Below are 72,089 nucleotides of genomic sequence, written 5' to 3' on the forward strand. Positions count from 1 at the left end.
AGAAAAGGCTGGAAGAGGCAAGGGATAAGGAAAGGCAGGCCAAGAGGGCCAGATATGTAGAAAATAATGACAGTCAACACCAAGGTGGTAATTGGGGTAACAGGTGGTCTAAAAAGAAGTTTTGGAGCAACAGTCAATCACCCTCCAACACACAGACCTTTAAATGATTAGCGGTCTTTCAACCCTCAATCTAGTAATGGATAGAGGATGTAGGGTACTCAATCCCAAGGCAGTGTGTAATGCCCCATCCTTCTCCTAGTTCAAATTCATCTCTAGAATATCAAAGATCTTGATTCAAAGATGAAGATATTTTATTCCATGTGAAATTTTTAAGATTTTGACTTTTATCATATGGGAAATTGAATAAGCTTTCCATCGATACCAAATTATCACAAATCCGACACTCGGGCAAAGGGTTAGAGTCATTTTAGTAAGTTAGTGTACCACTTAGTACGTTAGCGCATCGCGGAGCCAGCCAAAATGGCAATCGTCAAAATCCAGTAAGCCTTCCTGATTATGGTGCATCGCGCCAAGGCTTAATTTCAGAGTTGTCAATTTCCAGTGCACCAACGCAATTCCACTGCATCATGGTGCCTTTCCAGTTTGGAACCAAGGTGAAACACGATTTCCACCGCATCGCGCCATCAAGTAGTTTTCCAATTGTCCAATTTCCAGTAAGATGGCGTGATTATGGTGCATCATGCTAGCATGTAAAATTGGGATTTTTCAGTTTAATTCCAAGGGCAAAAACGGTCATTTTGCTAACCCTATATATACTCTTTAACACACGATTTTGCCTTATTTACCCCAAAAATACTAGTTTTCTCTCAAAATTGTTCAAGAATAAGAGCTAGAGGTCCTAAATCAAGACCCCAATCATCAAGATTCCTCCATTAACTTTTCAAGAATCAAGAAACTAAGGTATGCAGATGTTGATTCTTGGGTCCCTTTCAACAAAGAAGCTCAAGAACCTTTTTCTAAATTTCAAAGATCTTATTTTATGAGTTTTCATGATTCATGTGAATTGATATTAGATTTTATGCTATTATTGAGTTTTTAATTCATGCTTTTTTTATGACTTTTCAAGGTTTGACCCTAGTATGTGATATTCATGATAAACCCTCTTCAAGTTGCTTGTTAAGTGATGTGTTTATGTCAATTAAGTTTAGAAAATGTTGAATAAGAAAAGCATGCTTCCCATATGTTTGATAAAATTCTTATGTGAAAGAATTAGAGCCATTATAGCATGTTGACTAGAAATTCTTAATTGTGTGCAATCCCATGCATGCCAAGTGTTTGTTGAAAACCCTTAGTGAATGAATTGTGACATGATAGCATGAAATACCCCAATTATGTTCTCTTCGGTACCTGCTAAGACTTTAATACATGCTAAGTATTTGATGCAAGACCTTGTTGAATGGAGTATGAGCTAATAGCATATCTCCCTATACTATCACATGTTTATGATTTCTAAATGCTTGAAGAGATGATTTAGTAATTATGGTTGTGAATGAATGTCCATGATCTTGATTATTCAAGAATGGCTATGTTTTACTTTTATGTCATCGAGTCCTGGGGGTATTTATACTCGACAAATTAGATGCAGACTAGAGCCCGTGTCAGTTTCCTTATTAATCTCAGTTAAGCCACGATTCTCAGAACTCAGTGAGTTATAGAACTCTATACTCTCAGACAGATACAAAACTTCAGAAATCTTAGAAATCTCAGTAATCTCAGTATCGCTAGTATTCTAGCCTCAGTTCAGTACTCAACTCAGACCTAGTAGTATTCAAGTATTCAGTTTGGAACTTAGTATCATGCAGTCAAATAATGAGATTTAGTAGTACTCCGTTAGCTATGGAACCAAGTGAATTCAGTGTAACTCAGTCAGATCATTCGAGAAATATGATCAGTAACAGATTCATCTCAGTTTAAGTTTAGTTAAGAATTAGTTTAGTGTCTTTCAATTGGGAGTAGGAGCTAGCACCGAGCGAATGCAGGGATGGCGGTTCCCCATTAGAGAGGCAGAATGATTAGGATAAATCCCTGAACTCCAGAAATGCGTAGCAAGTGTAGGATGCAGATGTCACCCGTTAGGAAAAGGCTTAACTATTATACTGCCTTAGTCATGACAACCTGTGAGGGTCACCCGTTAGAGAGGCTTGACCAGAATTGAGGTCATTACCCGTGGCACGGTATTGATACCCTTCCAGTTGGGGTTACAGGTTGGACCCCACCAGTTTAGATTTTGGGCATGTCGCACTCCCACAGTTACAGTTTTAGTATCAGTCTTCAGTGTAGAACTCAAAAATAGGGACTGTCAGATATAGTTATCTATCTCAGTAAGGAACTCAAATAGTTCCGTTGATTTATGGACCACCCGCTAGATAGGCATGGTCTCATATAAAGTTATTCAGTATCTGCATTATCAAATCCATAGATCACCAGTTAGATAGGCTTGATCTCTGTCTCAAATTCAGTTGAGTATTCTCATTATCAGATTTAGAGATCTTCCGCTAGATAGGTTTGATCTCGAAGATAATTATTTCTTATCATTGATAGTAGATTCAGGGATCATCCGTTAGAGAGGTTCGATCTCAGATTCAGTCAGTCAAGAGTAGTAAGCTCAGAATTCAGTCATTAATATGAGTAGATTCAGTTAATCAGCTTCAGTATAATTAGTTTCTGAGATCACTCACTAAATAGAACTTATCTCAACTTTAGTACTCAGTTATCAATATCAGAAGATTTAGTTATTCAGTATCTCAACATTAGTAGTGAGTTCAGATGTTAGTAAAGTAGTATCTGAGTTTCAGTAGTTTGAGTTGCGATATTTTCAGTTACGGTTTGTGTATTCACACATATGTCCTTATTCAGTATTCTCATAATTATTCAGATAAGTAATTGTTTATGCATAAGCCCTTGTATTTACCCTTACCTCTTGTTCATACTCAGTACATTCCCATACTAATGCATTTGCACTATGGTGTTTTATTTGACACCATAGGTTTAGAGTCACAAGATCCAGAGTACCCCTAGCAGCTCAGTCCTAGTCAGCAGCAGTAGATGTAGCATGAGCCTTCTTCATTTGAGGATTATCCTTATTTTATTACTGAATCAAATTTTGTTTATATTCAGTAGACGGAGTTAGTTAGGGATATGTCCCATCAACTCCATAGTTTAGACAGTTTAGAGGCTTCTCAGACAGATGTATCAGTATTCGGTTTTCAGTTTTGAGTATTTTAGATGTTTTGAACCTTATGGCTAGTTTCTGCCAGTTTTTCTACATTTGTTACAGATATTTTATAGTGCTTAAGTACAGATATCAGTAGAGGGTTAGCTTGTGGTCCTTTGGAATCATGAGAACAGTGTGACATTTTGGTTCCAGAAAATTGGGTTGTTCACAATGTAGCTCTGCCACCTCGATCATTTCCACGATGTGGGACTTACGGTAAGCATTACCCAGGAAAGTGTCAATTGGGTAGCTTGGTGTGCTATACTTGTGGTTAGTCAAGCCATTTTCATGGAGATTGTCCTTCTGCCAGAAGGAACTTTGGTGGTGCCAGGTCTTAAGCAAATTCCACAGCACCACCACCATCACCTAAGTATACTAATTTAGCTACTGGAGGTGGTCACAACTGATTGTATGCTTTGTCAAATTTCCAAGATGCAGAGGCTTTACCAAATGTAGTAATGGGTACGTTATAAATTTCTCCCTTGATGTGTATGTGTCACTTAATCCCGGGTCTACTTTGTATTATGTGACCTCGTATGTTGTAGTCAGTTTTGGGTTTGAGCCTGAAGTTATTTCGAAACCTTTCTCTGTTTCCACCCCTGCTGGTGACTCTATTGTGGCTAAAAGGGTGTATAGAGACTGTATTGTGTCCATTTGTACCCGGGATACTATGGTAGACCTATTAGAGATTGATATGATTATACTATTTTGGGGATGGATTGGCTCCACTCGTATTATGCCATACTAGACTGTAGAACCTAAAAAGTCACCTTCTTTTTTCCAAATAAACCTAAGATAGAGTGGGAGGGGTATTGTTAAGCACCTAAGGGGAAATTCATCTCTTATCTCAAAGCTCGTAAACTTATATCTAAGGGTTGTCTGTATCATCTGATTTAGGTAAAAGATTCTAATACTGAAAGTCCTTTTCTCCGGTCATTCCCTGTAGTTAATGAATTCCCAAAAGTTTTTCCTGATGATCTCCCGGGGATCCTACTCAAAAGAGAGATAGATTTCAGCATTGATTTATTGCCAGACATGTATCCTATTTCTATCTCACCATACAGAATGAATCCTACAGAATTGAAAGAGTTAAAAGAATAGCTAAAAGATATTGACAAGGGCTTCATCCGTCCTAGTGTTTCTCCCTGGGGTGCACCTGTACTCTTTGTGCATAAGAAAGATGGTTCCCTCCGTATGTGTATAGACTACCCTCATCTGAATAAGGTCACTGTTTAAAACAAATACCCTCTTCCTAGAATTGATGATCTGTTTGACCAACTTTAGGGTGCCAAATGTTTCTCCAAATAGACCTCTATTTGGGGTATCATTAGTTGAACGTTCAGGAGGCTGATATTTTCAAAACAACATTTTGAACTAGATATGGTCATTATGAATTTTTAGTCATGACCTTCGGATTAACTAATTCCCCATCAGCTTTCATTGACCTAATGAATATGGCATTACATCAGTTTCTAGATATATTCATCATCATCTTTATTGATGACATCTTGGTCTATTCTAAGATAAGAAGGATTATGCTAACCACCTCTGAATCATCCTCCAAACCATCAAAGATCATGAGTTATATGCAAAGTTTTCTAAATATGAATTCTGGCTTAGTGCTATTGCTTCCTTAGGTCACATTGTTTCTAGTGAGGAGATCAAAGTTGACCCCCAAGGTTGAGGCTGTGAGAAAATAGCCCAGACCCATGACTCCAATCGATATCCAGAGCTTCTTAGGTTTGGCAGGGTATTACAGAAGATTTGTAGAAATTTTTTCCTCCATAGCTGCTCCCTTACCAAATTGACTCAGAAAAGGGCAAAATTCTTGTGGTCGGACTCAGGTGAAAATAGTTTTGAGAAACTAAAAGATAAGTTGACTACCGTGCCAGTATTGACTTTCCCAGATGGTACAGAAGGTTTTGTTATATATTGTAATGCGTCTCAGGTGGGACTTGGGTGTGTGCTTATGCAACATAGTAAAGTGGTGGCTAATGCATCTAGGCAGTAGAAGGTACACAAAAAAAATTATCCCACTCATGACTTAGAGTTAGCAGCTGTGGTGTTTGCACTTAAAATTTGGCGGTATTATCTTTATGGGGTGCATGTAGATATATTCACAGATCACAAAAGTTTGCAGTATGTTTTCACGCAGAAAGAATTGAATCTTAGGTAAAGACGGTGGTTGGAACTATTGAAGAATTTTGACATAAGCCTGCACTATCATCCAAGCAAGGCAAATATGGTGGCTGATGCCCTCAGCAGGTTGTCAATGGGCAATCTTTCTTATGTTGAGAAAGGAAAAAGGGAGACGGTGAAAGATATTCACCGATTTACAAATCTAGGGGTTCGACTTTTGGATTCCAAAGATCTAGGAGTAATTGTTCATGAGAAGCTAAATCTTCCCTATGTGCTAAAGTTAAGGAAAAGTAGGCCGAAGACCCTATCTTGTACAGATTAAGAATGATGTGGGTCAAAAAAAGGTGCTGGCATTTGAAATTAGCGGTGATGGGATTTTCAGGTATTAAGTTAGGCTTTGTGTGCCGGATATAGATGGGTTGCGAGAAAGAATTCTCGATGAAGCCCACACTTCGAGGTATGTTGTACACCCAGGATCTACTGAAATGTATTATGACCTTAAGGCTATTTACTGGTGGAACAATATAAAAAGAGATGTTGCTAACTTTGTGTTTAAGTGTTTGAATTGTCAACAAGTCAAAGTGGAACATTTGAGGCTAGGTGGTACTTCCCAAGAGATAGTCTTGACAATGTTGAAATAGGAAATGATTATGGATTGCATCACGAGGCTTCCGAGGTCCCAAAACCAATATGACTCTATTTGTGTGATTGTAGACCGGATGACCAAGTTAGCTTACTTTCTGCTTGTGAGGATTAACTATTCGGGATATGATTATGCCAAGCTGTACATTGAGGAAATAGTTTGCTTGCATGGGAGCACCGGTATCCATTATATCTGATCGAGGTACACAATTCTCTTTGCAGTTTTGGCGATCTTTTCTGAGGAAGCTACTTATGAGTCAGAAGATGATATGTGAACTAGATACCCAACTATCTTTGAGACTGAGGATGATGACATAGAAGGTATAAATCATATACTACTCTCTTTATCTTTTCCTTAGTGTGCTTGAAGTCGTGTTTTTTGTGTTTTGAGCCATCATTCGAGGATGAATGACCCCAAGGTAGGATAATGTAACACCTCATAGAATTCTTGACTTAATACCTTGCTTGGTAGCATGTTTAAAGAGCTAACTCTCTGAAAGTTTTCTAAGTGTTGAAATGACTTAGCCTTATCTTAAGATCTTAAACTTTAATGATTTCTAGATTGACCTTTTTGACCTTGAGACGTGGATTTTTAAGTTGATTCATGTTCAGGAGTGTAAAGGGGTTGTCTCGGGGGAGTTTCAAATTTTTTGGACTTGGGATGGGGTGTTTTTGGATTTTGAAAACATAAGGCCGACACGATGTCAAAGCAGCGCGATGGCTATCACGTCAGACCTCTTGATGCATCGTGTTGCTAGGTAAGAGCGGGGTGCGGCTGAATGTTTTTAAACTTGAGGGGAAATCTCGTCTTTTCCCTATAATCCCAAGTCGTGTAACCAGTTGACTCAAACATTTTTAGGGCATAAAATACCCAAATCCACTCAAATTTATCAAGAAACAAACCCTAATTCCCCTCCCAAAGATCAAGAATTCATCCTTAAGTTCAAGAGTTTTTTTTAAGAAACAAGTCAAGAGTTAGGTCCCATTCCCCATACTAAGTGATCTAAGGTACGTGGGGTTTTCCTAAACTACATGGGCATGGTTAAATCGTTTTAATCATGTTTAAAGGTTGAGAAATCATGAATTTACAAAATGGGTTTTGAATTTATATTTACAATTATTCATTCTGAACCCTCCTTGATAATAATGTTTTGCTCTTGAGGCCTCCCCCTTAAATTTGATTTTTGGCATATATATATGTATTCATGTGGTTTGAGTTTTGAAAATTGAATTGAGAGCATGTAGATTTATACTCCCTCACTTGTTATGAATTATCCAATTTTATACTGAGAATCCTAATCTAAATTCTTTTACTATTGTTTGTTCACTAGGTTTTTGGTGATGACTTGAAGAAAGGGCATTTTTCTTAATTACATAAATTAAAGTGATGAGTTAAAGAGATTTCATTGTTTGTTATGAAATACTTGACCACCATGTATCTGTGAATTGAATTGCAGATTTTTGCCTATGTTTTCATGGATTTCACTATACACATCCTCTTATACTGTTTGACTAGTTTGGTGGTCTGAAAACAATGTTTTGGAAAAGAAGACTGTAACATGATAATGTATGGCTTATATATACGACTTGCAAGTCTTTGTATGACGATACCAAATCAGACAATTCCATAACAAATTCAGAATAGAACAAAAGTCAAATTTCACTTAGATTTTCCGAACTTGTGTTTTAAGTATGCATGTTCAGAAAAGGTTAAAAATGGGCCTAAGAGATGTTAGGTGATTACCCAAAGAAGGCACGAGTTCAGAAAACTCATTTTCCAAAATCGTGTTTTGCCGATACGGGATATTATGTCCCCAAGAGGGATTATATGCTGGCCTAGTGCCCTGTCGCACATCAGACTCAGAAACTCCAACCTTTGCGGAAAACTTGGGTTAGGGGCTTGGCTGCTGAGTTAAGGGTGAATTCTATATAGCCCATGGAATATCAGACTTGTAGGGCGTACTACCTAGCTCAAAAGTAAAAACAAAGAAAGGAATTACATCTACAGAATTGTTTTAAGATCATTTGAGATTGCCCATGTGTCTTAAATTATTTCATGCATAACGTTTTATGAAATACTCTCACTTATGTTATATATAAAAGTACATTATTTTGGATTTCTCTACGTACCAGTACATTTGTATTAACCCCCTATATTTTAGGGTCCGAGGCTCAGTCCAGGGGATTTGCTAAGCCGTAGATTTCTCAGACAGAAATGTGGAGTTGGTGAGCCTCCTTTATTTCAGAAGGCCTGATTTTAGAACATTGTTGTTTCATTTTGTTTTGGTCCTACTGGGGGCCTTGTCCCTGTCTTTAGAAAGATATTGATTTTCACATTGTTAGAGATTTCGCTGACTGGTGTCGTATGTTTTTAAAGGTTATGAACTCAAATGACGTACTGTTCAGTTTAAATAAGTGATTGACCATGTTTCTATCTTTATTATCTTTTCCGCATATATTTATAGTACATGAATAGCGTGCATAATTTCCATAAAGACAAAGGCGCTCGGCCTTCATGGTTTGGGATGCTCGTTGCAACCAGGACATCATGTCGGGTCATCACAAGACTTCATAGGTTAGACTACATGTTGCTGACTTACTTCACGAGTCTTTGGATAGAATTTTGGTGATTCAAGATAGACTTCGCCTAGCCCAAAGTAGGAAAAAGAGTTATGCAAACCGCGGGATTTGTCCCTTGATGTTTGGGATTAATGATATACTCTTCCTTCGTGTGTCACCTGTGAATGGCGTGATGAGGTTTGGGGAGAGGGGAAAGATTAGCTCCGCGTATATTGAAGCTTTTGAGATTCTTTAGACAATTGAGGAGGTTGCTTATGAATTGACCTTACCTCCAGTCTTTTTAGCCATTCATCCATTTTTTCATCTATCTATGCTTCGATGCTATATTTTGGATAAATCTTATGTTCTTCGTTGGGACTCATTTTAGTTGGATAAGACATTGAACTTTATTGAGAAGCCAATTTTCATTTTAGCTAATGACATGAGCCGATTGGATTCTAGGGATGTTCATATGGTTAAGGTTTAGTAGAGACACTTTCCTACTGAGGAGGATACTTGGGAGATTAAGCCTGACATCACTATTGAGGTTGAAACATCGAAATTAGCCTAGTATCATAAATGGTTTATTTTTGTTGGGTCCCAAAAAAATCTCAAGGGGCCATTTAGAACATTTGAAACCTTACAAAATTAGTCGATGCCCAACTGATATTTAGTGCATGGATCCTTCTTTGCGAATGCACATCTCTAGCCGTGAACATGGATTAAAAAATCACCCTTAATTATGATTGTAAGGCGATGGTTACAATTGCAAAGGGCAAAGGAGTCCTTCATTGTGAATGAGACGAGGTTGTCACGAACACTAAGGCCTTATTCATCAACCTTCGCAACTATGAAGCTTTGGCTATGAACACAAAGGCCAACTTAATGGCTTGGTCAGTGTTGACCCTTTTGAACGCAAAGGGTTGACCGCGTTCATGAAGTACTATTTACTAAATAGTATAAATACTTTATTTCCATGATTTTACTCCATTTTTAGAATTCCAAGCTTGGGAAAAGACAATTTTTGAGGGTTTCTACATTGATTTTCATGTGGGTAACTTCGAAACTCTTAATCTACTATTTCCCATTGACTTTATCTTCAAAAATACTAGTGGAAAATTGGGCAACCCAAATATGGGAAAATCAGGTATGTTAGCTTTCTATTACCGTGCAGATGCTATATTTGAATGTTGTAGTTGGTTTTAAGACCGTTCATAAAGGCAAGGCTCCATGTTGATGCACTTTAGATAGGGTTTTCGTCGTTTTGAGGTAGGTTATGAATTAACTTCTTTCAAATTGAACCATGTAGTTAATGAATAAGTAAAGAATGCTATGGGTTGGGGAAACTAGTTATGAAGTTTATATTTTCAAATTATTTATACTATTATGTGCCCATGTGGGGGCTTCTATGTTGTTGTTGTTGACTTTTGATATTTGATATTGAGTGTTGCCTATGTGGGGGATTTATTTGATATCATTGGCCTTATGTGAATTTATATGCCTTCATTCTAGATATATTACCCATGTGGGGGCTTAATTTGATAATAAAGGCCTTATTTGAGAATTAGTTGCTTTTATCATTATAGAATACCCAAGTAATGGGTTGATATGATATTAATGATGTCATGTATGCACATTTATTCTGATGGTACCTAATTAGAGTTGATAATCATGAATTATGGACATATTGAGTTGATTTCGGGGCTCACCTATTTATACTTACGTGTTGATTGGATTATATATCCTCATTTTGAACTTATTGTGATCATCACATCCTCATTCCATACATATACATTCATGAGATGCTCGTACCAATCATCCCTACTATGCCCTTTTGGTGCATATCTAGATCCGAGTACGACACCAACATTTGAGTTTGTGCGACATTGGTTGGATCATCGAGGTACTGTTGTACTCTAGAGTTTGGGGCTGACTTTTTGACCTCTTCTTATTTCTTTTATGTCATTACTTACTTTCGGAGACAAATGTATTTGTAGTACTATTCTAGATTGTATTAGAGGCTCTTGACATATGCCACCATGTTACTACCCAAAAACTAGGTGATGATGGAACTTATCACGGCTAAACCTTAATAAGTAAGTCAATCATCCAAACTCATAAAGGAAAACACAAATACAGTAATAAATACACATGCAAGACTATTAGAGCAAAGTAAAGCCGATAGAAATCCATTACATCTAATCCCAAAATCTGGTGTCACAACATAAGAGCATCTATTAATACAATATTCAGAACTGACAATATATAGTCTATCTTCGAAGTAGGAATAAAGACAACTCATAGATAGAAAAGGATTGGAGTCAACTCTGATAAGCCTTCAGTGGCCAATACCTCAAAATGTCACCAACTCCACCTACCAATCATCCTCTTTGAGTCATATTCGTAAAAAGATTTGCATTACAAGAGAACAGTAGGAGTCAGTATGGCCCACTTATACTCGATAGATATCATAGGCTGACTAATTAAAGTAGAAAATAAAATAAGTAAAATGTACTATGAGCACGTCACCTATAAATAGAAAAGTACCAAATGGTGGCTCACACCATCTCCACTACAGTATATATATATATATATATAAGAAATTTGTAACAACACAGATACAAAGGAGGTAACCACATAAAAAACCACAGATAATTCAAAGAAAACTACGATAACAAGAAAGATATGTATGCAATGCAACATAAAGTGGATGGAGTGAATGGAGAAAGACACCGCATGACTTTTCATATACACCCACGGAGCTCGCAGCTATTAGGAAGGACCCAGGGAGGCTTTGCGACACATATAATGTATCTCTTTTTTCATTCTCAATCTCAACTCTCCTCTTCTGCTCATGTTTATAGAAAAGGTTCTTGTAAAGGTGTCTCATATAATTTCAAAACTAGTGTTTCCCAGTGGTACTATTATCTCATGAATGTATATGTATGGAATGAGGATTTAATGCTCAGAATCAACTCAAATGATAATATCCACTTAATCCAACAAGGAATATATATTCAAGTGAGCCCAGAAATCAACTCAATAAGTTAATAATTCATGATTATCAACTCCACTTAGGCACCATCAAAATAAATATGCATACATTACCTCAATAATATCATATCAACACCTGACTTGGGTAATCTATCCAGAGGAAGGCAACAAATGCGCAAATAAGGCCTGAATTAGAAAAATAAGCCCCCGCACGGGCATCATAGCTAGAATGAACTCATTCAGATGTATAAATCAGGCCAATGATGTCAAATAGAGCCCCTACATGGGCAACACACAATATCAGATGTCACAAGTCAACATCAATAACATATAATCCCTCACATGGGCATGCGATAAAATATATAATCTCAAAATATAAACCCCATATTTATTTTTCCTAACTCTTAGCATGCTTTACTTATGCATTAACTACCTAACTCAATCTGAAAGAAGGTAAGCCATCACCTACCTTGAGACACTAAAATATTAGTATAAATTGCTCAACACGGTGCCTTCCCCTTGCATACAGCCTTGGAACAATATTCAAACATAGTATCTATGCATTAAAAGAAAGCCAAATAGAATAAAATTCAAGATAGGGAGGTTATATATAGTTATTGTCGCTTTAGCTTCTACCACTAAAGTGGTACTAGGCCCATAAAGCGACTACCGCTTAAGTGATGCTTGGCCGCTAAAGCAGCTGCCGCTTAAGAGGTCTCGCATAGCTAAAGCGGTTGCTTCTTAAGCGGACCTTGGCTACTTAAGTGGTTGCACTATATATTAGCTTATGCTAATTTTGGTGCAAGCCGAACAATTTTAATTCGACCTTAAGATTTGGTCAGCATCTCACCAAGACATAACAAACATGCTACAAGGCTAATTTTGATGTTTTGGACTCAATGATGATTCATATTATCAATAAAAGGTCATTTTCACAAAACTAACCACCGAGACCCTATTTCACTATTTTTCAAATGAAGGATCAAAATGAGATATAAAGGTTCCAAAGTATATCTAACCAAGCTACCAACTCAAATTTGACATTTTGGATATACTGGGCAACCTGTTTTTCCATCCAATACTTAAAACAATAAGTGTTGACCTAAGTTAATTATTTGGCTTCTCAAGTTTCCAAAAACCATAAACTGGCACAACTCATTCTTCATTGCCTCAGAAATATTACCAACCATCCCAAAACCTCAATATATACATGTAGCAACTATGAGGAAGGACAAAATGGTCAAATTACATATAAATAGGAAATTCAACATCCAAGGTCATTACAACATCGATCACTGAAAATATAGTTCATCCTCATACTAAAGGCAAGAAAATACCTGAACTGGTAAAGAGCTAAGGATAACTACTATGCATATTAGACTCGACCTCCTAAGTAGCCTTCTTAAAAAATGATGTATCCACTAAACCTTAACTATAAAAAATTCTCTAGAATGCAATCATCTCACATCATTGGCTAAAATGGACACTTGTTTTGTCAACAAAGGTCAATTTCTCATCCAACTGAATCGAGTCCCAAAAAAGCACATGAGACTCATCGATAATATAGAGTCAAAGCATAGATACATAAAAAAACTGGATGAATGGGTGAAAAGTCTGAAAGAAAGGCCAACTCATAAGAAATATCCCTAACTATCTGATGATATCTCAAAATGTCCAATGTGCCTGGGGCTATGATTGTACCACTTCCCAAACTTCACCATATCCTTCATTAATGGTACACGAAGGAAGTCACTATCATTGATATAAAATTTTAAGGCACGACAATTATGGTCTACATAAATCTTTTGCCTACTCTGAGATGCTCAGAGTCTATCCTAGATGGCCAAAATTCTATCTTACAACTCATGAATAAAATTAGTACCACGGGGTATAACCTTTGAAGTCTCAAACTAACTAATAGGGGATCAAAAATGCTTACCATTCAATGCCTCGAAAGGGGCCATCTCAATACTCAAATAATAGCTATTATTATAAGCAAACTCAGCCAAAGCTAAATATTGCTCCTATTGACACCAAAATTTGTAACACATGTGCAGATTATATCCTTAAAATCCTAAATAATCTGCTCTAACTAACTATCAGTCTAGTGTGGAAGGCTGTGTTAAGGTCATCTCGAGTATCTAACTTCTAGTAAAAAGTCCACCATAAACTAGAAATGAACAGTGAGCTTCTATTTAAAATAATTGACACGGGTACCCCATGAAACCAAACTATCTCATGACATAGATATGGGACCAACCTTTCAACACAAAAGGAAATATGAATTGGAATGAAATGGGTTGATTTGATCAATCATTCCATGATGACCTTAGTACTGTCAGAACCCCAGGAAATACACTGCAACCTATTCATAAAGTTGATAGTGGTTCACTCCCATTTCCACTTAAGAATGGAAAACCTTTAAATCAAACCACCTGGTCTTTGATGCTCGAACTTCACTTACTGACAATAAAAGTAATGAGCTATAAAATTTGTCACATCCTTCTTCATACTACCCCACCAGTAAAGCTTCTTCAAATCACAATACATCTTGTTCATAGTTAGGTGGATACAATACCTATAGAAATGAGCCTCCTCCAATATCCATCTCACCTAATCTCTGACTCGGCATAGAAACTGGGACACCAATCCTCAATACACCATCAAAATTAAGAAAATCTTCCATATCTTTACCACTCATTACCATATCCTGAATCAGCCTCAAACTATCATCATCAAACTTGTGAGCTTGAATCTGTTATAGCAAGAAAGGCCTAGAATCAAGAAAAGCTAAAACACACCCAAGTGTTAAAATATTAAGCCTAAACATCTATTTAGCTTAAGACTGTATCTCCAAGGTTAAAGGCTACTCTTGGGTCAAAAGAATCACTACACATATGCATAAAATCATTCTTTTTTTCACAAATAAGATAGGAACACTCCAAGGGGATACATTAGGTATAATAAACCCTTTACTCAACAAATCTTGCAATTGCTCCTTCAAATCAATTGGGGCCATCTTATAGGGAGGGATAGAAATGGGCTTGGAGTTAGATCCATATGGATAGAAAAATGAATATCACTGTTTGGAAGAATACCAAGAAAATCCATAAGAAACACATCCATGAACTCATTAACAACTAAAATGGAATCCATAGAAAAAGATAACACAACATTAGTATCACCGAAATGAGCTAAATAAGACAAAAACCTGAAAGCCCCGAATCTAGTACTCGGAATGCTACACGGTGCTCATGACCTCGAAGGACCACAAGCTAACCCATGACTGATATTTGTACCTGTATACTGTATGAAATTATGTAAAATGTGAAAATAATAGAACAGAACATTCCATAAGGTTCAAAACGGATAAAACATACTATCTGAGAGTATGATATATCAATACCAAAACATAAACTAAAATAAACTATATGAATACACTGTAGTCTGAAAGCCTCTAAAATTGAACTATCTAAATAAGGAGTTGATGGAACATGTCCCCAACTAACTCCAACTACTGAAATAAACTAAGTAATGACATAATAAAGTAATGATTATGTCCTTGAAGGATGAGGACTCACTACTTACTCTGACTACTGAGACTGGAATGCTATTGATGCTCTAGAGCTCATACTTCTGAACCTATGGTATAAAACACCATAGTGCAAATACATTAGTACGATTGAATGTACTGGTATGCAAGTGAGGTAGGCTAAATGCAAGGGTTCATATGGATTAACAATACTAGCAGACCGAATAACATGAATGTGAGAATATATGCATGAACACGTGAACTGTATTTGAGATCAAGACATCAATAAATCTGAATATTGATAACATAGGTTTTGTATAACTGTTGTACTATTATCCGAATGACTGTGTCTGATGGTCTTATTTCTGGTGGAACTTGCTGAGTTCCGTTCTAAAGTCGGTGACTGTATCTGACAATCTTAAATTCTATAGAACTATCTGAGTTCTATTACTGAGACTGAGACTGAGACTATAACTGTGGGAAGAAGTCGTCTAACCGACATGCCCCAAATAAAGCAATATAACTAAGTTGGGGTCCAATCTATAACCCCAATTGGAAGGGTATTAGTATCATGCCACTAGTAAAGACAAGCTGTGAGTGATCCCTTATCTAATGGGTACTCTAAGAAGAATAGTGGGACCCTCATCTAACAGGTTAAGCCACCTTATCAACCCTCATCTAAAAGGTTACATATTTCAACCTATGCTGGCTATGTAGTTCTAGACCGCAAGGATTGCTTCTAAGAATTACACCTTTTACTCATCGGTGAGTTCCTATCCTTGGGCTAACTCGGTGTTGAATTTTACTCCCATCTGATTAGACACTAAATTAATTATACTGAACTAACTGGACTGAGTTTACTGAGTTTCGTTAACTGGCAAAGTATCACTGAGATCTGATAACTAGCTAAGATTACTGAGTTTTTCTGAGTCATGAGACTGACTGAATTCTACTGAACATGGCTTGACTGAGAGTATCTTGAAAACATGACACTGGATTTAGGCACACAGCTAAATTGTTGTGTACAAGTACCCCCAGGACTCGATAGCATAAAACTGACAAGACATGACACTTCTTGATACATGACCATAGTCAACAATTCATAGTACAATCATTGGGATATTTATGTAGTATTTGCATGCCATAAGCTTACACATGAATAGAAGTGCATGTAAATATATCATAATTTCATAAGCCTAATCTCATGAGCATTACATCAATCTATCACAAAGCATAACAATAACATGGGAGTCATTTGAACTTAAGGGTGAAATATAGGTTTATCATTTTGGTCAAAATTGAGTCATAAGGCATGTTTCCTATTCTCTTAGGCATTTTATCAAACACTTTGCATGCATAACTATAAACTTAGTCTTGGACATTAAACTAATTCATCATGGTTGCATAAATCAACACAATTTAGTAGATTTCAATCCACATGCTAGCATAAATTAATGAAAACACATTTAACGATTCAAACTTGGTTATCATACACAACATCAACATGATCGTAATCAATCCACAACATAAACATCATAATTTATAATTTAAAATTAGATTCTTGTGCTTCATAGACAAAAGGAATCCCTAATGAACACTTAACATACATTGGTAGATGATTTCTTAAAGATTTGTGGAGGAAATCTTGAATTATTGACTTGGAATTAAGCACCTAGGGTTTATTGTTCTTGGGGATTAATCTTTGAGAGAAACCCTAATTGGATGTTGTGAATGAATAATGAAGTTATGAGCTATTGTGTGGTATAATTAGGGGTTAAAATAGGTGGAAAAATACCCAAATACCCTTTAAAAAATGGCTTTAAATTGTTGAACGAGATTTGCGACGGCTCGTGTGATGGTCCGTTGCTGGATCGACGGTTCGTAATTATGACCATCGCACTTGGCCTAAAATAGGGACTCACTGCCTTAGTAGCGACGGCTTGGGCAACGGTCCATCGATAGCTTGATGGTTCATCAACCTGTTCATCTCACCTTAGTCAGAAAATTGACTTACTGCCTTAGCTGCGACAGTTTAGGCGATGGTCTGTCGCTAGCTCAACGGTCTGTCAACTTGCCCATCGCACCTGGTCGGTTCTAACAGCTCTCAATAAAACATCCATAAATTTCTACTATGATACCAGATTTGGACGAAATTGGTATCGTTGGAAAACTAATTTAATTTTTACACGATAAAAAGTCAAAATTAGGGAAATTCTAACTGATTTAAACATTAATCATTTAAGAAGTCATCACTATCTCTTCTGGAGACTAGATTTGACTTAAAAAATGTTTAGGGTATTACAATATCTCTCACTTGAAAACATTCATCCTCAAATGAGACTAACTGAGAGAGGAGAAATGGTAGATCAAAGCACATCCTAAACATGAATGACTGAAACATAACTCCATGACTAACATGACTGATAAACTAAATATATATCATACTGAACATGCATATCTGATGCTTGAGTAACTAATTCCTGAATGCATGACTAAGTGTTCTGAGGAACTAAGTTTCTCACAATGAGAATGCATAACTGATGCATGATTACTGGACTGAACTGATACATAAATGAATAACTAAATATGCAATGATATTTAATATTAAGTTTATAATGGAATTCTGAACATGAAATGGATACCAAGGTTGTAACTAAAACCTGAACATGAAGCTGAAAAGCTTAAGAAGAAGTGTTACCTTGAGATAGATCTAAGTTAGTAGAGAAGAGGCGAGGGTACTTAGTTTTCATATCTGCTTCTGCTTCCTAAGTAGCTCTCTTAATAGACTGATTTTTCCACAGAACTTTTACTAGAGAGAATTCTTTGTCCCTCAGTCTGCGAGTCTGATAGTCTAGGATTTTGACTAGAATCTCTTTATAAGAGAGGCTGTTCTGAACATCTATGCTATGAAGAGGGACTACGACTGTCGGGTCACCTATACATTTCTTGACCAAAGAGACATAGAAGACTAGATGAACTTAGGCCAGATCTAAAGGCAAATCAAGCTCATAATCTACCTTACCAAAATGACTGAGAATTTTGAAGGGATCGACATATCGGGGGCTAAGCTTTTCTTTCTTGCCGAACCGCTTTACTTCCTTCATGGGAGAGATCTTTAGATAGACATAATCACCAATCTCAAACTCGAGATCCCTTCTGCTCACATCTCCATAAGAATTTTATTGGCTCTGATCAGCCCGAAGTCTTTCTCTAATCAACTGGAATTTTTATGAGGCATCAAATACTAAGTCAGGCCCTATAACTGAGGCCTGAATATCTTTGAACCAACTGACTGGAGACCTACATCTCCTACCATAAAGAGCTTCAAATAGAGCCATCCAAATACTGGAATGATAGCTATTGTTATATGAAAACTCAATCAAAGGCAAGTGGTCATCCCAACTACCCTTGAAATCAATTGCACATGACCTTACCATGTCTTGTAAAGTCTGAATGATCCTTTCTAGTTAACCATCTGTATGGGGATGAAAGGTCGTACTGAGATAAACTTGGGTACGAAGACCCTTTTGGAATTCTTTCCAAAAATGAGAGGTGAACTGGGTACCTCTGTCTGAGATAATAGATAATGGAACTCTGTACAATCTGACCAACTCCCTAATATAGAGTCAGGCATAATCCTCGGCTGAATAAGAGGTATGGACTGGAAGGAAATAAGCTAATTTGGTCATCCTGTCTACAATGACCCAAATAGAATTATGTTGGCAAAGAGTACGAGGTAAACCTATCACAAAGTTCACGTTCACTTCTTTCCATTTCTAAGTAGGAATACTGAACTCCTTTATGGACCCACTAGGCTTCTGATGCTCAATCTTAACTTGCTGACATATAGAGCACTTGGCCATAAATACTGCAACATCTCTCTTCATCCCACTCAACCAATAGACCTCCCGCAAGTCGTGGTACATTTTTATGGCCCCTGGATAAATAGAGTAATGCGCACCATGTGCTTCTACAAGAATTTTCTTCCTTAACATCTATACTTGGAACACACAGATGACCCTGACAATGCAGAACACCATCTCCCGCTTGGGATAAAACCTCAACTTTCTGATCCTTGAATGACTCTTTCAACTTGACTAGACTGGGATATTTATCTTTATTTTCTTTCACCTCAGAAACTAGAGATGATTATAAACTATTTTGAACCCATATATTACCCTCTGAAGATTTAACTAGGCGAACACCTAGTCAGGCAAGCTGATGGACTTCCAAAGCTAACTTCATCTTACCATGGGGTTTAAGTTGTCTAGAGGCATAGGCTATGACCTTACCATGATACATAAGGACACAACCCAAACCTACTCTGGATGCATCATAATACACTATGAACCCATCAAAACCATCTACAAGAGCCAAAACTGGAGCTGAGGTGAGTCGAGTTTTCAACTCTTAAAAATTCTTCTTGCAAGGATCTGACCTTTGAAACTTGACTTTCTTCTAAGTAAATCTGGACATAGGGGATGCAATAGAAGAAAATCCCTCAACAAACCATCAGTAATAGCCAGCAAAACCTAAGAAACTTCTAATATTTGATGGAAAGATAAGGCGAGGCTAGTTTCTTACTGCTTTGGTCTTTTGAGAATCGACCCTAATGCCATTATCAAAAATAATATGACCAAGAAATTCTACTGACCTTAGCAAAAATTTGCACTTACTGAATTTGGCAAACAACTGATGATTTCTGAGAGTCTGCAATACTTTTCTAAGATGGTCTGCATAATCACACTCACTGTAGAATAAATAAGGATGTCATTTATGAAGACTATGATGGACATGTACAAGTACTGCTTGAACACACGGTTCATCAAGTCCATGAAAGCTACTGGGGCATTGGTAAGACCAAAGGGCATAATTAAGAATTTGAAGTGAGCATACCGAGTATGAAAAATGGTTTTTGGAATGTCACATTCTCTGACTCTGAGCTGATGATAGCCTGATCTGAGGTCTATCTTAGAAAAGTAGCTGGCACCCTAAAGTTGATCAAATAAGTCATCGATTCTAGGAAGCGGATACTTATTCTTGATTGTGACTTTATTGATTTGATGGTAGTTTATACACATTCTAAGAGAACCATTTTTCTTCTGCACGAATAAGACTGGCGCACCCCATGGGGACACACTAGGTCTGATGAATCCCTTATCTAGGAGATCCTTCACTGTTCCTTCAATTTTCTGAGTTTTGCTGGTGCTATTCTAAATGGCAATATAGATATAGGCTAAATATCTGGAAGGAGATCAATACCGAAGTCTATTTCCCTTTCAGGAGGAATTCCTGGAAGATCTTCGGGAAACATATCTGAATATTCATTCATGACTAGGACTGATTCAAGACTGGGAGTTTTGGAACTAGTGTCCTTAACTCAAACAAGATGATAGACATATCCCTTAGATATCATTTTCCATGCCCGAAGGTAGGAGACAAGCTTACCTCAGAAAGTTGAAGTACTACCCTCCGTTCTAGGACATGTTCATTTTGAAATTGAAATTGGATAACTCTGTTTTTGAAGTTGACTATGGCATATCAAAAATGAAGCCAATCCATGCAGAGAATGATATCAAAATCAGTCATCTCTAATTTGACTAAGTCTACTGAAGTGATTTTCTGAGATACCATAATCGGACAGTTCCTATATAACCATCGGGATATGATAGTTTTACCTACTGGGGTAGATACTGAGAAGGGATCGACTAGAATTTTTGGGACTGACTTCGAAATCAACTACTATGTAAGAAGTAACAAAAGACAAGGAAGCTCTTGGATCTAGAAAAGCGTAAACATGCAAGTAAAAGATCTGTAACATACCAGTAACCACATCAATAGAATTTTCCTGATCCTGTCAGGACTGGAGAGCATAAATTCAATTTGGGCGTTGCCCACTAGTAGCACTGGAAGTGGCACCCTACTGATTTGGGCTGCCGAACTGAGCTGAGGAACGGTTCTACTAAACCTTATAACCTGACTGGGGACAATCTCTAACTCTGTGGCCTGGCTTTCCACATTTAAAACAAACATCGCTGCCAACTCTGCACACACCCTTGTAGTTTCTACCACAAGTCTGACAAAGGGGATTAGTTCAGGTATTGCTAACACTGCCCTGAGACTTAGAACCTAGCGCCCTATCTCTATTACTATCCCTGAACTTAGGAGTTAGAGCACTGGTTGAAGATGGAGCTGGAACTGATGATTTAGGATGGAACTGAGAATGGTTTTCTCCCTCAGACTTAGGCTGAGCAAATTTGAAACTACCTATCCTAGCTCTCTTATTCTTTTTCTCCCTCATCTTTATCTTTTAGTATTCTATTTGTTGAGCGTGGGTCATAATCCTGGTTATGTTTATGTCACTATTCAACATCGCAGACCTGCACTTATTGACCATACTATCATTCAGCTTAGAGACAAACTTACTCATCTTGGCCCTGCTATTTCTAACCACATGAGGAGCATAACTGGCTAATTGAGTAAACTTAAGAGAATACTCTTTCACCATCATGTTGCCCTACCTGAGGTTGATAAATTCTGACATCTTGGCTTCCTTCAGCTCTAAGGGAAAGAATCTATCTAAGAATACAGTGACAAACTCCTCTCACTTAATAGATCCTACATCAACTGACTACTCTGACTTACATTGCTTGAACCAAGTGTGAGCAACATCCTACAAATGCTATGCAGCTAGCTTAGCACTCTCACTAAGAGTAACACCAATGATTTTTGTAACCTTCTGAACTTAATCAAGAAATTCCTGAGGATCCTCATCTGAATTAGACCCAAAAAAGAATGGAGGATTCATTCGAGTGAAGTCCTGAATTCTAGGTGCAGCTGAATTGGACATTGGGTTAGCTGGAACGATAGTTGGTCGTTGATTTTGAGCAGCAAATAACTGAGCAAGAGTAGTGAATACAGCTCTGAACTCTGCATGACAAATATGTTTGTCCAAAGGATCTTCGGGCTGAGGGGCTGACTGATTCCCAATTCTCTTCTTGGAAGGCATATTCTGTAAATGGAAGAGAAAGGGATCAGAATGAGGGATTAACTTGAGATTATGCTCACTGGTACGACATAACCGCTAAAAAATGGGAAACTATTCCGAAAACATCTCATAGCCTCCTGTACATAAATGTGGCGCATAACACACTGATGCACAAGACTCTACTAGATGCGGCTTTCAGACTTCCTAGGACACTATTGAACCTTAAGGTCTGATACCAAGTTTGTAACGCCCCGAATCTAGTACCCAAAATGCTACACGGTGCTCATGACCCTGAAGGACCACAAGCAAACCCATGACTGATATCTGTACCTGTATACTGTATGACATTATGTAAAATGCGGAAATAATAGACTGGAACATGCCATAAGGTTCTAAATAGATAAAACATACTATCTAAGAGTATGGTATATCAATACCAAAACATGAACTGAAATAAATTATCTGAATATATTATAGTCTGAAAGCCTCTAAAACTGAACTGTTTGAATAAGGACTTGATGGGACATGTCCTAAACTAATTTCAACTACCAAAATAAACTAAATAATGACATAATAAAGTAATGATCATGTCCTCGAAGGATGAGGACTCACTTTTAACTCTGACTGCTGAGACTGGAATGCTACTGATGCTCTAGAGCTCGTGCTTCTGAACCTATTGTATAAAACATCATAGCGAAAATACATCAGTACGATTAAATGTACTGGTACGCAAGTGAGGTAGGCTGAATGCAAGGGTTTATATGCATGACAATACTAGCTGACCGAATAACGTAAACGTGAGAATACATGCATGAACACGTGAACTGTATCAAAGATCAAGACATCACTGAATCTGAATATTGATAACATAGGTTTTGTATAAATGTTGTACTATTATCCGAATGACTGTGTCTGATGGTATTATTTCTGGTGGAACTAGCTGAGTTCCATTCTGAAGTCGGTGACTATATCTGACAATCTTGAATTCTGTAGAACAGTCTGAGTTTTATTACTAAGACTGATACTGAGACTATAACTGTGGGAAGTAGTCATCAACTTTCTTGAATTGTTGACTTGGAATTAAGCACCTAGGGTTTCTTGTTCTTGGGGATTGATCTTTGAGGGAAACCCTAATTGGATGTTATGAATGAATAATGAAGTTATGAGCTATTGTTTGGTATAATTAGGGATTAAAACAGGTGGAAAAAAACCCAAATACCCTCTTAAAAATGGCTTTAAATTGTTCAACGAGATCTACGATGGCTCGTGCGATGGTCCATCACTGGCTCGACGGCCCGTCGTTCTGACCGTTGCACTTGGGCCAGAATAGGGACTCATTGCCTTAGTAGTGACGGCTTGGACGACGGTCTGTCGCTAGCTCGATGGTCTGTCAACCTGTCTATCGCACCATAGTAAGAAGATTGACTTAGTGCCTTAGCTACGATGGTTTAGGCAACAGTCCATCGCTAGCTCAATGGTCCGTCACCCTGCCCGTTGCACTTGGGTGGTTTTGATAGCTCTCAGTAAAACTGCCATAACTTTCTACTCTGATACCGGATTTGGGTAAAATTTATATAGTTCAAAAGATAATTCAATTTACCATATGATAAAAAGTCAAAATAGGGGAAATTCTAACTGATTTAAACATTAATCATTTAGGAAGTCATCACTAACTCTTCTGGAGACTAGATTTGACTTTGAAAAGTTAGAGGTATTACAAAACCCTCTCTCTATCAGGTGATGAGCATATCGAAAGGATACAATACTCTTCATACTCAAATTATGTATACCCGTCCAAGCTAACCTCAGCATACCCAGCGTAGCTAGGGTCACAGTCTTGGCGTAATATTCTAAAATAGCATGATAAGGAGTTAAACAATCCATACCCAAGTTAACATCAAAATAAACCATATCTAAGATGATCAAGTCTACCCAGGTTGTACTGCCCACAAAGGTAACCACACCAGAGAAGTACACCTAACCCACCACTGTAGAATCTACTATTGAGGTAGAAACATAAAGATGCATAGAAAGAGGCCCACACATAATATTAAAATCAAAAGCAAAATATGTAGATACATAGGGAAAAGTCGACCTTGGGTCAAATAATTTGATAATAGATCTGTAGCAATCTGGATGATACCAATAACAACAATATCAAAGGCCTCTACATCGGGTCAGTAGGTTTTACTACCAAATTGAAAAACTTCTCGACCACCACCGAAAGTACCTCTCCTTCTCCCTTGAGTACCTCTAGTTGCACCCCTTCCACTTTGTGCACCCCTTCCACTTTGTGCACCACCTATCACTGCCTATATAAAAGTACGCCTAAAAATATGTCGAGTATAATCCCTTGCAATGTGGATATACAAAACACCCTCTGTGGCCTGACTAAATCTGAGGAGGTGGAGTTGAACTAGGACAACTACCATGGCTAGATGTCTGACTACCCAAATATGTTGAACTTGAAGACCTACTACCCAATCTCTACAAAATGGCCTTAACTAGCTTAACATGATAACCAAGGGAACCTCTACCAAAAAAGTATCCACCTTGGGTGGTGTGTCCATTAAACTCACCATAACAATGCACCCTCTTGGTTCCTCCTTGAGTAGCCTAGATGATCATTTCCATCATCTTCGCATGCTCAATAACACTCTAAAAATAAAGCCCCCGAGACTACCATATAAGCTATATCCAATTGATAAGTACCATTCAATCCCTTCACAAACTTCCAAATCTTCTTAAACTTAGTGGAGATGCTAGCAGCTGAATTCCTGGACAATATGTAAAAACGAGCCTCATAATCAACAATAGTCATAGAGCCCTGCTCCAATTTATCAAACTTATCACACATTTTGTCCCTCAAACTATATGTCATGAATCACTCAAATAAATACTCAAAAAATTGAGTCCAAGTCATAAACCTCCACCAATCCCTAGCCACATTCATCAACTGGTAAGTAGTTTAAGCAACTTCGTTCGACGAAGGATTTTAGATTATACAACTTCTTGATGTCGCCCAAATTATACCTCTAATAAAGTATAATGCAATCCTTTTTAAATATAGAACCCAACAAAGGTTGGGGTCAAACCCATAGGGAATAGAATGAATCTTTATCGAGAACTTACTAATGTAGTTGTAATAATACAGGAAGTAAATGGGGGGATTTTGTAGTAACAATAGTAGTATAAATAAATCTTGATCACTTTATGTTGAAATCAATATGATACCAACACTAGGGCTGTGTTCCATTTGACTTCCTAACTTCGTAGAATTATCATGCTCGTCAAACTCTCTCAGTGTTTTACATCCAGAATCTAACAAGTTAGGTATCACCAACCATCTCTAGATATTATTTGGTGAATTTCATTCATCTCCTCTCAATTTTAGAGTGTTGCATTAGTAACCCTTGTCTTAGATCTCAGATTAACTATTTCCTCTTAGTCTCAACTTATTTAGATTAAGTTGGCAGCTTTAAATTATTATTGTGATCTTTTGTTCCTAATATCAATCTCTCTCTCGAGTTAGTATCAAATATAGGTGGGATCTTAGCTTCTGCAATTGCTAATAAAACAATCAATACAAAGAAAACCACAATACATTTATAAACATCGATGAAGAAAGACTTTACACTTTCTTTACTTTGTCATTCCGCCAGGGTTACCACAACCATAGTCAAGAGGTTTAGCCACTCATGTTTGTAAAAATATCCATAGAATTCATGATTGAAAGCATATCAATAATCTTATAATAAATAAAGAATGAAAACTAGAATCTCAAATTAATCTCAAACCATAAAAGTCAAGAATAAGGATTCCAAGATCAAAAGTGTATCTCAGAATCAATATAATGTTGTATGTATAAACAGTGTGTAAACTAATTCAAAAAAAACATAGGGGTATTTACAGTTACAAAACAAAACCTAAAAATCCTAACCAAAATAAAATTGGAAAATAAGGTTGACAGTGCTAACACCTCAGACAATGAAGCATGCGGACTGATGACAACTCATTGTCATCTCCGTATACTTGCCTCAATGCTCTTGGGTGATGATTCATCATGTCTCCAAATGATTCGTTTCCTGACTTGTTATGTCTCTAGTAACATTTTCAGCTTTGAGATCTTTACTCCATATTCTTAAAATGACCTTCACTATGAGTCATAGTTAGTTCTACGAATCGTCACTAATATATCTCTAATGGGATCATACTTGTACTTCTTTAGGACTTTATCTCATATTTTCTCAAAACAACCTTCACTATAACTCGTAGTTATAGCCTACAAGTCATAGCCAGTATTAACTTTGTTACACATCTTTCATTTATTTACTTTTCACCCAAAGGATTGAACGGCGAATTGTAGCATCACCCAATGACTCTTTATCCAAGAATAAACTTCAATTCAGGAGCTTTTTCTTTGCATTTTCATGCCAGTCACTTCCAACCCTATTTTCCTACAAAAAACACAAAAACACATTACTTCTAACAAAACGGCCTAAGTACTTGCATATTTTCATAGTTTTAAGCATTGAAAATACTATGAAGTCATGGAACATCATGTCCCCTAGCCATCAATCAAGAACTCATAGGCATCTCTTGTCTAGAGTACCATTGAACTTGGTCTAACCCAATCGAATAAATCTCTCAAATCTATTATGATCATCAAAAAACATAATTGTATGCAAAGCTACCAAAAACTAGTAAGTCTGTAAGATGGAGAGTCCATGTATGGGGGTACCATAGATGAAAGATGTACCCCTAAATGAGGAATACCATAATTAAATACTAGCACAAAGGATGAAACACTACTCAAAGTTTGAGAAATATCATAAGTAGATCCTATAATAGATGGACACACTACGTTCGCGTCCAGTGGAATACCATATGTAGATGTCAGCACTACGGTGGTACCGTACTTAGAACTTGAGGAATACTATGTGCACTAAGGGGAACACCATCCAAAGAAGTGAATAACTGAATCAACAAACCCTCTAAAATTGGGTAGCAACTGAACCATGAAAGACCTAAGATGGTCCCTCATTTCCTTAATGCTAAACCTCAGGACCAGGGGAGATCGCCTTAGTACTACCTCTAATCGAGCCAGCTCCTCATGCTCATCCTTTATATCTGGGCCATCCACAGCGCCTACCTTACTATATAGTCTAGGATCTATCCATAGGTGGTGGCTCAACATCCTTAACATCTCAAGATCTAATCCTTATCATCTGTAATGATCCATGAGAATCTACTAAACATCCCACTCTTATGCTTATTAGAACAGTGAACCTAGCTACTCTGATACCAATTCATCACGACCTAAAAATTAGGTCATGATGGCACTTATCGTAGCTATGCCTTAATAAGTAAGCCATTAACCCGAACTGATAAAAATACACAAATACAGTAATAAACACCCAAGCATGGCTCCTAGAATGAATTCAAGATGATTATGGAATATAATTACAATAGAACAAGAAAAAAATCAAAAAAATCAAATCCTAAAATTTAGTGTCACAACATAAGAGCATATAATAATACAATATCCAAAATTGAAAATACATAGTCGATTTCCAAAGTTCAAATAAAGACAACTCATAGATAAAGGGCCTAGGATTCGACTTTGATAAGCCTAAAGTGGCCAGTACCTCAAAATGTCACCAGCTCCATCAGAAAAATCAACCTCTATGATTTGTACTTATACTAGTATCTTCACCAAAGGGAACATTAGAAGTGAGTACAGTAGTAGGTATCACAGTTTAACTGAGCAAAGTATGAAATAAAAGAAGTAAAATATACTATGAGCACATTACACGCAAATAGAAAAGCCCCAAATTGTAGCTCACAATATATATATATATATATACATATATTGGCAACGACACAGATACAAAAGAGGAGAATGCACTGAAACCACATGTAATTCAAAGAAAACTACGACAATAAACGAGATAAGTATGTAATGTGATGCAATGTGGATGCTATGAATAGTAAATCCATCACGTGACTTTTTGTATACTCCTACCGAGCTAAATGCTACCATGCAGGACCTATGGGGGATTCACAACCAATATACTGTATCTTATATCTCAATCTCAATATCAACTCTCCTTTCCAGCTTATGTTTATAGAGAGGGTTTTTGTAAAGGTGTAATTTTCTTTCAAAAATAGTATTTCCTAGTGGTACTAGTATCTCATAAATGTATATGTGTGGAATAAGGATGTAATTCTTACAATCAACTCAAATGATAATAGCCACTCCATCCAACACGAAATATATTTACAAGTAAGCCTAGAAATCAACTCAATAAGTCCATAATTCATGATTTTAGACTCTAATTAGGCACCATCAGAATAAGTATACATACAAGACATTATTTATATCATATCAACACCTAACTCGGGTAATCAATCTAGATAAAAGAAACCATTGCTTAAATAAGGACTGAATTAGCAAAATAAGCCACTACACGAGCATCATATCAAGAATGAACATATTTAGATGCACAAATTAGGCTAATGATGTCAAATTGAACCTTCACACGAGCAACATACAATATCAGATATCATAAGTCATTAACAACAACATATAATCCCTCACATGGGCACATGACAATATAAATAATCTTGAAATAGAAATTTCATGGTTATTTTCCCCAATCCATAACAAGTTTTACTCATAAATTAACTACCCTACTCAATCTTAAAGAAGGTAATCCATAACTAACTTCAAAACAACAAAATCCCAATTTTAATTGCCTCAATATGGAGCCTTTCCCTTACATACGACCTCAAAATCAAATATAGCATCTACACATTTAAAGAAAGCTAATGATACACATAATTTTTAATAGTTGGATTGGGTTAAAAATGGGGTTAAAATGGATTTGAAAATAAAATGGGTAAAATTAGAAAATTTTATTTCGAAAACACATTTCCTAAGGTTATAGGAGTTCATTGGAGGAAATCCATGCAAAATAGGTTAAAGTTGAGTTTTAAACTGAAGAAAACCTTTTTTTAAACTTTAATGATAAAACCCCAATTTCTACTATGAAATCATAATTTAAAGGTGTTTTTGAAGAAACGATCAATGAAAAATAATGGGATTCTGAGTTTAGGAGTTACCTACACAAAATTAATGTTGAAAACCTTAAAAATTGGCTTTGCCAAATCTTAGAGGTCCAAAAATAGAGAAAGAGTCTAGAAAGGGAGGTTGTATATCATTGTTGCTGCTTTAGCGGTTAAGTGGCCCGCTTAAGTGACTATTGCTAAAGTGGTACCAGACTGCTACTTAAGCAATGCCAAGCTGTTAAAGTAACTAGTGCAATAGCAGTGTTTTGCTTCTAAAGTGGTTATTGCTTAAGCAACCCTTGGTCACTTAAGCGGATACACCGGATATCAGTTGATGCTGATTTTGGTATAAATCTACCAATTCTGATTAGACCATTGGGATTTGATCAAAGTATCACTGAGACAAACCATATATGCTACTAGATAATTTTGACGTTCCTGACTCAATGGCGGCATTGGATTTTCAAGAAAAGGTCATTAGTACAAAATTAACCCTCGAGACCCTATTTTACTATTTTCCAAACAAAAGGTCAAAATAAGATATTAAGGTTCCAAAATTGATCCAATCCTACTATCAACCCATATTTGACTTTTGAATTTACTGGAACAATGTGTTTTTCCATCTGATAACCTAAAACAACAAGTGTTCATTAAAGTCAACTATATGGCTTCGTAAGTTTGTAAAAATCACAAACTCGCACAACTAATTCCTAATTATCTTGAGAATTGTGTCAATCATCCCTGAACTTTAATATCAATATTTAGCAACAATGGAAAAGGACAAATTGTTCAAATCACATATAAATAGAAAATTCACCAACCAAGGTCATTACACACCACTTTTTGTGTTTATTATGACATTCGTTTTAGTTTTCTGCTATTATTATATTGGCATTGATCTAACTTCCTTCAAGAAGTATCGACTTAGTCTTGTTTTTGTGATATCTATATTATTTTATTAGTTTGGATGATTGACTTACTTGTCAAGGCTACGGCTTACTTGTGAAGTCTAGGTTGTGACAAGTGTCATCATGACCTAGTTTTTGAATTGATAGAAATAATAAATTATTGATACATGGATATTTTAGTACTTAAGTAAGAGATATACTAGAAGCGATTGTCAAAAATTTTGGGTTACAATACTCTTAATGAGGTTCAATTCACGATAAAAGTATCTCAAATATGACAAAGACACTAAAAAAAATTCACCCATATGAACATAGAAGTGGTGCCGCTTCAATTGAGAGTTGGAGTTTGTCTTATGAATATTATTGAATTTTGGATAGCACATGGACAGAAAAGTGATAAGCGTATTGAGTGGAAAGCTAGAATGAAATGTTTATGTGTGTAGTGCCACCAGTTTTATCACAAGAAATAACACGTTCAAACCTATTAAGCTATGTGAGATTTTGATTTTATCTTGTGATATTGAACTAAGGTAAAAATGCATTATTCTATACATAAACATGACTTGATCTTTGTGTCATAATTTATATTTAAAAAAGCGGGGGAATTGTTGGGTTTTTGTAATTATAAGTTTTTTTTTTTTGAAAAATTGTCTTTTAATGAAAAGGTTCCCTTTAGTAAAAGGTTGTGTCTTTCATCCTTTGATTATCTTAGTTATATTTAAATCCAACTACTAGTGGTTCCAATGTAACTTTTACCAACAACACTTTCCTAAAGAATTATTTTACTCTCCAATAGATCAAGTTTCAAGTTCATGCTTTCTAGAATAATTTTTTCACTATTTGCTTAGTGCAAAATTCAATAGTCGTGTCATATCCGCAAAAACTATTTGCATATAATACCATATAAATCTCGCAGAGAAAAGAGAGCAAATATCATTTTTAAAAAAGTATTTCACAGAAAAGAGAGCAAATATCATTTTTAAAAAAGTATTTCGCATGTGGTTTAAGTCTTAATTTTATATTCATTACTCGTATTGTCAAGTTTTCATGCTTGTGTTCTTCTTCATGTAATTTTTGTATTCTTGAAATATATTTTCCAACAAAGTTGTTACTAGATAGGTTTGGCCATTTAGAAGAAATAGAAGATTTGGATAATGAAGGCATCTATTTTATTCTAATTGATATGGTCCTATGTGATATTATTCTATCGAGGAAATATGTACACGGCCCTACTAAAACATGGTTCCCTACTACATTAGATCACTACACACGTCCTATTTAGTCCTTTTTTAACCTTAAAATTTCATTTAAATGCACATTCTTGTAGTGAGAACCTATCTTTTGTGGTTGTTAGATACACACTAATGTGTGCTTGTGTATTGTTTAAGTTGTTGAGGAGATTATGGAGTATTAGAACTAATGTAACGACTTGATTTTTGGTGATTTATGTGAAATATTTAATTATGTGTGATTTGAACATTTTATCCCTTTTTGTGATTTCTTTGTGGTATTTCTGGGATGTAGGGATGATTGGCATGGTTCTCTATGCATTTTGGTGTTTTTTGTAAGAAATTATGGTATTTGGTGGCTTAAAAAGCCTTATAGTTTACTTTGGTCAACATTTATTAATTTGTGCGCCGAATGGCAAAATGTATTATGCCAGCAGATCCAGATCATTGATTTTAGGGTGATAACATGGTTGGGGTAATTTTTTGACTTTTAAAATCTCATTTCAACCCTCGGTTTGAAAAATTGTAAGAATGGATTTCTGGGTTAGCTTTGTAAAAATGTCATTTTTTTGAAAATATAATATCATCAATTAGTTCAGAGAGTCAAATTTGATAGGGTAGCATAGTTTGTTTGCATTCTTGAAATTTTGAATGAATATCAAGGGGTCCGTGGAGACTTGGAATTCTGCAAGTCTCGAGCTAGTGCGGTCGCTAAAATGCACGGCGAGCTGCCAAATGGGTAAGGGCGCTTTAGCGGCCCTTTTATGCTTTTGCATAGGGTGCTAAAGCAGCTCTTGCTCGCTTTAGTGGACTGACCATCTTGGTGAGTACCGCTAAAGTAGCCACTTGACTGCTTCAGCGGCACCTATGGCCCTAGTTATAAATTAGTTTTTTCTTGTTTTCTTCATCATTTTGAGACTTAGAGGATGGAGTTTCGTGTATTTGAGCAATTTCTTCCTTGGTCCGGAAGGCCTAAAATACTATTTTTTCAAAATAAATCCCAATTTCAACCCTTTTTCACTTGGGTTTTCTTCTATGAGATCCTTTAATTATGGAGAATATTTTTATGGACTAAAATTTTAACTGTACCCTTCTTTTCTAAAAATTTGTTTTGGGGGTCCATTTTGATCCTGACTTAAAAATAGGAAATATGGGTATTGTTGATTTTCTTTTGACGTATAGATTCTATATTTGCATGTTTTAGTTGATTTTGGGTTGGTTCGTAAGAGAGAGACTCCGAATTGAAGTCTTTTGTACCGGTTTTCGATGTCCAAGGTATGTTATGGCTTAACTTTGTTCAAATTGGGCTAGGTAGTTAATATTTATATAAAATCACGTTAAGGGTGTGGGAACTAATCATTAAAATTGCTATATTTGTCGTGTTGTACCCGTGTGGGGGTCTATATTGGTGTTATTTAGTGGTTTTGGAATATTATTTTTCATATGTGATTGTGTGGTGTCCTATATGATATTGTTGGGCTTGTTTATGTGAAATTAGTTGTATCTTGTTTGTTGATGAAGCCTAATTTGATACCAATGGTGTATTTTAGAGTATTTTTTCTCTATTGGTATATGAATTATGTTAGATTTCATGGATGGTTGGAATATTGAGTGGATTTTGGCTCACTTGGTATATTGATTGGATATAAAAATTCTCATTGTGGTTGGTTGTGAGAATTACATCCTAATATCAGATACATTCATGAAGCATTGGTACCACCATGGAAATCCTAGCTTTTCTGACAGAAAATATGACATCTTAAAAACCCTCTATCAATGGATATGCTAGAGAAGAGATATAAATATTTATATTAGATTTGGTTATATATGGGTTGAGGAAACCCCCATGATTCCTACCTGGGAGAAGATCTCAGTAAGTTTATATAGAGGTTGTGCGATGACCTCACGCATCACATCATCATCATTATCACGATCTTGTTCATCACATCATCATCATCATCATCATCATCATCTTGATCATCATGTCACTCTTATATAGCTTATGCTTTCTTCATGTGTATTAATAGTCTTTGATTTGATACTTATCTATGTGTATTATTTCATTCTACTTGTATGCATGATATTCATATACTTGTACCTATTTGTGGTATCTACATGTGTATATATGAATATTATAGAATTGTTAGTGGGGACGATTGGGCGGCTGTTTGGGACATTTTCTTATTCCAGGTGATGTGCCCTTAGCATGTATTTTATATGCTTTATTTTCTAGATTGGTAGGTTGCTTATGATACCTACTGAGTACAGTTGGACGATACTCATTCCTACTGCACCTTTTGGTCTAGATCTAGTTTAAGTGCACCTTATGGCAGGTGATTCGGTCGATATTTTATGCATTTTGAGGTAGCGGTTGGATCCTTGCATTCAAAGTTGACTACTACCTTTCTTTATCTAGGCTATATCTTTATTTGTATTAAGAGATAAAGTTGTTCCTATTTTGATATCTATGTATCTTGATCTCGAGCTATATTAGCTATCTTACACCCTTACACCATGTTTTGGGATTATGGTATGGTATCCTTGGTTATATGTATATCTCCGCTATTATCATACTTGTATGGATTGACATCATTCTAGGAGCCTTGCCTTAGGTATTTAGTGTTATTTCCCTTTCTATATCATTTTGGTTGATAGTCTTACTTATCAAAGCTTTCCGAGACAAGTGCAATCACACCCTTGGTTTTTAGGTCGTGACAAATTGATATGAGACCCCATAAAAATTTGATGATTTTATTTTTGATCCTTCCATGTGCGTAATGCCAATTTTTGACTTGAATCAAGTTTAGGGATGTTAAAAGGGTATTTGGGAAAAGTTTCTATTTTTTTGAAAGGGGTTCGGGATCATTTTGGGACCCCGAGGTAGTGAGGATCTGCAATAAGGCCGTGTTAGGGAGGTTAACCTCTACGATATCAGTGTGGCACAAAGGCTAACCTCCGCGATGTTGGTATGCCATGTCACTGTTTTAATTTTATCTAATTTTTGATTTTTTTCATTTGGGGTGAGGGGCTTTTGGTCTTTTTACCCCTTTCACGACCTTTAATTATAAAATAATCCCATGGGTGAGGGGCTTTTGGTCTTTTTACCCCTTTCATGACCTTTAATTATAAAATAATCCCAGTCCCTTTAATTTTCAAAGATCAAATCATTCTCTCTCTCTCAAACTCAAAACCCAAGAACATTCAAGGATTTCATAGAGAATTTATCATTCAGATTCCAAACTTCAAATTGATTTCAATTTCTTATGTGTTTCTGGCATGTTTCTCTTCCCTAAACTTTAATTTTACATTGTGGCATTAATTGAATGAAATATCATGTGATTAAATTATGGGTTTTGAAATTGGGTTGAGGTTTTTTGGTTGTTACTGATCGAAGTACTTGTCCCATGTTTTAAATTAATTATTCTTGCTTTAAATTGATGTTTTTGGGACTGAATTGGTGCATTATTTAAATAATTGGAATGGGGGATATGGGTTTCCCAAAATTGAATGAATTTTGGCTTGGAATTGACATTAACCTCAACCCACTTTATAATCTTGGTTTTAAATATGGATAATTGCATGGTTTAACTTGATTAGAATCCATTGCATTACATTAAAGGTTAAATGGATATGAACATGATTTTGGATGGCCTTGGTGGCCTTAGTTTTGGATTTTAAATGAAACTTGGGAATCTAATTTGGTTGTGTGAATTGGTTTGGCATAATTAATTTAGCTTGCAAGCATATTGGTATTGACCCTTAAGATGAAATGCTTATTACACTTTTAAAATCCTATTACCTCCTCCCTAGATTGAACTAATTCGTAAAATGGATATTATATGATGCTAGGTTTGTCACATGACCCGAATCAGAGCCTATCCTGGTTGGGTAACTCAAGTCCAACTAAGACCAGAGACCACATCTAATATCCAAACCATTGACCACCCTTCACCCCATTTTGGATAAATTTCGAACAAATAGCAAGATGAAATAGTATTAATTTGAAGACATGATCACAAGTCTATAATAAAACCGAAATCCACAACCAATTAACCATCCAATACCAACCCCAATGCCAATACCAATACCAATGCTAACACTAATACCGACACCGTCCATGCCCATAGTATTCCAACAAAACCTCTAATCAAAACAAAAAAAATACTATCAGGACATGCCCCCGACCATATCCAAAACAAAATCAAAAGAAATAATGACATAAATAAATCCATAGCATGAAATGGGGTCTTTCGGAGTATGGAAGCTTACCACTCCAGTCTGACTCAAGAGATATCCCTGAATCACCAAGTCATTGATCAGGAAGAGTGTCAATTTAGCCGACTCCTACATCGAGTGGGGATACAGCGCCTGAAGACGGTTAGCAGGGAGAACTCTAGCATGTAACTTAGGGATAAAGATAAAGTAATGCTAGTAATCCAAACCAAATCAAACCAATGAACATAAACCATATGTAAATGCATATTTACATATATAGCATGCCGAGATAGAAAATAAGGTTTAGCATGTAATTTAAAACCTTAGCCTGAATTGTGTAAGCTTTACCTTCATAATTCCACCATTGGGCTATATGGGTCTAGTATTACCCCCTGAACGGACCCCAGTGCATGTCGCCACACGAATCAGAGATACCATAGATGATCGGGTAGTTTCTTGTACCTTTTTCTCTCTATGATACATATATATATGTATAGACTTGGGGGATTCCCTTGTACCCCATAAGATCAAGGTCATCATGACCACCCCTCATGTCGGCAAACATGAGTTTCTTATGTCCGTCCTTTGAACTCACACCTTCGCGGCTAGCTATCATAACGCCCATTATTTCCCAATTAAAACATTTAACACATAACCAACCACTAATACTAGGAGAAATTATTAAGGCATTATTAAGTGGTATCATCGTACCGACTATAGCTTGCAAGCAATTTAATTAAGCTGACTTAGGGGTTTCCCATGTACCCCACAGACTCTATTAGTAAAATCACTTAGGGAATTCCCATGCTCCCCACAAGGTTTTCAAAACCATCATTAATTAATTTTTCCATTTATGCAATGCATTATTCAAGTAATAAATCAAAACCAAACATCTTGGGGATTCCATTGTACCCTTACTTCAAATTCCCACCTTTCTCATAACTAGAAACCAATTTTACAATACAAGGTTGGGGTCACAACCACTTAAAAAGTCATAAGTTTGGAAAAAATTACCATTCTTACGTTCAAGCACCATACCCATGCACCTACGTGTTCAAAATCATATTTAAAACATAGAAGACCATATTAAACCATGGAAAAATATTATTCAACAATTCCAAAAACCACAACCTTTATTTCAAAACTATAATAATACCATGAAAGGCATACATTAAAATATGTGTTTTTAATAAAATAAAAATGAGGAAACAGTAACATGCCTGAAATACCAAGAAATTTAGAAGAGATAGCACCATTAGAACCCTAGATGATCACTTTCTTTGAAACCCTAGCCTTAGCTTGAATAGAGAGTTTGAGAAAAAATTTTGGGAGTGTTTTATTGTGAATTATAGGATAATGAATTCCCAAGGAAGGTTTTAAGTCGTGGGGTCCAAAGGGTTAAAGTGGAAAATGTCCAAAAATCCTTTAACTTAAAAGTCAAAAAAAGTGCCGCCCTTGGCTACGAGTCAACCATTGACTAATAAACTCCTTATGACTCGTGACCTCGAGTTGTAACCAATACAGTGACCAAGACCCCTATACACTATCAACCTTATGAATCAACCACCCAACCGTAACCAAACCCTGTGACTCATAACGTGTAGTCATAGACAACATAGAATTCAAATGATTTAAACACTGGACAACTTATGATTTCACCCCATAACTCGTAACATATCCCAATGGCTCTTAGTTAGCTACTCATACTCAGAGCAGAGTCTAGTCACAAACTTACTGATTTATTTATGGCTCATCCTAATGACCCATCACTAGCCCTTACGACTTGTATCCCCAAGTCATAACCAATGCAAAAATCCAAACACTATCCACTGGACACCTTATGACTTAAGGCCACCTGACCCGTCAAGACACTATATGACTTATATGGTCAAGTCATAATCAAGACATTGATCTCAGAGCTCAAGAAATTTTCAAGAACCAAAATCTGGGGGTTTTCAGTATGGGATGTGATTTAAGCATTGGAATCATGGTTAGTATGATTAACCTTATTTGGACTATTCTAGTGATCTTAAAATTGTAATTTAAGTGTAGTTGACTTAATTGCTTATATTTCTAGGTGGATTTCCTATCTTAGGGTTGATTATGGCTTATGTACCATGAAAAAGTGAATTTGGATACATTAGCCTAGTCCGAGGAATAAATTTCCTAAATATGAAATTTGAGGTATAAATTTATAGACGTGAGATGCCTCTTAGATGTGAGATGATTATAAATATGCTTTATGGCTTGTAGATATGAGATAACTTACAAATATGCTTATTGATATAAGTTTTAGATACGTATGTAGGTCTACGGCCATGATTATGATGTTGTAATTATTCTGGACACATTATTGGGTCAAAGGTCATGTTATGATATTGGTTGGACATCCGGGAAGTGTTGATCATTATAAAAGATGCGGTTGTAGTTTTGAATATATATTGATGCTTATGGTTCAATTGGTTGAATTCTGGTGATGGCATGCATATCTTTGGTACATTCATGATCATTAATTCATAAATGATGCGGTTCTAGCAAAAATATGATTTTTTTCATAAATAAGGGCTAAACCCCACTTTTCACCTTAAAAACATATTTCTTCATAATAATAACTATCTGTCTTAATTGATAACTTGTATGTAAATTAGGTTAATAATGATGTTTTAAAGATTTGACAAAGACAATTCCGATCCATAATTTAATACTACTAATTACTCCTATCGTGAGATATTCTGACCTCTTTCTATACTTTTATAATGATTTAGTCTCGAAAGTTTACTCCGGGCAATGGATTTATGGATTCACTATTTTTAGTCATAGCTCAAGTACGCACACCTATTATACATCTATATATTTATCTCTTCGATATGAGAGGGAGGAAGTTGTTATATTGATGATATAAATTATGAGTGAGACTTATTGATGGATTTTAGTATTGATGTTATATATATGTATTGATGTTTATGATGATACTGATTACATACCCATCAAGGCTGGAGGATGATTATGATAATATTCTTATAAACCATGCAAGGCCAGAGATATTATGAAAATGATATTGATACTCAGCAAGGCCAAAGTATGATTAGGATGATATACCTAGCAAGGTTGGAGGATAATTATATTAATGTGTCTATGTGTACATCTACTGTTTAAGTTCAGCTATCCCTCTGTATGGCAATTATGCATACCCAACAAGGCTAGAGGATGGTTATTTTGATGATGGTCATGAAGGTGATGGTTACAATAATTATATTATGATACTTGGATCATTTGTGGTATTGTGGATTTTCTTGCATTCATATTTGCATGTGTATTTCCTATCACCAGTATGTGTCTATATCTATCAACCCATATGAGAGGAGAGTTGAATAGGTATGGGCGATGACTATTCCTTGTGGTTTGTTGTATTATGATTGAACCTTCTAACCTTGGGGTGGTGTGGTACTCTAAAGGATCGTCTAGGTATTGGTTGTCCAAACTAGATGATTACTCGCATTGTCATTGATATAGTTATTATCATTGTTATAATCATTGTTATGGGTAGTTTGTGATAGATTGGTTACTAATTTGGTATTAAGATTTGAGGTACAATTATGGCTTTTCTATCTTAAAATTTTATTATTATGAATAATTAATTCATGATTAGACATATGGATTAGAAATCCTAAGTATCCTAGTACTAGTTCCTGCTATGATTATGAGGTCCTAAAATGCTACTCTACTGATTTAGGCTATACTTTGAGTAGACCTTGTTTATGTATATATTTATGTATATCTAGCTATATATAGCTATGGTATTAACATATATCCCTTCCTTTATTTATTCAGATTGTATATTCATTCCATGGCTTTTTATATTGTTATATTTTCTTCTTTCACCCCTTATTCATATATTGGTCAGGGATATACAGTATAGTGTTGAGATTTCTGAGTATTGCTGAATAGGATAGTTCATCCTTAATACTTCCTTAGCCTTATTATGTTAGTTTCTTGGATATGAGTAGAATAGTTGCCCTTACTATCTCACTAGCTTTATTATGTGAATTTTAGATATTTGGTTGTAGTTTTTATTCTATTTATATGTTATATGTATCTGCATTATCTTTGGAGCTCAGTTTATAGTTGTCTACTTAGTACCATATGTTTGGTACTCATACTACACTTTTGCATCTTGCAGATCATGGTATGGGTTATTACCATTAATGTATGCATCATGCGAAGAACCCATGGTTTAGAGACATAGAGTGAGCTCCTGACATTTAGAGTATTACTTTTCTCCCTCTTATGTTCTAGAATAATCTCTATGTTATATTTGGGGATGAGTTGTAACAGAGTAATTCTCTTGGCATTGTATTTTGTACTTTTATTGTATTAGAAGTTCTTATACTGATACTACCAGATTTGGGGACTATATTATATATTTGATCTTTTATTACATCTATTCCACTTTTTACTTTATCTATTTGGGTAGTTCATTACTAGTCATTTTAGACTATGAGTTTGGTTTGCCTATTGGTAAGTTATAATAGGTGCCATCATAACTTGAGAAATTAGGTAATGAGAAATTGGTATCGAAGGCTAGGTTCAATGGTGTATTAGTACAATAAATAAGTATTTAGTAGAGTTTTGCAGATTGGTGCGGAGACGTCTGTAACCTATCTTCAGAAGGATATAGGGACATTCTTAGGAAATTCATTTCTTGAATCCATGTCATAGGTCTTTATTGCTATGAGCCACAAACATATTATTGGACTTTATTCTGTCCCCAAATGGATGTTGCAATATGGTTCATATATACGAACAAGACTTTGACACCTGTTTTAGGACAAATCGAGCTCCAGTAGTGCTTGTGATTACTTCATCCCTCTGAGGTTCAACACTGGGTATCTGAGTTATATTGCATATCTCTCACATCCATGGATGACATTCAAGTCATCGAGTAGTTCTCAGGCCAAAGTTGGACTCATTGGTGTTCATCAAGGTTCTTTACCAGTTTTGGAGTACAATATTGGGTTTTTAGATGAGGCCAGGCATATTCTTATGCTATATTCTTCTGAGTTGTACATGGTGTATGTATTTATTAGAGGTTTATCATTGTCACTCCACTTGGAATTGGAGAACATGATAGTAGTTGGGTCTTCCTTCTCTAAAGTTATTGATTATGTGAGGGACAAAGAGAGATCATATATTAAGACTTATAAGGTGATGGTAAGAGGCCATGCCATTAGTATAGTTTTATTGGTATTTCATTTGAGAGTGAGGATCCTTCAAGTAGAGACCAGCTTCACTTGTAGCCCATTAGTTTTATACAGGTAGTGTTTCATATTATGGGTGACATTTGGGTTAATCGTTGTGATTATCCTAGATTAGAGTGTGTATCACTTCAAAGTATTCCAGAAGCTTATTTTTATTATGGTGAGATAGAATATTGGTCCAAAGTGTGTCCTCGATGAGAGATTATTGGTCGTCCAGTATATTTAGATTGGCCTTATGATGTTGTATCACTTTTAACTAAAGATAGTGTGCTTGGTGCCTTAGTTGATGATTTTTGTTGTGGTGAGATGGGATATTGGTCCAAAGTGTATCCCCGATGAGGGATTATTGGTCATTCAGCTCATTTAGATTAGACTCGTGATGTTGTGGCACTTTTAATTAAAGATAGTGCATATGGAGCCTTAGTTGATGATTCAGTCGGTCAGTTCAAGTTTGGACCCGTTTTAATTTATTCTATCATAGACCCATCAAGCATGTAATTTTGGATTTCACTATGATAGGCATGTTTTTATTTTTTGTATTTATTTTTTTCATTTATGTATATTGGGTTTTACGTACCCATTGATGATTATATGCCTTAATAAGTTTATGTTAGTTATTGTGTGCCTTGTTATTGAATTCATGGTTATGTGGCTACCCCATGGTTTATTTCTTGTAGTAAAGGATGGAGTAGATCTGTATGGATATTTTCTCCCTATAGGTGTAGGATTTAGGTTTGAGTCCCATCTATCATGGCATATTAGCCTTATTGTATCCCTTGAGTGGTACTTGCTATTGATTTTTATTTTGGTACCACCTATTCATTATATTGATGTTTATATTATTATTGGTATTGCTGTCATTTCTTGATGCTATTAATTCTCATTGGGTGGCTATTTAGACTAGAGTTGCCTAATTAGAATTCCATTCTTTGTGGTTCTTATTTGGAGGCTTGGGTAGCTATAGCCCAATTTGATGATTTAATTTATGTAGTGAGGTGAGATTGGTCGTTTTCCTCTTCTGTTAGATGTTCTAGATTGATTATGGGATGGATTATGGTATCAAAGGTAAGTTGGCTTTCTATGGGTTTGAATGGTTCTAGAGTTGGCAATCTTCTTATATTGCCTGTTCTTGGGTTTGAGATTCTTAGACTTGCCTATTGGGTTGCAAAGGTTGTTACTTTGTCTATCTCTCTGTATATAGCTTATTTTTTAGCTTGACCAATTTTGGACCCATTCTCTGCTACTGGCTATTTTATCTCTAATAGTGGTTTTGATATTGATATTGATATTGAGATGTCTTAGATCCATCTCTTAGATTGGTTGGGTTTGTCTTCTTGTGATGGTTTTATTACAAGTCCTGAGATTAGATACTCCTTTTTTACTGTGATATGGCTTCTGTCTAAAATGGAATTGGTGAATTAGAGGCATGTGGTCTTTCCTGTGATCACTTTTTGAGTTGGCAAATTGGAAGTTCTTCATCTTGAGTTGTTTGGTTCATTTTCTTGTAGTGGTCTTAACCTTGGCATTTGTGTTGAGAATGGTACATTTTTCCTCAATGATGTGATTCATAGTTTGTTTGAGTTATGATTTCCCTACTTGGATGGATTTAAGAAATCCCCATTTAAGAGTTTTTTTGGCCTAATGGATCTTGGTGGAGTGTTTCTCATTGATAATATGTGCCTATGGTTATTCCTTATTGAGATAAAGTGTTAGGCTAGTTAGCTTCTGGCTAAAGTTGCATTTGTCCGAGTTGCTAGATTTTTTGCCATTACTAGTGTGGTTTGCAACCTTGTGGAGTTCTTAAGCATGTTTTGATAGTTCATGCCCTCTAGCAGATGTGGAGTTGATTCCTTATGTTTTTAGCCAAGGATTTATCCTTTGGCATGATTTATGTTCTGTTAATACATGTCGTGCCCCTATCTGATATAGATTTGGTTGTTCGCATTTTTAGTCAATGGTTTATTCCTGTGATGATTTTGTTCTTCATTTATTTTCTTAATGTTGGCTTTGTATTATTTAGCATGGATATGTCAAATTTGGATACTAAGGTCAACTTGAGTATTGGGCATTAGTTGGAACTTATTGGTCCAGTTTTTGTTTTGATACCTTAGAATGGCGATTTGGAAGTTATGATAGATTTAGAGTATGAATGCTTACCTATTTTTAGGTTTGGTATGGGTAGTTGAGATCGGGAAATTCAACCTTTAATTTGAAATTACTGTTTGGAGTTGTAAAGCTTGCGTACAACTTTTATTTTAGATTTGTCTCAGTTCAAATTTTATTTATAGGCTGGTCGAGCCTACTCTATGGCTCTCTATTTGATCTTCCCGACCTTAGATGGATTATAGTTGATAAGTATTTAGATGATAGCTCATAAATTTGGTATTGGTTCCTTCAGCTTTGAGCATGGGTCGTCAATCTTCTTTGGGAATTTTGGATGATATGCTCAGTGAGAGTAAAACATTAGAGTTGGATTCATTATGGTTTCATTATTGGATGATGGGACATCGTAGAGCAGATCATTTATTAATGAGTATTTATGCGTTAATCTTCTAGATTCAGACTAGTTGTATATGGGCATAGATTGTATTCCTTGATTATCTCCATTTATGTGCCTAGATAACACCCTATGGGCTTATCTCATATTTGTCATTTGGACTTTCAATGGATTGGCTTCAGTTCTTCGAGTTCTCTATGATGAGATTGCGCAAACATGACCCAGGTGATTTTGCTTCTAGGTTTAGAGTGGATAGCAAGTGTGGAATGGTAAAGAAAGGTTATATTTGGATTTGAAGTCGGTGGTATGACTGATGTCTTAGGTCAATTTTGGTTTGGATAAGCCTTTGTTGATTTGTGCGGGTATCGATATGGTATCAGTGTGTTGTGGTTCAATTTAGTTGGAGGCTAGTTGTGGTTGAAGTTGAGTTTTTAGCTGTTTGGAAGTGGAGTAAGAGAGCTAGTTGAAAAAGGGATACCTGTGGCAAAATCCCTTGGAAGTTTTCTCTCTTTTTGGAGGTTATCTGGGAAGTCATGCTCAGAGTATGTAGGCCCAGTACCTCATCCTTTTGAGCTTTTGAGATCTTTCTATCCATTGACTTTTGAGGATGAAAATCCTTTTAGTAGTGGATATTATAATAACCCTCTAGGACATTTCCTTGATTTGGATGCAATTCTGGAATTTTGAGCCTTCCTACAATGGTTAGAAGTCATTTATGACATGCCAGAACTGTCAACTTGATGATCGGATAGTTCATTTGAATTTTAGGCTCATTTCCCTATTTTTGAGCTTTTGCTGGTTAGGATTTGGTCTCGGGCCAATATCTAGTAGATAACCTCGGATGTAAATTCTAACTGCACCAACAACTCTGGAATATCGATTTCAAGTTGGGTAGACTTTTGGTTCGGGTCTTGAGGCACCCGAGCTAATTTTTACCTATTTGTCTGAAAGTTGAAAATTTTGAAATTTTAGTATGGGACCTATATTTGGAAGAAACAACCTCGGATGAAATATCCAGCTTTACCATCGCATCTAGAACATCAAATTTTGTATGGTTACATAGATTATTTGTGTATATAGGGTTCTGAATGAATCTCGAGACCTTGGTGGAAACTTGGAAATTTTTTTAAGTTTCAGCTGATATCTAATAGGCCGGCGACCGTATACCAAGGGATGAGATCGTGGTAACCTTAGCATATGGGATGGTTTGATTGCACTAAGGGTTGTTGCAATTGCAACACCTACTCCTGATGCCATGTAGTGCGATTGCATACCTGCATATTGCGATTGCAACATCTAAGTACTTGGAAGGAGTATAACTAGGTCCTTTATGTCGCGAATTGGTTCATTATTCTCCCATCTCTTAAGAGCAAAAACCTTAAAGGATCCGATATCTTAAAATTGGATCTTGTTGGTGATTGGGAAGCTTGTTTAACATGTATTTTCATGATTATCATCCTATTTAAGGTAAGAATTCACCCCTTTATTGGTGGAATTCCTTGATTAATTGCCTGAATTCCTTGATTATTTGCCCAAAATCCCAATATCTTGAGGACTTGATTTTAGCCCCAGTTTAGCTTGGTTTTCACCCATTTTTTAAGGTTATGATTCATTGAGCATGTATGAATATTAAGTTGGTCTCAAAAGTGCGGTTTCTATTATGGGACCCACATAGGGATTTGGGTGTGATTTTTCGAACCAAAGAAGAATGGTGCAATATGGGTATCGTTATTCTCATATTTATGAGTAGATTACAATTTTGACAGAGTGACGAAATTTCAAGATGTTTAAGTGAAGACGAATATTTGCTGACGATTTAAGGATTTGTGGTTCGGCTTTAAGGCAGGCTTCTGTCTACTCTTCTTCGTAAAATGATACGTGCTATATATTGCATGTGGATTTGAATGTTAAGATTGATTATAGATAGCATGACCTAGTCTTGGTTATTAAAGTTTGGGGATTAAATGAGGGTTTTTGAATCGCAAAGTAAAATGCTTATTATACTTTTAGAATCCTACTGCCTCCTCCTTTGATTGAACTACTTCATAGCATGGATATGATATGATGCTAGGTTTGGGATGTGGTTTAAGCATTGGAAGCATGTTTAGTATGATTAACATTATTTGGACTATTCTAGTTATCTTGAAATAATTTAGGTGGAGTTGACTTAATTGCTCATGTTTCTAGGTGGGATTCCTATCTTAGGGTTGATTATGGCTTATGTACAATAGAGTAGTGAATTAAGATACCTTAACCTAGTCTGGGGTATAAATTGCCTAAATATTGAATTCGAGGATTAGAAATGAGTTCTTCTGGCCTATCTTAGGCCAAGACTTGTGTTAGTCTACGTGGTCTTATTTGCAGTTGCTATGTATAGTTGAGACTTGTAAGCCTTTAGTGTAAGGTTACTTCTCAACTTGGTAAGTCATGATGGTATTTTCCCGAAGAATGATTAAATGGTTCATGGACATGATATAGCCATAGATGTGTTATCTAGCCTATAGAGATGATATTCCTCATAGATGTGATATTTGTCCTATAGAGACAATATTTCTCTTAGATGTGATATTTGGCCTATAGAGGTGATATCTCTCATAATTATGATTTATGGCCTAGTGCTAAATTATGCCTCCTAGATGTGAGATGTCTTATAGATTTGACTCATAACCTATAGATATAAGATGGCTCATAGACAAAAGATGCCTCCTAGACGTGAGATGATTATAAATATATTTTATGGCTTGTAGATATGAGATAACTTACAAATATGATTATTGATATGAGTTTTGGATACGTATGTGGGCCTAAGGCAGTGATTATGATGTTGTAATTATTCCAGACATATTATTAGGCAAAAGACCATGTTATGATATCAATTGGACATTTAAGAAGTGATTATCCTTGAAAAGGATGCGGTTGTAGTTTATGGATATATATATATTGATGCTTATTGTTTCATTATTTGAATACTAGTGATGGCATGCATAGATTTGGTACATTCATGATCATTAAATTGGTAAATAATGCAATTCTAGCGATGATTTATTACTGTTTTTCCTAAATAAGGGTTAAATCCCACTTTTCACCTTAAAAATAGATTTATTCATAACTGATAATTCTCAAACTACCCTTCCTAAGAAGGATAAAGTGATCGTTGTCAAAATATAGTAAGCCAACTAGTTTGGGGTCAATCCCATAGGAAATACGTCTGACATCTTACTTGAACTTGTTGAAGCAACCAGGCAGTGCGAAAAAGTAAAAAGGGGGGATTTTTTAGTGGCTAGAAGAAGTAACAAGAATTGGATGCTTTTGGTTGTAAACAATCTAAGTCGAACATTAGACTTGTCTTTCCCCTGGCTTCGAAGTTATTAGATTTATCATGCACTATCGAACTACTTCAATATCTTGCATGCAGAATCTGATAAGTTATGTACCATAACTATCTTGTGGACTCATTGACAGATTTCATGTTTTACCTTTTGAGTCTCACGGTGTTTCCTTACTAACCCTTATCCTGGATCCTAGTTTAACTATTACCTTTTAAATCTCAAGTTATTAGATGAAAGTTAATTGTCTTAAGTAAATTGATCAGGTAAGCTTATTTCAAAAATTAACCCCAAATCATCGTTGTGATCTCCATTTCCCAATCTCTACCTCCCGGTCAGGCTCGTAGAGAATACAGGCGGGATCCTAACGTGTGCACCCATTAAAAAGACAATCAAATAAAAAAAACCACAATACACTTAACAATCTTTATCTAGAACGACTTGTCACTTCCTCTACTTTGTTAATATGTCAGGGTTCCCATAACCCTAGTTATGAGAATTAGCCACTTATAGTTATGGGATCATTCATGGGATTCATAAACAAAATAGTAGAATTAACCTTACAATTATGAAAGAAGAAATCTCAAAGTCCTATATTAAATAACAAACCAAAAACAAGAACAAGGGTATATGGTGTATAAACTTAGACCCAAAGGGCCTCTCTCTCAGCACACCCTTTCTAAGAATGTAAAAAGGCTACTTATTGATTGCAAGGAAACCTAGAATTCAAATCCTAAATAAAATAGGAAAATTTCACTAAACATACAAAATAATGACTAAAACATCATAGGAGTGTATATCGTTTACATGGAAACACTAGGAAATGATTTTGAAATAATCTAAGAAAATTGAGGTCACTGACCACTTACTATGATCACCTACAGATTATAGGTACTACCTACGGTCCATAGGTGGTCCTTGGTAAGTGCCCTGACCTCTAAAAGTGCTAAAAACTCTCTGGAATTCATGGTTCTGCAACCTACTTTGGTACCTACAGATTGTAGGTGGCCTTAGTAAGTGTTAGGGCCTTAGTAAAAACTCAATGCAATTGAATAAAGAAAATACAACACTTCTAAAACTGTATAACTAACTCAAGCCCTTGAATCAAAAGGACTCATCACCTGCTGACTGAATGCCACGAACTAGCTGAATCTGAAGATGTACACTATACCTTGTACCTACATTTCGAGAAAATATAGCCCACATACGAACATGTGGGTCAGTACCATGGAAACGTACTGAGCATATGGGGGTGCAATGCATATATAAAATAATATCTTAATATTTTCACAATTTATAAAATTATGCATGCTGATATAAATGACTCACTTAGCTCGAATTAAAATCATCATAATCATAAGAGAGTTAAATATATCGGGTGAAACATGTGAGTCATCATAATAAATCTCAATTTACTTCCATCTGGATTCCAAATCATCAAAGCAATCTTAGTGAAATCTGGAATATTGAATACATCATAAATTTGCATTTTAAATCTCTTTTAAATCAGTAAAATCAATCTAAGAATGAGGGACGACTCTTTGGGAGGTTCTTCTAACCAATATGTACACCATGTGAGAACCCATGATGTCCCACGACTTTCCCTCATAATGTTAGGGTTGTCCTACCCTTGCCATCGGTGTAGAACAATCTCATCTCAGTGATCACTATCTCAATTTTCCACATATAGTGGAAGTCAATGTCTCAACCTGTGGTGGCACGTAGTTCTGGGGTATGAAACCATAGTAACATACCGAACTCGATGCTAAATACTACTCCTAATACTATTCTAAAAAATCTCAAGAAAAATCCACTTTAAGAGTAATCTCATATTTCTTAAGTTAAATAAATGATAAAATCCGTAACTCATTTCATAAAGTGGATTTTAACTCTGTTGTGATCAAAAGTTCAAATCTTTCTATACTTCATCAAAAATAGTCTAAACATGGGTGCATGTAGCACATAATTCTCAAAACAACAATCTCAATGTGGGTTAATGACCCTTATAGCGATACTTCATCAAAACATTTCAACATTTATGATTTATATCACAAGCATGCATAATTTATACAGAAATCTAAAAAATTTCAGCCTTTAATCATAACAATAATCTCAAACTCATGGAGTTTATTTTCTAAACATTCAAAATAATCATAGTATCTTGAACAACAACATAGGATAAGATTTATCACTTCAAATTCATGATAAAACATGTAAAAATCATGTATATTTGTAAAATAATCCAAACTTTGGGCACAAGAATGAAAGGGTGTTCTTGTTCATAACCCCACATACCTTTATGGTAATGGATTCGTTGAAAGATTGGACCCTCAATGTTGATTGTGTAACCTTAGTTGTTTTTCTCCTTTAGTGCTCTTGGATGATGAACTTAGACTGATAATAGGGTTATGATATGTTTAGAATCTATTAAATTCATAAGTTTAAGTTTAGGGGTGTGTAAGGAGTGCCAAAAGACTTAATTTCCCTAAAAATAACCCAAAAGTGGAGTGTTTAAGTCACTTAAAACCATAAGATATGCACCGCATATGATATAGCATATATTTACATAGGCGCCGCATATGATATTGCTTATATTTACATACGCGTCGCATATGATATGGCCTATATTTACATAGGCACCGCATATGCTATTGCATATGCTTTCCAGTGGCCATGTGCGATTGGTTAGGTGACGCACTCTACTTCGCAAAGCCATAACTCCTAGGTCGGCTGTCGAATCTTTGTGAAATTGGTATCATTGGAAGGCTAATTCGATTATCTATAATTTTGTGGGTAGTAATATGCAGAAATACCACTTATTTATTGATTTATGCTCATTCAAAGATGACCCTTGTGAATTCAAACATTAAAACTTGATGGATTTTGAAACTCTTAGCTTGTACTACCTTAAGTGACTCATATAACCACACTTAAAACACCATAATATCTCTTATAACTAGGGTACTCTTGGTAATTTAGGTTCCCAAATATGGCTTACAAAATTAGGGTTTTCACATAAACAAACAATGATTCATTTTCTAGCTTAGGAAAGTATGGGGCATTACAACTACCATCCAGGTAAAGCTAATATTATTGCTGATGCTCTTAGCAAGATGTCTATGGGGAGCTTATCTCATTGTTTTGAGGAGAAAAGAGGATTGGTAAAGAACATTCATAGGCTGACTAACTTAGGAGTTCATCTTTTGGACTCTAAAGAGGGGGAGTGATTGTTCAGGAAGTGGTCAAATCATCTCTTAGTGCTGAGGTAAAGGAGAAATAGGCTTTGGATCCCGCACTTATGCAAATTAAAGATGACGTGGGTCAGCAAAAGGTTATGGCTTTCAAAATTTGGGGAGATGGCATCTTGACGTATCAAGGTAGGTTGTGTGTTCCTGATATTAATAGACTCCAACAAAGGATTTTGACTAAGTCTCATGAGTTTAGATATATAGTTCATCCCCTTTCAACTAAGATATATCATGACTTAAAGGAAATCTACTGGTAGAATAATATTAAGAGAGATGTGGCAAATTTTGTTGCCAAATGTATGGTTTGTCATCAAGTTGAGGTTGAGCATTTGAGGCCTATTGGTATGTCCCAAGAGATAGAGTTTCCTATATGGAAATGGGAGGTGATTAATATGGATTTTTTACTGGTTTTCCATAGTCTCGCTATAAGTATGATTCTATTTGGGTCAATATGGATAGGATGACTAAGTCTGCTTACTTCTTACCTGTGAGGACTAATTACTCAAAAGAGGATTATTCTAAGTTGTTTATTCAGAATATTGTGAAATTGCATGGTGCACCAGTGACCATTATTTCAAATACAAGTATGTAGTTTTCTTGACACTTCTGGCATTTATTTCAGAAAGGTTTGGGCACTCAGGTGAACCTTAGCACCATTTTTCACCCTCAAATGGATGGGCAAGCAGACTGTACTATTCAGACTTTGGAGGATATGCTAGGGCTTGTGTGATCAATTTTATTGGTAGTTGGTTGACCATTTTCATCTTATTGAGTTTTTTTTATAACAACAGTTATCATTCTAGTATTCAGATGGCTCATTTTGAGGTTCTTTATGGTAGGAGGTGTAGGTCTCCTATTGGGTTGTTTGAGGTTGGTGAGACTAGGTTGTTTGATCTTGAATTCCATGAATAAGGTAAAGGTGATTAGAGAAAGACTTTTGACTGCTCAAAGTTTCCAAAAGTCTTATGCAGATGTGAGGTAAAGAGAGTTAGACTTTGAAGTAAATGATTGGGTATTCTTGAAGGTGTCTCCTATGAAAAGAGTCATGAGGTTTGGGAAAAAGGGGAAGCTCAGTGTAAGACCCTGCAAATCCTACTCATTTTGGTCCTTTATAGCATGCCAAAAGGGGTCCCAAACTTAGAAAAAATTATGCTAAATGTTAAGAATAAGAAGCATTTTAGCCTTCAAAATTGGATGATCTTATTTTCATTCCTTATGACCTTAAAATGTCAATTTTTAAGTTGATTCATGATTAGGGATGTCAATAGGTCACCTCAGGTGAGTTTTGGATTTTTTGGATGTCATTAAAAGCTTAATTAGATGTCCAAAGTAGTGAGTCAACACGACGCATCGGCTATCACATCGACAGTATCATCACCAATGTCAAGCGTCATCATATCACCCTCGATGCAATGCGTCGACCATCGCATCAACCCCATTGATGCAATGCGATGGCTGCAGTATCGTTGGGTAAGCCTCCAGTATAATTCCCAGTGAGCTAACACGATCACGATGCATCGCGTTGGCTATCACATCATATTTTTGTATGTCTCTGATTTCTATTATATTATTTCTTATTTCTTATTTCTGTTGTGTCATCCAACTCCTTTTTTATTATTTTTTTCTTAAGCTGGGGGTTTATCGAAAATAGCATCTCTACTTCTTCAATGGTAGCAGTATGGTCTGCGTACATCCTACCATCCCCATTCCCCACTTTGTGGGAATACAGTGGGTTTGTTGTTGTTGTTGTTGTATTTTAGGTTTTCATCCTTGGGTTTCCTTGCACCCTTGGAGTTCAAGAACCCTTTATAAACTACAAGTTTATTGATTTCATGATTTACATATTTGAATTGGATTGTGTTCATGTATGTATTGATGTTTGGTTTTCAAATCAAGATTCATTACATGTTTTTAGTGAATTAATTAGCATGTATGTAGAAGTATATGATTCTCATGTTAAACCCTTAAATTTGCAAGTTGAATGGTGTAGCCATGATGTTTATATCTTGATGATTTCTATGTGGACTAATTATGCTCTCCAAGTGTTTGATAGAATGCCTATGTAAATTGAATAGTGAATTCATGACATGTTATCATGTGGTCCCATTCATGTACAAGTTCATGCCTCTCAAGTGTTTGACAAAATGACTGAATGAATGCATCGTGAATAAGTAATTAATGTAATGCTTTCAAGATTTTACCATGTTTTGCTATTGATGCTATCGAGTCCTGGGGGTATTCAATACCCAAAAATCTAGTTGTTTACCTAAAATTATAGTAGCTACAGAATAGTCTCAATAATGTCATGAACAGTAGTACTCATTCAATTACAGAACTCAATGAACTCAGTCTAGTTCAATTAGTCAACACAATCAATAATAGTTCAGTCAAGCCTAGTACAGTCTAGTGATCATTTAAGTATCTATTCAATTGGGAGTAGAATTCAGCACCGAACAAACCTAGGGATGAGGGCTCACCTGCCAGTTGAGGGTGTGACCTTTAGTAGCAGTCCCTTACTTCCAGAACTACGTATCCATCGTGGGTTAAACATATCAACCTACTATTGAGGGTTGATAGAGTGTTTACCTGCCAGTTAAGGGTAACACATATCTCACCTGCTAGATGAGGGTGATTCTTTAGGGATCCACAGAACCATTGTTAGTACCCATGGCATGGTGCTAACACCCTTGTAACCGGGGTCATAGGTTGGACCCCAACTCAGTTTATCATCGGGCTCTATCGGTTAGATGAATATCTCACAATTATAGTTTCAGTTTCAGACTCAGTATAGAACTCAGTTCAATTTTATAGAATCAAGACTGTCAGAAATAATCACCCAATTTTCAATAATACAGCTATCAGTAATCTCAAATATCAGCTACTCAATTATCAGAACTCAGTATTCAGTTTTAGTATGATCTCATCTATAATATATATATATATATATATGCACAATATTGCATAATCAGTATTTATAATAATTTCAGTTATCCATGTACTCTCATTCAATTATGTTTATATCATTCAGTCAGTTACTGTTAATATATATGAGCCTACGCATTTCAGCCTCACCTCATATAGCATACCAGTATATTTCACGTACTGACGCATACTCTTTCTTTGCACTATGATGTCTCATATCATAGGATCAAATGCTCAGGCTCCTGACCGTACTTAGCAGCTCAGGTTATCAATAGTAGTTTTAGTGGTTAGTCTTCATATTATGAGGACAGAGTTATTATATTAGTATTCTAGTAGTTTAGTATGTTCAGTAGTCGAAGTTAGTTGGAGACTTGTCCAATCGACTCTAAATTCAGACAGTTAGAGGCTTTCAAACTAGTCTATTTCAGATAGATATTTAGTTTTTTAGTATTACTATCAGTATTCAATATTTATTTTAGTATTTTAAGAACCTTATGGCATTTCAGTTATATTTCTGCATATGTTATTAGTATTATTATTCAGTGCTCACAGCAGGTATCAGTCATGGATTAGCTTGTGGTCCTTCGAGATTGTAAGCACCGTGTAATGTCCAGGGTGTAGACTCGGGGTGTTACAAACTTGGTAGCAGAGCCTAAGGTTTAATAGAGTCCTAGGGAGTTTGAAAGCCACATCAAGAAGAGTATTTTACATGGGGTGTAGCGCACCACACTTATGGGCAAGAGGCTATAAGGCATTTTTAGGAAAAGTTCCCTTCTTTCAGTATTCATGTCGTGCGAGTGAGCATGGGATCAAGTTAAAATCTTTGTCTAATCCAAGTTTCCCTTCCATAAACAAAATATTCCTTCCAAAAAGAATAATGGAAGAAGAACTGGAAACCAGCCAGCACCTCTGCCCGTTCAGGCAGATCCCTTAGATGAGCATGTCTCTCATACAAAATTCAGAGCAGCTTTCACCACTCTAGATCATTCTGTAGCATCCCAGAATGAATGCCCAACTGCTATTCAGGCCAACCCAGTGGCCAATACTACTGTAGATAGAATTCGGGACTTCACCCGAATGAACCCTCCTTCATTTTCAAGGTCTAAGTTTGAAGAGAACCTATAATAATTCCTTGACATGGTGCAGAAGGTCACAGATATTATGGGGGTAAACACTAGTGAGAGTGCTCAGTTAGCTGCATATCAGTTGCAAGATGTGGCTCATACAGGGTTTAAGTAGTGAAAGGTAGATAGGGCCACAGATGCAGGGCCTATAAAATGGGAGGAGTTTGCTACTACTTTTCTATATAGGTTTTTCCCATTGGAGTTAAGGGAAGCTAAGGTGTTAGAGTTTATTAACTTGAAGCATGGCATCATGATAGTGAAGGAGTACTCTCTTAAGTTTACTCAGTTAGCCAGATATGTTTTTTATATGGTAGCTAATAGCAGATCTAAGATGAGTAAGTTCATGTTTGGTGTGTCTGACAGTATGATCAAGGAGTGTAGGACTGCAATGCTAATTAAGGAGATGGACTTGTCTAGGTTGATGGTCCATGCTCAACAGATAGAGGAGTAGAATAATAAGGAGAAGGAGAGGGAGAATGAGAGGGCTAGAATAGGTAGCTTTAATTTCACTAAGCCTAAGTCAGATAGGGGAAATCGTCCTCAGTTCTACCTAAAATTTTCAGTTCCAGCTCCGTCCTCAGCCAGCGCTCTGGTACCAAAGTTTAAAAATGGTAATAAGGATAGTGCACTAGGCTCTAAATCCCAGGGTAGTGTTAGCAGTGCTCGAATAAATCTTCTTTGCCAGAAGTATGGCAAAAACCATCAGGATGTCTGCAGAGCTAGCAGTAATATATGTTTTAGGACTAGCAAGCTAGGTCATAGAATTAGTGATTGTCCTCAGTCAGATTCACAGGGTTAGTACAATCATCCCCCAGCTCAGTCCGGTCGCCCGAATCAGCAGGGTGCCACTTCTAGTACCACCAGTGGCCAGCGCCCAAACATACTCTATGCACTTTAATCCCGACAGGATCAAGAAAGTTCTCCTAATATGATCACTGGTTCATTACAAATTTATCATTTACATGTTTGTGCTTTGCTAGATCCAGGAGCTTCTTTGTCCTTTGTAACTCCTTATATAGTTGTTGACTTCGGAGTCAGTCCTAAAATCCTAGAAGAGCCATTCTCAGTTTCTACCCCAGTGGGTAAGTCTATCATAGCCCAGCGGGTATACAGGAATTGTCAAGTTATGATATCTCACAAAGTTACTTCAGCAGACTTAGAAGAGTTAGAGATGACAAATTTTGACGTTATTCTTGGCATGGATTGGATTCATTTATTCTATGCTTTAGTTGACTTTAGAAATAGAGTTGTTTATTTTCAGTTCTTAAATAAACCTGTCCTAGAATGGAGGGGTAGTACTTTAGCACTTAGGGGTCAGCTTGTTTCCTACTTTAGAGCGAGAAAAATGATATCCATGGGGTGTGTCTATCATCTCATTAAAGATAAAGACTCTAGTTCTGAGACCCCTAATCTTGAGTCTGTTTTAGTAGAATATGAATTTCCAAATGTGTTCCCTGAAGATTTTCTCAGATTTCCTCTGAGAGGGAAATTGACATTAAAATAGACCTTCTTCCAGATACTCAGCCTATTTCTATTCTGCCACATAGAATGGCTTTAGGAAAACTCAAAGAACTAAAAGGGTAGTTGAAAGACCTTCTAGATAAGGTATTTATCAGACCTAGTGTTTCCTCATGGGGTGCATCAGTTCTATTCGTGCTTAAGAAAGATGGTTCTCTCAGAATGTGTATTGATTACCGTCAGTTGAACAAAGTCATAGTCAAGAACAAGTATCCACTTCCCAGAATCGATGACTTGTTTGACCAACTTTAGGGTGCCAGTTACTTTTCTAAGATAGACCTCAGATCAAGCTATCATCAGGTCAGAGTCAGAGAATGTGACATTCCAAAAATAACTTTCAAAACTTAGTATGGTCACTTTAAATTTTTAGTCATTTCATTTGGTCTTACCAATTCCCCAGCAACTTTTATGGACTTGACAAACAGAGTGTTCAAGCAGTACTTGGACATGTTTTTCATATTCTTCATAGATGACATTCTTGTCTACTCCTATAGTGAACATGATCATGCCGACCATTTTAGAATAGTATTACAGACCCTCAGAGCTCATCCGTTATTTGCCAAATTTAGTTAATGCAAATTTTGGCTAAGGTCAGCAGCTTTTGTTGGTCATATAGTTTCCGATGATGGCATTAGAGTTGATCCTTAAAAGACCAAAGCAGTGAGAAATTGGACCAGACCCATTTCTCCATTAGATATCAGAAGTTTCTAGGGTTTGGCTGGCTATTACCGATAGTTTTTTAAAGGATTTTTGTCTATTGCATCCCCCATGTCTAGATTAACTAAGGAGAAAGTCAAGTTTCAGTGGTCAGATTCTTGTAAGAAGAGTTCTCAGAAGTTAAAGATTCGACTTACTACAACCTCATTTTTGAATTTACCAATGGTTCAGATGGGTTTGTTGTGTATTAGGATACTTCCAGAGTTGGTTTTGGGTGTGTTTTGATGCAAAGAGGTAAGGTCATAATCTATGCCTCTACACAGCTTAAGCCCCATGAAATGAATTACCCCACCTATGATTTTGAGTTAGCAGTTGTTGTGTTTTCTTTAAATATTTGGAGGCACTATTTGTATGGGGTACATGTTGATGTGTTCACAGACCATAAAAGTTTACAGTAAGTATTTTCTTAGAAATACTTGAACTTGCGTCAGAGAAGGTGGTTAAAATTGATTAAAGACTATGACATGAATGTTTTGTATCATCTGGGAAAGGCTAATGTAGTGGCTAATGCTCTCAGTAGATTGTCCATAGATAGTGTTGCTCACGTTGAGGATGGTAAAAAGAAAATAGTTCAGGAAGTTCATTAGCTTTCCAGGTTAGGTGTTCGTTTGGTTGATTTAGCTGAGGGTAGTGTATGGGTGCAGAATAGTTTAGAATTTTCTTTGGTTTCTAACGTGAAATAAAAGCAGGACAGGGATCCCAATTTAGTTAATCTAAAATAGTCAGTTAGAGATTAGAAGGTAGAGGTTTTCTTCTAAGGGAGAGATAGTGTGTTGCATTGCCAAAATAGGTTATGTGTTCCATGTGTGGTTGGCATGAGGCAGCAGATTCTTGCAGAAGCGCATGGTATGAATTACTTGATTTACCCAGGGGATACTAAGATGTACCATAATTTATGGGAAGTCTATTGGTGGAGTAGGATGGAGAGAGATATTATAGAGTTTGTGGCTAAGTTTTCTACGTGTTAGCAGGTTAAGATTGAGCACCAAAAGCCTAGTGGGTCCATGCAGGAGTTCAGTATTCCCATATGGAAGTAGGAGAAATTAAACATGGACTTCGTGATGGGTTTGCCTCGTACTCGTCATCAGCATGATTTGATTTGGGTCATTATAGACAGGATGACCAAATCTGCTTATTTTTTGCTAGTCCATACCTCTTACTCAGCGGAGGATTATGCCAAGCTCTACGTTAGAGAGTTGGTCAGATTTAATGGAGTTTCGTTATCCATTATTTTAGATAGAGATTTGTAGTTCACCTCACTTTTAGAAAGCTTGCCAAAAGGGTCTTGGTACCCAATTTCACCTTAGTACAGCCTTCTACCCTTAGATGATGGTCAAGCAAAAAGGACCATTCAGACTCTGGAAGATATGTTAAGAGCATGTGTTGTTGAATTTAAGGGTAGTTGAGATAACCTCTTACCTTTGATTGAGTTCACGTATAATAACAACTATCATTCCAGTATTCAGATAGCTCTATTTGAGGCACTTTATGGGAGGAGATGTTGATCTCCCATTGGTTGGCTTAAAGTAGGTAAGGCTACAGTAGGAGGGCCTGACTTAGTGTTTGATGCCTTAGAGAAAGTGAGTTAATTAGAGAGAGGCTTAAAGCAGCTCAGAGCCGACAGAAATCTTATGTAGATGTAAGAAAGAAAGATCTCAAGTTTGAGATTGGCAACTTTATATATCTTAAAATCTCTCTCATAAAGGGAGTAAAGATATTTAACAAGAAAGGGAAGCTTATTCCTTGATATGTTGGTCCTTATAGGATTCTCAGTCATTTCATAAAGGTAGCTTATGAGCTTGAGTTGCCTTCAAAATTAGCTCCAGTACACCCATTATTTCACATCTCCTTTCTAAAGAAATGCATTGGTGACCTAGAAGTTGTAGTCCCTATAGAGAGTATAGATGTTTAGAACAGTCTCTCTTATGAGGAAGTCCCAGTTGAAATCCTTGATCATCAAATTCGCAGACTAAGGAACAAAGAAGTTCCTTTGGTCAAAGTCCTTTGGCAGAATCAGTTCATTGAGGGAACTACTTGGAAATTAGAAGCAGACATGCGAACCAAGTATTCTCACCTATTCTCTACAAACTCAGACTCAGCTCAAGGTAACAGTCTTTCTTAGATTTACTCAGTTTCATACTTAGATTTCCTTTACAACCTTGGTATCAATTACCATTGCATATCATCCTCATGACAGTCATGCATTCATAAATCATTTCAGCCATGTAACCATGCTTTAGTTATGCATGTTCAGTATGAAAACTCAGTTTATCAGTAGTTTCAATCATGTAATTATGCTTCAGTTGTGCATGTTCAGTATGCAAACTCAATCTATCAGTATTTTCAGCTTAGTCAGTCTCATTCGAGGATGAATATTCCTAAGGGGGAGATATTGTAAGACCCCACAAATCCTAGTAATTTCAGTCCTTTATAGCATGCCAAAAAGGGTCCCAGGCTTAGAAAAAAATTCATCTAAGTGTCAAGACTTAGAAGCATTTTAGCCTTCAAAATTGAATGATCTTATTTTCAATCCTTACGACCTTAAAATATTGATTTTTAAGTCGATTCATGATCAGAAATGTCAATAGGTCACCTCGGGTGAGTTTTGAATTTTTCAGACGTCATTAGAAGCTTAATTGGATGTCCAAAATAGTGAGTCAACGTGATCTCAGCGCAATGTGTCGGCTATTACGTTGACAATATTGTCACTAGCATCAGGCGTCATCATGTCACCCTTAATATGGCACGTCGGCCATCGCATCGACCCTATCGATGCAACGCATCAGCTGCAGCATCACGAGGAAAGCCTCTAGTGCAATTTCTAGTGAGCCAATATGATTATGATGCATCACATTGGCTATTGCATCGACCCTATCGACGCAGCACGGTGCCAAATGTGTCACTGGGCACATTTTTACTCATTTAATTTTAACTTTCCAAAGGTAATTGAGTCATTTTCCCCTAACCTAAGTCAGCTAAAATACAAAATTAAGCTCTCAAAAGGGCAAATTACATTCATTATTCACAAAGTTCTCTCATAAAGTTAAACCCTAATGCATCAAGCTCAAGATAGATTTCCAAGAAATTTCCTACAATCTTCAAGAAATTAACAATCAAGGTATGTTAGGTGTTCATCCTTGGGTTTTCTTTCACCCTTGGAGTTCAAGAACCTTTATAAACTACAAGTTTATTGATTTCATTATTTACATGTTTGAATTGGATTGTGTTCATGTATGTATTAATGTTAGATTTTCAAATAAAGATTCATTACAAGTTTCAAGTGAATTAATTAGCATGTATGCAGAATTAGGTGATTCTCATGTTAAACCCTTGAATTTACAAATTGAATGGTGTATCCATGATGTTTATATCTTGATGATTTCTATGTGCACTAATTATGCTCCCCAATTGTTTGATAGAATGTCTATGTAAATTGAGTAGTGAATTTATGACATGTTATCATGTGGTCCCATTCATGCATCTCAAGTGTTTGACAAAAGACTGAATGAATGCATGGTGAATAAGTAATTAATGTAATGCTTTCAAGAATTTTCCATATTTTTCTATTGATGCTATAGAGTCATGGGGGTATTCAATACTGGAAAATCTAGTTATTTACCTAGAATTACAGTAGCTAAAGAATTATCTCAATAATGTCACAAACAGTAGTACTTAGTCAGTTACAAAACTCAGTGAACTCAATCCAGTTCAATCAGTCAACACGATTAGTAATAGTTCAGTCAAGCCTAGTACAGTCTAGTGATTGGTTCAACGTCTATTCAGTTGGGAGTAGGATTCAGCATTGAGCAAACCTAGGTATGGGGGCTCACCTTCCAGTTGAGGGTATGACCTTTAGTAGTAGTCCCTTAGTTCCATAACTACATAGTCAGTATAGGTTTAATATATCAACCTACCAGTTAAGGGTTGATAGAGTGTTCACCTACCAGTTGAGGGTTAATAGAGTGTTCACCTGCCAGTTGAGGGTAACACATATCTCACCTGCCAGATGAGGATGAATTTTTAGTGGATCCACATAGCCATTGTTAGTACCTGTAGCACGGTGCTAACACTCTTCCAACTGGGGTCATGGGTTGGAACCAACTCAGTTTATAATTGGGGTATGTCGGTTAGATGAACACTCCCACAGTTATAGTTTTAGTTTCAGACTCCGTATAGAACTCAGTTTAGTTCTACAGAATCAAGACTGTCAGAAAGAGTCACCTAGTTATCAGTAATACAGTTATCTGTAATCTCAAATATCAGTCACTCAGTTATCAGAACTCAGTATTTAATTTTAGTATGATCTCAGCTTTAGTGTATATATATATATATATGTATATGTATATGCACAGTATTGAATAATCAGTATTTACAGCAATTTCAGTTATCCATGTACTCTCATTCAGTTATGTTCATATCATTCAGTCAGTTATAATTTATATATATGAGCCCATGTATTTTAGCCTCACCTCATCTAGCATACCAGTACATTTCGTGTACTGACACATACTCTTTCTTTGCGCTATGATGTCTCATATCATAGGTTTAGACGCTTAAGCTCCTAACCATACTTAGCAGGTCAGGTTATCAGCAACAGTTATAGTGGTGAGTCTTTATATTTTGAGGAAAGAGTTTTTATTTCAGCATTCCAGTAGTTTAGTATGTTCAGTTGTCAAAGTTAATTAGGGACTTGTCCCATCAACTCTATATTCAGATAGTTAGAGGCTTTTAAACTAGACTATTTCAGACAGATGTTTATTTTTTCAGTATTACTATCAGTATTTAGTATTTATTTTAGTATTTTGATAACTTAAAGCATTTCAGTTATATTTTCGCATATGTTATCAATATTATTATTCAGTGCTCACAGCAGGTACCAGTCATGGGTTAGTTTGTGGTCCTATGGGATTGTAAGCACTGTGTGACATCCAAAGTATAGACTCGGGATGTTACACTCTATCCCCGTTATGTTGGTCCATATCAGATTTTGAGAAGAATTTGTAATGTTTCTTATGAGTTGGATTTGTCTGCAAGTTTGAGCTCTATTCATCCTATCTTCCCTGTGTCTATACTAAAAAGTATGTGGGGTGACCCCTCTTTGATAATGCCTATTGAGGATGTTGGTGTTACGTACTCTTTATTTTATAAAGATTCCCATTTGAGATATTGGATAGGTAAGTTCGTAGATTGAGGATGAAAGATATAGCCTCAGTGAATATTCTTTGGAGGAACCATAAGGTAGAAGAGGTTACATGGGAAGCTAAGGAAGATATACAGGCCATGTATTTATTCTTGTTTCCCATGTTGGATGACAGTGCGTAAGGTATTATTTTTATTTCCCTCTTGTCATTTTTTGAGTTTCTCATTTAATTCAAGTGTATTCTTGCTATTGTCAAGGTAAAAGTGTCCTAACTCATCATTTGGGGATGAATGATCCTAAGGAGGGATAATGTGAGACCCCATAAAACTTTGATGATTTTATTTTTGACTCTCCCACATTTGTAATGTCGATTTTTGACTTAAATCATGTTTACGGATGTTAAAAGGGTGTTTAGAGAAAGTTTTGGATTTTTTGGAGGGGTTCGGGGTCATTTTGGACACCAAGGCAGTGAGGGTCCATGATAAGGTTGTGTCAAGGAGGTTAACCTCCGCGATATCAGCGTTGCATGGAGGCTAACCTTCATGATAGTGGCGTGTCACACCAGTGTTTTAATTTCATCTAGTTTTTTTATTTTTTCACTCGGGGTGAGGGGTTTTTGGTCTTTTTACCCCTTGTACGACCTTTAAATATAAAATAATCCCATTCCCTTCATTTTCAAAGATCAAATCATTTTCTTTCTCTCTTAAATTCAAAACCCAAGAACATTCAAGGGTTTCACAGAGAATTCATCATTCATGCTCCTAACTTTAAATTGACTTCAATTTTTTGTGTGTTTTAGGCATGTTTCTTTTCCCTAAATAATTATTTTACATTATGGCATTGATTGAATGGAATTTTATGTGATTTAATTATGGGTTTTGAAATTAGGATAAGGGGTTTTGGTTGTTATCAATTAAATTATTTATCCCATGTTTTAAATTGATTATCCATGCTTTAAATTGACTTTTTTGGGACTCTATTAGTGCATTATTTAAATAATTAGAATGGGGGACATGGGTTTTCCAAAATTGGATGAATTTTTTCTTTGAATTGGCATTAACCTCAACCCACTTTATAATCTTGGTTTTACATATGTATAATTGCATGGTTTAACTTTTTTGAACCCATTGCATTGCATTAAAGGATAAATAGATATGGATGTGGTTTTTGATGACCTTGGTGACCTTGGTTTTGGATTTTAAATAGAACTTGGGAGTCTAATTTGGTTGTGTGAATCGGTTTGGCATAATTAATTTAGCTTGCAAGTATATTAGTATTATGATACCAAGTGGTAAATGCCTTAATGAATGACTCCTGGGTTATTGGTTAGTTTTATGTGCAAATTGTTTTAATTTGGGCTTAAAAAGAGTTGTGTAGCTCACCGTGAAGGTGTAAATCCAAGGGGGACAAACATTAAAAACCATGTTTGCCAGCGTTAAGGGTCTATATGACCATGTTCTTCTGCCCCGGTATTAGAGATGTAGGTCCTACTTTAGTTCCACTAAGTTTTCTACCCCAGTCTTGGAAGGGGTTATTGGTTCGCTTGTTGACCCATTTAAAGGGTGCTCCTTTGAGTGCGCCTGGTGTTCCTTCAGCTCTGAGGATTGTACCTCTGCATATTCCAAAATCTACTTATGGTATTCCTTCAGCCCTAAGTGGGATCCTTCAATAGTACCTACTTCTATTTTTGGTACCCCGCAGACTCTGAGGGTTATTCCTCCTTCAGCACCCAATATTTGAGTATGGTATTCCAAGATTAGGAGTTCAACCTTTATCTATGTTACCTCCTGGGGTGGGATCTCATTAAGCCAGATTTACCATGCCTCCTCTTATTACGAGTATAATTATGTCTTTTGAGGATCAAAAGAGGTTTGAGAGATTCTCTCATTTGGGGCTCCCTAGGTTCAATGGTGATGTGGGCGAGGATGCCTTTGAGTTCTTGATTAATTATTATGAGAAGTTGTAAAACTCGGTGTTTTAGAGTTGCATAGTATTGAGTATACCACTTATCAGTTGAAGGATATAGCTAGAGATTGGTTAAGGTTACTTGTTGGGTGCAGACCTCTCGATACTCTTGAGATGACTTGAGATCAATTCGTTAAATCCTTTTTAGAGAGGTTCATTCCTTACAGTTTAGCGGATTGGATGAGAGATGAGTTTGATTACCTAGATCAGGGCTTCATGATTATGGTAGAGTGTAAGGCATACTTCCATGCCTTATCTTAGACATTCTTATGCCAATATTACCACCAAATCATAGAAGATTCATAAGTCCATAAATGGGTTGGATGTTTCTCTTCAGCTAGATATGGCTCAAATAGTAGTTTATGGAGCATCATTTTAGAGTATAGTGCATCATGCTAAAATGATTGAGTCTATTCTTTGAGCATCTCAGTGAGGTTCCAAGAAGGTACATCGTTAGGGCAAATTATGAGGTAACACTTCTTGAGGTAGGGATATTAGAGGTTTTCATGAATATCATGGTAGACCCATGCAGGAGGCCTTGCAGAGTTTAGGTAGTAGATCTTCTGGTTCAGTAGTTTTGCGTGGCCGTCCTGGCTCAACCTTTCTTTCTTCGATTGAGTCGGGTTGTAGGGTTTATTTTATATGTGATGAGGTTGGCCATGTGATTAAGTATTGTCCCCATCATATATTCAGAGCTACTCTTATTTTAGTTATTAGAGGTAGAGGTTCTACCAGAGGTGTAGAAGACAGAGGTAGTAGTGCTCGCAGTGGTAGTTACAGGGATACTCAGTTAGTTGGTGGTCATGGACAGTGCTATACTATACTAGCTAAATTATAAGTAGAGGTTTCTAATGTAGTTATCATAGGAATCATCCCTGTTTATTTCAGATTTGCATCTATGTTATTTGATCTGGGGTTGACTTTCTCCTATCTGTCTACAGATATTTCTTTGGGTTTTTATACTGCTACTGAGCCTCTTGTTATGCCTATTCGTGTATCTATTCCTGTAGAAGACTCTTTTATGGTGGATCGAGTGTACCGATCCTGTGTTGTGACTTTTCCTGGGCGTGATACTTGTATAAATTTGCTTGTATTATATATGGTTGAATTTGATGTTATCTTGGGTAAGATTTGGTTGGCTCCCTACCATGCTGTCGTAGATTATTATCCTAAGACCATGACTATAGCTTCACCTGTTGTGCCAAGGATAACTTTGAAGGGTGCACTTTATTTGGCTCTCAAGAGAGTTATATCTTATGTTCAAGCTCGTCTCTTAGTTTAGAGGGGATATTTATCTTATTTGGCTCATATTCATAATACTAGTGTTGTTTCATCTCTTTCCTTGGATTCTATTTGTGTTGATTGTGTACGAATTTGCCTAGTATGCCTCCGGATCATGATATGACTTTGCCATTTATGTTTAGCCAGGAACTAAGACTATTTTTATTTCTCATTATTGGATGTCCCCAGCTAAGTTGAAAAAAATTAAAGCATTGGTTGCAAGATTTGTTGGATAAGAGACTTATCCGACTTAGTGTATCACCTTAGGGTGTGCTTGTCTTATCTGTGAAGAAGGATGGGTCGATGCGTATGTGTATTGATTACCGACAGTTGAACAAAAGTAACAATCAAGAAAAAGTATCCTCTACCTCGTATTAATGGTTTGTTTGATCAACTTCAGGGCGATTCAATGTTTTTGAAGATTAATTTGAGATTCGAGTGTCACCAATTTAGGCTTAGGGCCTCGAATATTCTTAAGAAAGCTTTTCTGACTCGATACGGCCATTATGAGATCTTGGTCATGTCCTTTAGGTTGACCAACATCCTCGTCGAGTTCATGGAGTTGATGAACTGGGTATTTTGATTATATCTCTACTCTTTTGTCATTGTATTCATAGATGATATCTTGGTTTATTCCAAGAGTAAGGCTGATTATAAGGAGCATTTGCGGATGATGCTTCAGATATTGAGGGATGAGAAGTTGCTAAGTTTTCCAAGTATGAGTTTGGATTGGAGTCTATCTCTTTGTTGGGTCATATGGAGACAAAGATGGTGTTATAGTTGATCCAGCCAAGATTGTAGCGGTTTGTGATTGGGCTAGTCCTACTTCACCCATTAAGATTTAGAGTTTTGTTGGCTTGGCAGGTTACTATCGGCGTTTCATTGAAGATTTCTCATTTATTCAACTCCGTTGACCAAGTTGACTTAGAAGAAGATTTTTTTTTAGTGGTTCAATGCTTGTGAGGCGAGCTTTTAAAAGCTCAAGAATTTGTTGACACCACTCCTATATTGACTTTTCCTAAGAAGGGCATAGGTTTTATCATCTTTTATGATCCTTCAGGTATTAGGTTAGGTGCAGTGTTGATGCAGGAGGATAAGGTTATTGTGTTTTCTTCTCGTTAGTTGAAGCCTCATGAGAAAAATTACCCAACCCATGATTTCGAGTTGTGCACAGCTGTATTTCCTTTAAAGTTGTGGAGGCACTACTTGTATGGGATCCATTGTGAGATTTTCTTGAATTATCGTAGCTTCAGTATTTCATCACCCGACGAGATCTTAATATGAGACAGCATCATTAGCTTGAGTTGCTTAAGGATTATGACATGACTATTCTCTATCATCCGAGAAAGGCTAATGTAGTTATAGATACCTTGAGAAATGAGTTGACTAGCATGGGTAGCTTGGCGCATCTTTTGACCCAGGAGAGGCCTTTGGCCTTAAAGATTCAGTCTTTGGCTAGCTAGAATAGTTAGGCTCGATATTTCAACACCTTGGTGTATTTTGGCATTCATGAAAGCTAAGTCTTCTTTGATGAAGCAAATTTGGGCTCATCATTTTGATGATTTTGGATTAAGATTGATTTGGGATAAGATGTTGAGTAGTGACGCTAATGATGTCTCACTTGATTTAGATGGCATATTGAGGATTGGAGGCCGAATTTATGTACCGAGGTGGGTAATTGAATTAGATTGATTTTGGTGAAGGCCCATTATTACAGGTATTCCATCCATCCATCTAGGGGTGACTAAGATGTATCGTGATTTGAGGTAGCATTACTGGTGGGGTGGTATGAGGAAGGATATAGAAGACTTTGTAGCTCGTTGCCTATGTTGTCAGTAGATGAAAGCCGGTCATTTGAGACCTAGTTATTTGGTTAAGAGGTTACCCATTCTCGAGTGAAAATGGTAATGGATCACTATAGACTTTATGGCTGGGTTGCCTTGGACTTCTCATGTTCTGATAGTGTTTGGATCATCATGAGTTAACTGACCAAATCTTTCTGTTTCATTCTAGTACAGGTATTCTTCAGTGTTAAAAAGTTGTCCTGTATCTATATTCATAAAATAGCTCATCTTCATAGAGTATCAATGTCTATCATCTCAGATCAAGGTTCAGTGTTCATATCTCACTTTTGGAAGACCTTTTAGGAGGAGTTGGGTATTTAGGTTGATCTTAGTACAATATTTTACCACCAGACTAATGGGCAAGCAGAGAGAACTATTCAGGTATTGGAGGATATGCTTCGCGCTTATGTGATAGACTTTGGTGGTCAGCAGGAATAACATTTAGCCTTGGCAGAGTTTGGTTATAATAATAGCTACCATTCCAGTATTGATATGGCTCCTTTTAAAGATTTATATGATAGGCGTTATCGCTCTCCAGTTGGTTAGTTTGAGATTTTTGATATTAGACCTCAAGGTACGGACTTGCTTCATGAGTCTTTGGATAGAGTTTGGATTATTCAAGATAGACATCGAGCAACTCAGATTAGGCAGAAGTGCTACGCAGATTATAGACTTTGTTCCTTGAGGTTTGGTGTGGGTGATCGTGTTTTCCTTCTAGTTTTTCCCATGAAGGTTGTGATGAGGTTTGAGAAGAGGGGAAAGTTTAACCCTAGGTATATTGGGTCATTTAAGATTCTTTGGACTATTGGTAATATGGCTTCAGAGTTGGCTTTGCCTCCAGATTTATCAGCTGTTCATCAAGTTTTTCATGTTACCATGCTTCGATGTTACATTCCAAATGAGTCTCATGTCATTCGTTGGGATTCAATTCAATTAGATGAGAGGTTGTCTTTTGTTGAAGAGTTGGTTTCTATTCTGACTAGATGTGCTGGACAGTTTTAATCTAGAGATATTCTAGTAGTTAAGGTACAGTGGAGGCATAGACACAATGAGGCTACTTGGGAGGGTGAGTCTGATATGTGTAGTTCTTACCCCTAGCTTTTCATGATTTCAGGTAATTTCTTGCCCTTAGTTTGAGACTGAACTAGATTTTTAGTGGTGGATAATGTAACGACTTGATTTTTGGTGATTATGTGAAATGTTTAATTTTGTGTGATTGGACCATTTTATCCCTTCTTATGGTTGCTTTGTGGTTTTCTCAGGGGTGGGGATGATTGACACGGTTCTTGATGCATTTCAGTGTGATTTGTGGGAAGCTATGGTATTTGGTAGCTTAAAAGCCTTATAGTTCACTTTGGTAAAAATTTATTGATTTGTGCATCAGATGGCAAAACCAAGTACATCAGTAAATTTGGATCATTGATTTTAGGGTGATAACATGGTTGGGGTGGTTTTTCAGCTTTTAAATATCATTTTGACCCTCGATTTGAAAAGTTGTGAAATTGGGTTTTAGGGGTCGACTTTTTGAAAACATCGTTCTTTTGAAATTTGATATCGTCATTAGGTCCATAGTGTCAAATTTAGAAGGATAGCATAGTTTGTTTGCATTCTCAAAATTCCAAATGAATTTTGAGGGGTCTGCAAAGATTTGGAATTCTCCAAGTCTCCAGTTGGTGCAACCGCTAAAGTGCCATTTTGGCCTCATTAATGGCAGGCACTAAAGCATTAATTAGTCACTTTAGTGGCTAGCTGCCAAATGGGTAAGGGCATTTTATTGGACCTTGTCCACTTTAGTGTAGGGTGCTAAAGCGTCCCTTGCTCGCTTTAGCAGACTGGCTACCTTGGTGGGCTTCACCATTTTAGCGGTGACCGCTAAAGCAATCACTTGACCGTTTTAGCATCACCTATGACCCTGGGTATAAATCATCCTTTTCTCGGTTTCTTTATCATTTTTGAGACTTGGAGCTTGGGATTTCGTGATTTTGAGCAATTTCCTCCATTCCTAAGTTTGGGTAAGCTCCAAATCCCAATTTCATTTACTTTTCTTCGATTTTTACTATTTAGACTTCATTAAAACTTGAATCCAAAGGTGAAATTTGGGAATTTTGATCCGAAAGACCTAAAATACTATTTCTTTGAATTAAATCCTAATTTTAACTCATTTTCACTTGAATTTTCTTCTATATGTTTCTTTAATAATGTGAAATGTGTTTTTGGACTAAAATTTTAATTTACCCATTTTTTCAAAATTCATTTTGGGGGTCCATTTTGACTCTAACTCAAAATAAGCAATATGAGTATTATTGGTTTCCTTTTGATGTATAAATTTTATATTTGTATGTTTTAGTTGATTTTGGTTCAGTTCGTGAGAGAGAGACTCTGAATTGCAGGCTTTCGGATCAATTTCGACAATGAGGTAGGTTATGGCTTTACTTTTTCAGACTGGGCTAGATAATGAATATTGATATAAAATCATGTTAAAGGTGTGGGAACTAATCATGAAAATGGCTATATTTGTCATATTGTGCTAGTGTGGGGGCCTATATTGATGTTATTTAGTAGTTGTGGAATATTATTTGTCATGTGTGACCATGTGGGGTCTTATATGATATTGTTGGCCTTGTGTATGTGAAATTAGTTGTGTCTTGTCTGTTGAAGAAAACTAACTTAATACCAATGGTGTATTTTAATGTATGTTTTATCTATTGGTAGATGAATTAAGTCGGATTTCATGGATGGTTGGAATATTGAGTGAATTTTGACTCACTTGGTTGGTATATTGGTTAGATATGGAAATTCTCATTTTGGTTGGTTGTGAGAATTATATCCTCATATCATATACATTTTTGAAACATTAGTACCACCGTGTAAACACTGAAAAGACTGGTTTTTCTGACAGAAAAATATGACGTCTTGAAAAACTTTCTACCGATGGATGTGTCGAAGAGGAGATATGGATATTGGTGTTGTATTTAGTTGTATATGGGTTGACAAACCCTTTATGGGTCCTACCTGGGAGCATAGATTGGTAGGTGTATACAGAGGTTGTGTGACGACCTCGTGCATCACATCATCCTCATCATCAGCGCATTCTTATATACCTTGTGCTTTCTTTGTATGTAATAATTGTCTTTGATATGATACTTGTCTGTGTATTACTTCCTTCTACTTGTATGTGTGATGTTTGTATACTTGTACCTCCTTGTGGTATCTGTGTGTGGTATGTATGAATATCATAGAACTGTTAGTGGAAAAGGTATGAGCTACAGTTTGGGACATTTTCTGATTCACTACTAGAAAACTGCTTATTACCTGGGGATTTTACCTAGAGAATAATATCACAGGAAATACATGCGGATTTAACTACGAAATTATTAAATTATTCAATATTAAAATATATTACCTGGGAACTATATATTTGCAACAAATTCCACAGGTAAATTTAGCGCCATATTGCGCAAATTTCGTACTTGTGCCATCACCTGGGGAAATATATCAGCGAGTATTTTATCTGTAGGTAAATCTGTAGGTATATATAAAAATATATATATTTTTTAAATCCGTAGAAAAATCTCCAGATAATTTATCCTACGAATTTACTTAGAGATATTTTGGTGAAAATTTATGTAATGGATTTTATTACCTGGAAAATTATTTGGGGATTTTGTGTTATGAATTTTGCTGGAGATTTATTCTTGGGGATTTACCTGCGAAATTGTTACTTGCGACATTACCTGGGAAAATATATTGGCGGGGTATTTCATCTCTAGGTAAATCCGCAGGCATATGTACAAATATATATATTTTCTAAATCCATAGAAAAATCCCCAGGTAATTTATCCTACGAATTTACTTAGAGATAGTTTGGTAGAAATTTATGTAATGGATTTTATTACCTGAGAAATTATTTGGGTATTTTGTGCTGCGACTTTTGCTGGGGATTTATTCTTGGGGATTTACCTGCGAAATTATTACTTGCGACATTACCTGGGAAAATATATCGGCGGGTATTTTATCTCTAGGTAAATCCGTAGGTATATGAACAAATATATATATATTTCAAATCCATAGAAAAATCCCCAGGTAACTTATCCTACGAATTTACTTAGAGATATTTTGGTGAAAATTTATGTAATGGATTTTATTAGCTGAAAAATTATTTGGGGATTTTGTGCTGCGAATTTTGCTGGGGATTTATTCTTGGGGATTTACCTACGAAATTATTACTTATGGCATTACCTGGGGAAATGTATCGGCGAGTCTTTTATCTCTAGGTAAATCCGCAGGTATATGAACAAATATATATATATATATATATATATATATATATATAATAAATCCATAGAAAAATTTTCAGGTAATTCATCCTACGTATTTTACGTAGAGATATCTTGGTAGAAATTTATGTAATGAATTTTATTACCTGAGAAATTATTTGGGCATTTTGTTCTGCGAATTTTGTTAGAGATTTATTCTTAGGGATTTACCTGCGAAATTATTACTTGAAAAATTATTGAGGGATTGTGTTGCTAAAAATTTAGCAATCTAAGTCTATGAAATTATCACATATGTATTATCAACAATTTTTAATTTTATATTCATAATTTATAGGTGTCTATTTCGAATTATTGTCATCGTTGATTTTAAAGTAATATTTGTGTGCCGTATTTTTATTTACACAATTTATTCACAACTAATATGAGAATAATTATATTATTTATTTTACTATTATTATTATTATCGTACTAATCCTCAATCTTAGTCAATTTATTTTTTCTAATTTATTTATTTTCTATCCTGATTTTACCAACTTATAATAATTTTAGCCTAATTTTATCCAATTTATTACAATTCTAGCCCAAATTGAGTCCAATTGAACTCAATTTCAAATTCCATTCAATTTTTAAACCAAATTCTTAATCTTTAGATCTTAGGCGTTGATCAATATTTATTATTATTATTATTATTATTATTATTATTATTATTATTATATTTAAGTAGCAGTCAAAGTCGATTCAATTATTTTCTCAATTTTATTTAAATTATAGCCAATGTTATATCTAATTGATGTCAATTTTAATCGATTTTTGAATTCAATTTTGTTCATTTTAAATCAAATTTATATCGAGTCTTATTATTTTCCTCGTTATTATTATTATGTTATTATTTCATTTACATCGAGTCTTAATATCCATCACTTTTTATTGCAGACTATGGACCGTGTACATTTTACCCTCTCCATACCCTACTATGTGGGAATATACTGGGTTTGTTGTTGTTGTTGTTATTGTGCCAACTAATTAACAAATAATTTATATTTATATTAATTTATATAGTTACTATATTTATTAAACCATTTCCGCAAGTATACATGCCCATAATTTACAAACATTGTGTATTATTATTATTATTATTATTATTATTATTGTTGTTGTTGTTGTTGTTGTTGTTGTTGTTGTTACAACTTTATTATTATGGCTTTCCTGTATTTATTAAATAGCAGTCTACTCAATTATTTAAAATAATAATTTTATTTATTTTTTAATATTAATTTTATATAGTTAATATATTTATAAATATCAACCTAATTCAATTCAATTTTCCTAATTTATTTAAATTCTAGTCATTTTATACCCAATTTATGTCAATTGAGTTTAATTTGACTCAATTGAAATCCCCAATTCAATTTTTTTAACCCAATATCTAATCTCAATTTGACTCATCTCCTCAATTCTAA

This window comes from Capsicum annuum, chromosome 5, assembly GCF_002878395.1.
Source record: "Capsicum annuum cultivar UCD-10X-F1 chromosome 5, UCD10Xv1.1, whole genome shotgun sequence".
Classification (NCBI taxonomy): domain Eukaryota; kingdom Viridiplantae; phylum Streptophyta; class Magnoliopsida; order Solanales; family Solanaceae; genus Capsicum; species Capsicum annuum.